At 49.0% G+C, this 70,012-nt stretch overlaps 3 protein-coding genes across 6 annotated transcripts in view; 1 reads left to right on the top strand and 2 right to left on the bottom strand.

The window, feature by feature from the left end:
* The first annotated feature begins 13,020 nt into the window (after positions 1-13,020).
* Positions 13,021-48,341, top strand: Acan (aggrecan). Of its 2 annotated transcripts, XM_076848807.2 has the most exons (19): positions 13,021-13,090; positions 15,286-15,669; positions 16,694-16,868; positions 18,139-18,266; positions 19,862-20,155; positions 21,673-22,077; positions 23,054-23,228; positions 23,901-24,028; positions 25,364-25,657; positions 27,939-28,154; positions 30,401-30,831; positions 30,886-31,117; positions 31,178-34,021; positions 42,324-42,437; positions 45,352-45,510; positions 46,014-46,096; positions 46,709-46,853; positions 47,639-47,821; positions 48,265-48,341. In XM_076848807.2, the coding sequence occupies exons 1-19, from the start codon at positions 13,021-13,023 to the stop codon at positions 48,339-48,341; spliced, it is 6,537 nt and encodes a 2,178-aa protein (XP_076704922.2). The 2 variants fall into 2 exon arrangements, with proteins under 2 accessions (XP_076704922.2, XP_076704923.2); XM_076848808.2 differs by lacking the exon at positions 42,324-42,437.
* A 4,327-nt stretch (positions 48,342-52,668) lies between these two features.
* On the bottom strand, positions 52,669-66,483 carry Hapln3 (hyaluronan and proteoglycan link protein 3). Of its 2 annotated transcripts, none has more exons than XM_076848806.2 (5): positions 66,262-66,483; positions 59,079-59,264; positions 57,562-57,930; positions 54,010-54,312; positions 52,669-53,347 (listed from the first exon to the last, which is right to left on the bottom strand). In XM_076848806.2, exons 2-5 carry the CDS (start codon positions 59,233-59,235, stop codon positions 53,061-53,063), a joined length of 1,116 nt encoding a protein of 371 aa, XP_076704921.1. In that variant the 5' UTR covers positions 59,236-59,264; positions 66,262-66,483; the 3' UTR covers positions 52,669-53,060. The 2 variants fall into 2 exon arrangements, with proteins under 2 accessions (XP_076704921.1, XP_076965153.1); XM_077109038.1 differs by lacking the exon at positions 66,262-66,483 and adding an exon at positions 60,336-60,636.
* Positions 66,484-69,510: 3,027 nt separating this feature from the next.
* The window catches only part of Mfge8 (milk fat globule EGF and factor V/VIII domain containing), a 14,230-nt gene continuing 13,728 nt past the window's right edge, over positions 69,511-70,012 (bottom strand). The window contains exon 8 of one of the 2 annotated variants that reach the window (XM_076848804.2): positions 69,511-70,012. This exon is cut by the window's right edge and continues 245 nt beyond it. The gene's annotated coding sequence lies outside the window, so the exon portion shown is untranslated. The other variant, XM_076848803.2, reaches the window with a different exon arrangement.

Below are 70,012 nucleotides of genomic sequence, written 5' to 3'. Positions count from 1 at the left end.
AAAGATTGAGGTTTGATTCCAAATAACCCATCCCTTCATGGAATCTTAGGACTAATCAAGAACCTGAGCATCTGTCCCCAAAGTTAAGGAGTCGGGATAATTGCCCCCTCTTTTCTTTCTGCTGATACCCAGACACCTGGCCTCTGCTTTCCCCAGGAGTTCAGTTATAGCCCACACACCTATGGCCATTTCTTGCAAGGTGGTATTACCACCAGGACCCTCCATTTCCAAAATCCTTCGTGAAAAAATAAATTTTTTTGTACTGAGAATTGAACCCAGAGGCATTTCATTACTAAGCCACATCTCAGCCCTTTTTATTTTTAATACAAGGACTCACTAAGTTGCTCAGGGCCTCGCTAAGTTCCTGAGGCTGGCTTTGAACTTGCCATCCTTCTACCTCAGCCTCCCAACTGCTGGGATTACAGGCATGCATCATTAAGCCCAGCTAGAAGATCTTTCTTTCTTTCTTTCTTTCTTTCTTTCTTTCTTTCTTTCTCTCTCTCTTTCTTTCTTTCTTTCTTTCTTTCTTTCTTTTTTTAACTTTTTTATAGTTGTAGATGGACAGAATGCCTTTATTTTATTTGTATATTTTTATGTGGTGCTAAGGATGGAACCCAGTGCCTCACACATGCTAGGCAAGTGCTCTACCACTGAGTTACAGCCCCAGCCCCACAAAGATCAGTTTTTAAACGTGGGCTCAATTCCCTGTCAGGAAGGCCACCAAGGAGTCACACTGGGTCTCCTAGCCCATCCCCAAGCTCCTACAGGAGGGACCTCCCTGTCCCGCCAGGTTGGCAGTCAGTGCAGCATAGAGGGAGCTCAGCTCTTGGCCCATGATCCCTGACCCAGGAAAGGTGCCTGTGCCCAGTGGAAAGTTTGGACTGAGAGATACTCTTTTCCAAAGACCTAGGTCTAATATTTACACAAAGTCTGAAATTTATGCAGAGCAAAACTTCCAAGCTCCCTGGGCTGGAGCTTTAGCTGAGCACAGGAAAAGGCAGGTCCTGACTATGAGGGTGTTTTCCACAGAGAAGACACAGCAGAGATGAATGTCCCTGGGTGAGGGACAAAAGAGCCATTAATCATGGCACACTTCTCCATTTGAAACTGGAATTCCTGGGAATTTGCAACTCAGAGTGAGGAGGGTGGGAAGAATGGGGAAAGCAGGAGAGGACTGAGCATGGATATTCCCAGGGGCCACAGGTATGCCTCAGTCTATCCCTGGCAGCCCCACCCAGAGTTAGCCTCCCTCCTGGGGCTTCAGATGCTCTCCAGGACTGAGAGGGTAGACTGACTGAGGTAGGTAGGTAGATACACAATTCTTTGAGATCAGGTGACACTGGACTGTTGTGATCAATCTTAAGCTTACCACTCCTCCCGTTCCCAAACTGATCTAGAAGAGCCATCCACTCATTCACTCAACAAATACTCATTGAGTACCTACTATGTGCCAAGCACTGTTCTAGGCACTGGGAATATGTCAGTGAGCAAAACAGACAAAAGTCCCCCCCACCTTGTGGAACATGTTTTCTACACAGAAACAAACAAAAGGCAAACAGGCAGGAAAGGACAGTCATTTCAAATAATAGTAATGCCATAAATGAGCTGTAAGAGTACGTGATGTAGGCCAGGTGCGTAATGCATGCCTGTAATCCAAGCCACTCAGGAAGCTGAGGCAGGAGGATGGCAAATTCAAGGCCAGTCTGGGCAACTTAGCAAGACCCTGTCTCAAAATAAAAATAATAATAATAATAATAATAATAATAATAATAATAATAATAATAAAAAGGGCTGGCGATGGAGCTCTGTGGTGAAGCACCTCTGGGTTTAATCCCCAGAACCTCTCCCACCCCCCAAAAGTGTGCATGACAGGAGGGAAAGATGTGGGAGATGAAAGGAGGCAGCAGGGTGGTCAGGGAACTCTGAACTGAGGCTGGGATGATGAGAAGTGCCCAGCGAGGGGTTGATGGGAAAGTGTGCCCTGGGAAGAAGGAAGAGAAGGTACTAAAGGACTTGTTCAAGGCACAGCTAGGATGTGTCTGGAGTTAGGATATGAGGAGTGGAGTATGATGTGTGGTCCAGGCCGGGGGTTGGAAGGGGGCATCAGGTGGGCTGTGGGAAGGAGCCAGATTCCAAGAACACCTGCCCTCTTTCAGGAAGTTCCGGGCCAAGCTTCCCATGCTCCTGCCACCCTTCTGACCTGGCTCACTCAAGATCCTTTCTCCCAACCCCACCTGCCATCCACCCAACAGGATCAGACTACCCAGGGCCATAGGGACCCCCTTGAATGATTTGGAGGGAACAAGAAGAAGCTCAGGACAAGCTGCCATGGGGAGTCATCAGTTCCTGCTGCTCATCCTATTTGGAAATTAGCAATTTCCAGAGTCTTCACCCATGGATGTTATGGCCAGAGAAGACAAGAAATTTTCCCAGGGTCACCCAAATAGCAAGTTTTGAATTCAGGTTGTGTTCTTAAGGTACCCACCTTCTACCACACTATGTTGTCTCCTAGGGAATTTGATAAAGAGGCCATTTCAGAAAATCCTGGGTTCAAATTAGACTCCAGAGAGAAGATGAATAACAGTATATACCTCTTATCACAACAGATCCAAGTCAAAGAGATATTACCAGCAGGGACATTATGGCCATGGGGTGAGCAGCATTGAAACAGAGAGACTAAAAGAGGGAGAAATAGACATCATCTTCTAAAATATTTCCTGTTACACATCTGGAACCAGGGTCTGCTCCTTCCTGTTCCCCCCCCCCATAGTATCCACCACACACCTCCACCTACAAGACCACATAGACCTTTAGCAAACCAAGCCCAGCTCTGGTTTTGTTGGTGGACACACATCCTCCTGGCCCCTGGCCAGGACAGTGAGGTTGGCCACGGGCTGGCGCTGGCTGGAACAGCTCCTGGGGCAGATTTCTGGAAGCTGAAGTTCAGAAGTGGCTTTGTTCCCTTGGCTCCCTTCTCCTGCCTTCTGTGATCAACAGCTCAGGAGTGGCAGGAGCTGCCCAAGGCCAGTGCTCTTACATGACAGGGTGGGACACTAGGAAGAGCCAGAAGCCCCTAGAAGAGTTCTGCTGACTCTTCTGGGGAGCTGGTAACAGAAGTCCAGATGCTCCCGAGCACATCATGTTCGTACCTTGGCAGGTACCACTGAGACCTGGACCATTTTGCCAGGAGTGTCTTCATTAAACCCACCCTGACGCTCCCTGGGAGGACATTAGCAAGGCCTGTCTGCAGCCCTGCCAGGCAGCAGTAGGTCTGTGGAGTGGCCTCCTTTTGCAGAGATCTTGAGCAACTTGCCAGATGGATGCTGGGGAGAGCTCCAGTGGACCTCTGGGGGAGCAGGGAAAACCAAGACTCTGAGTCTGGCAGGGACCCTCCCTGGTGACAGAAGTTCCAAGAGAAAGTGAGGATTCCAGACTGGGAGCCACCTCCCCAGAAGGAGCCCTGCACTCAGCAGCAGCAAGATGCCCGCAACTCTGCCGAGATTACAGGCAGACTTGGAACAAGTATTGATTTTCTCTCTCCTGTAAACTAGTTAGGGATATATTTACCCCTAAATCCCTCCAAATCTGAAATATGAACACCCCCATCTCCTCCTTCATTGAAATGTTTGTTGACTAAATAGTGGAATAAATGAGTAAAACTAATGAGCGTAGAGGGACTGGAAATGTTGAGGGAAACCATGGAATTTGTAATCATGAGTTCCGGACTCCAGATGAAACTCAGTCACTTACTATTTGTGTGACTCTGAGCAAATTACTTAACCCTCTGAGCAGCTGTCTTATTGTCTATAAAGAGAGAAGAGCAATACCTATTTTTGCAAGCTTGTTTTCAGGATGAGAAAACAAGCTCAGAACCCAGTTCCTGACACAAAAGGTCCTCCATAAAGGTGATCCGTAAGATTGTTCATGAGCCACTATTGAAGCTGATTTGGGCTAAAGGTAGAGAGGGGACAACTGTCCTCAGTAACCACAGAGAAGCTCTGGGACAAACCTGTGTCACTGGACATGGTGGTGACAGCATTAGGCTCTTACATTATAGTCCACAATTTTACTGTATTATTTTTTTTAAATCAAGCCAAAGTAGTAGTATCATTTTTGAGGGTTCACAAAAATACAAAGCATGCAGAGGGACAGAGTATTGGGATATGACCAGTATATTCTCCATTTATTCAGATCCAATACTTTGCCATTTAAATTTTTTTTTAATTTTCTGAATGATAAATATTGCTAAATTAATTTGTAGATGGTTTATATTTTATTACTTATTGTAATAAATATTGTTTTATTTATTGTTTTCTATTATGTTTTCTATGTGGCTACCTAGGATGGAGAGGAACATTAATATTTGTGAGATGATTAATTCTGCAATTTTATTTGACTCCACATCCTATACCCAGCCTTGGGGGTGGATGCAAGAAGTGTTCCTAGGCCGGCCAAGTTGGAGAGGCATCCTCATTGTTTGATATCATTGGTTAAATGACCAATCATTTAATTCAACCATTTAAGTTAAAGAGAGGCACAAACTGTATTTGGGTGTGTCTTCTTAGCAAGTTAGTCCACATTGTCTGAGTGCCTACTATGTGCAGAGGCTCTGGGCTCCATGCCCACAGTAGGTGACCTGTATTCTACTAGATTAAGCACAGTGATGGGTGTACATGATGCAGGTGTTTTCTCCTTAATGAGGAAGGAGCAAGTGGAAAAGATCAGGGGGAAAAGACAGCATTTCCTGAAGGCCGTAGAGCATCTCTCAGTTAATCCTGTGCTATGCGATCGATCCTGTCTTATCAGCACTTTAGAGGTAAGGAAATTAAGCCTCTTGGAGGTTAAATAATTGGGCCAAGGTTACAGCTCGCATGTATGTATCAAAGCTGTGATTGAACAAGACCTGTCTGATTGCAAAACCAGTCTCTTTCCACCACACAGCCCTGTCCCCAGCATGGCTGTCCCCACTCGCCCACTCTCCCCCTCCCCCGAGAATGTTAGCCTTATAGTTTCAGAAACCATGAGCTAGGATGTGTTTGTTAGTAAATTGGTTCTAATAGCAAGAAATGACAGAAGGCATGGCAGAAAGGTGATATTTCAGGTCATCTCAGACAGAGCCCAGGAGACAGCATTTGTGCTGAGTCTCAAAGAAGGGTCAGATTAGGTCAGGTGTGGCGCTATGGAAAGCATGTTCTGGAAGTAACGAAGTGTACAAGCAAAGGGGCCAGGGAGCCGGGAGGAGCACAGGCTTTGAATGGGGCATGGCTGGAGGTGAGACCAACTCCACATTAGCCAAGGGCCAGCAGCCAGTTGAAAGTATGGCCTGCATATAGGCCAGCCCAGCCTTGTGTCACCCTTACATGTCTTATTTCCTTTTCTCCCAGCTCCACCACCTGAGCCTCGCCCCTCCCAGCAGGGTCTCCCCACACCCCTTAGATTCAGACATGACCCTATGGCTTCCTCTCTGTACCCTTTGCCCCCAGCATATGGAGGGGACAGGGTCATCTTTTCAAGTTGGTATAGCCCTGGCTGTTGGAGTAGAACAAGCAAAAATGAGACAGCCCCTAGCCACAAAGGAAGTTGTGAGGAATGAGACAAGACTCATCCTGTCCCCTGATGTCAAAAAGGTCAAATTTGCCAGGCACTATGGCACATGCCTATAATCCCAGTGGCTGGGGAGGCTGAGACAGGAGGATTGCAAGTTCAAAGCCAACCTCAGCAAAAAGCAAGGCACTAAGCAACTCAGTGAGACCCTGTCTCTAAATAAAATACAAAATAGGGCTGGGGATGTGGCTCAGTGGTCAAGTGTCCCTGAGTTCAATCCCCGGTACCAACAACAAAAACAAAAAAAAGTCAAATTCTCACCACCTCTACTACGCAGAGCTGGCATTGAGAATCTTAGAGAACTCTAGGACCAATTCTCCCAACCCTCCCCCATTTCCAAGATGGAAAATATGAGGCTTAGGGTCATATAGCCAGTTTAATCAGGGTCAAGGTTAGGACTCAGGGCCCACTCACTCATGCAGGTGTGCTATCCCTGGGTGCAGATTTGCCTTCATCCCCAAGTCTATAAGCAGCTCCCAGGGAAACATTCCTCCCCTCACATTGGGCCCCTCTGCCTTAGTACAGAGCTTTCTGGGACCAATCCTAGGCAAAACTGTCGACTGGAAAGGTTTATCTGTAACATCCCCCACACCACTGTCAATGACGTTTTCAGAAAACCTACTTAATTACCTAGAAAGCAGGGAAATATTTGTGAAATTTGATTTAAGATGGCTCAGTGACGAACATTAGAAATAAGGAAATTACGATATGGACAAAAAGGGAGAAAGAGACAGAAACAGAGGGAAGGAAGAAGAGAGAGAGTGAGAAAGTAGGGAGAAGAAAAAGAGGAACTATAAAGAGTATCAGCATCCACAAAAAGTACCTTCATGATTCTCCTGGATGTGAAGCTTGCATGATGCTTCCAATTTGCAGATGAGTTCCAAAGTGAGTTAGGACAGAACCAGAAGCAGCTTTTTCATACCCCCTTTCTTTGCTAATCACTGTGTCATTTAAAATGCATAAAATGAGCAACTGCAATTGAGACCACTCTAGCCAGCTCTGCCTTGGTGGGGGGTCCCTGTCCTTTCTGGGTACTGCATTTGAAACCTCAATCTCAAGAGAAAACTTCAATCTCAACATGTCACCATTTGTATGCACATGTGTCAGGGTGGGTCTTGTCCATAAGTGAGTGACAAAACAAAGGTTGTTGGGAGATTCACTTGCAAATAAGTAATGAGGTGGAGGCTGGTGCCTGGCTGGGCAGGGGAAGGGGTGGGTGGGACTTTGGTCCTCGGTCCTTTCAGTTCTCTCCTGCAGGACTTAATTCAGGGACACAGATCCATTCCATCACTAGCAAATCTTACTGATCTACTAAAGTCCACTGTCCACTAGCTTAGCCAACAAGGAGGTGTCACGTACCATTTTGTTGTTCCTGGCACTTACTGAACTTAACATATAGAGTTTTGTTTTGTTTTAATTTAATCCTGTCTTTCACCCTCAAGGGGGACCTAATCTACGTGGTGAGGCAAAACTGGCACATAAAAAACAAAATGAGAACATCAAAGTCTAAAGGAAGTAGACCTGGGAGACAGAACCCAGGGCCAGAGCCCAATCCAGGAGGGTCCCATGGAAGAGAATGGTACCTCCAGAGGGTATACATGCAACCTCCCCCCGCCCCGCCGTCCAGAAATGCTTACCAAGTCCGCACTAAGGTAGCAGGCTCAGGATGGGCACATGACATGGAAACAAATGGCCAGCTCTACCTTAGGGCTGGCAAACTATCCTTGGTTTCAGAGGCCCCAGGGACCCATGCAGGGCCATGCTATCAGTGAAGCAAGAAGCTTCAATAGGTTGAAAAAGAGAAGTACCCTTTACCCTTCCCCAGCCTTTTTCTATATTTACTGTGAGTTACTTTCAGTAGGATGGTGGCAAACCCACTCTCAAAAAGGAAAAGAAAAGAAGAAAAACCAGTTCTGACCCCATTTTAGTGTTTGCTGATTACCATGGTGTAAATGCTCCCACCATGACCAATTCCAAGTGACTGGGAGAACCTGTGCTGAATGTGGAGTTGGAAAGAGGTGCTTCAGGTTGGCCCTGGTCAGCTGATGCAAGTTGGCTGTAGCACAGCACAGGTTCTCCCAGGAACCCTGGGAAGGGAAGACCCTGAATTTTTCTCCTCTGTGCTACACATAGATCATGACCTTCCCCAAATCACATGCCTGGTTTGGGGAATCAATACAGCCATGCACATGACAAGCAAGCAGTGTCTCCCTAGCCGAGATTTACTGAGTACAAAGTAGGAGTCTACCTCACACACAACACATAGGTACTCAACATAAGAGTTCCACCTCTCCCCACCCAAGGCACAAGGCTAAAGGAGATGATGTCTCTAAGTTGCCTGAACCCCCACTTGTTTACGCATTAGTTCAGCAGGTATTTCCTGTTTGCCTTTCTTTGCCATACTGGGTGCAAAGGAGGCCCAGGGGAAAAAGATAAACACAGTCACTATCTTCTGGAACTAGCTGGAAATTATGAGGAACAGGTCCCTAGAACTGGGGTCTGGTTCTGGCTCTACCTCCAACCTAATATGTGTCTTTAAGCAAAGCATAGTGACCTCCATGGGCCCTAGTTTCCATCAGTAAAATGAAAGAATTAGAGCTGGTGTTCACTAAGGTGTAACGCATCTATGACTTTCTGTGGCTCCAAGGAGGAAAGAAAGATCTGGAAGCCACAGAAGGAAGGGCTGGTTGGACACACCAGGAATGTCTCCATGGGAGAACAGCAGGTAGAAGTGCAGATTGGAACCCTGGAGATCTGTCATGAGTCTGTGAAAGAGAAGGGGATGTGTTTTGTGTGGCCTCTGATGGTGGAACCCACAGGCAGAAGTTATAATGGGGGTGAGCCACTTCCACCCTATCTTGGAAGATCCGGAGCAGAATTAGAGCTGCCCAGTGACTAAATGGGCCACCTTGTGAAGGAAAGAGCACCTGCCAATCAGAAAGAGGCTGAAGACCACCTGCCCAGGCCACCTGGGCAGGATTCCCAGAGGGGAAATTGTGATTGTAAAGCCCTATAATCATACATTCTGAAGGAACCAAAAAAAAACCATTGGGTCCGCTGTGTTCTGTGGAAAAGGCAAATAGGAGGCCAAATATGACGTTACAAAGAACAAATAGCCCAGTAAATGCCTAAGGAAAAAGACCAGAAGAAAAACTATGAAAATACCAGCAAGGATTGGATTAGGATGAAGGATTATAGCTATTCTTTTTTTGTGTGTGTGCCTTCCCCCGTTTTCCAAATGTTTGGGAAGATGGTGATGTTGTTTTTGAAACTAAAGCAATTTTATTCTTCATGGAAAGTTATCTGGTCCAACCTCATCCCGGGACAGGAAACCTCTCTACAACCGCTAAGCGCTCTTCCAATCCCCAGGCTCTGAGAGGCTCAGTTAGGCCCGACAGAGCAGGAGACGGGAGGAGAGCAACGACGTAGAGGTGCCTGCTGAGTGCCAGGCCCTATGTGGGAACAGCACCAAAGGCACCGTGGCTGTCCTGAACCGAAAAATAGAATGGCACATTGTCTCAGTGCATCTGTGAAACAGGCAGGGGGCAGATCCTGTGTCGTTCAGCAATAGGTGAGTGGCCTGCCAGGCCTGAGAGGCAGGACAGAGGGTCTCCACTGTACACGTTGCTGGAAGAGGTATTCGAGGTGAGCCGATGAACTGCCTGTGCCGTCCTATAATCTGATGGAGGGCTGGGTTTCCCTGTCTCCAACTATGGTACACACACACACACACACACACACACACGCACACACACAGCCTCAGCTCAGGTGAAAAGCGCGAGCAAGCTTGCTCCCCTGCTAAGCCTCCTAGTAATTCTCCCTGAGGAAGACAGCTCCTTCATGATCAGCCAGGCAGACACACAGCATCCACTCCTTGCACCCTGTGCTCCCCCTTATTCTCTATCTTAGCCCCTCCTTTTTTTCCTCCTCCAGGGGCCACCTAACCCCCTCACCACCTACAGCCCCTCACCACCTACAGCCCTGAACACCTAGAGCCTTAATACCTACACCCCTCATATCTAACACCTGTACCCCTCACCATATACAACCCCTCATCACCAACAGCCCCTCACTAGTTGTAGCCCCTCACCACTGCCTTCCTTTGCTTCCCATGGAGAAAGGCCTCCCTGGCCGCAGTGCTTGCGCTGGCAAAGTCAGTCTCCTCACATAAAAGACTCAGTGAGTCCCGGAGACACTTGGAACCCAGACAGAATGGAATTTCTCCCTATTTTCTTTACAGCTGAGAAAACACAAACACAAGAGCATATTTATTACGATATTTCTATCCCAAAGTTTGTCTACAAAAAAAAAAAAAAAAGAAGTAAAATTAGTTTCTCTTGCCCACTCCACCATTCCCCCCCATCCCTCCCTCCACTCCCCTTTCATTCCTTCCCATTTCCTGGTCTAGGCCAGGGAGCCAAACAGAGCAGACCCAAGCCCCACAGAGAACTACTGCATCCCCAGACAATGTCCGGCTTGTTCAGAGGGCGAGGGAAGAAACACAACTCCGAAAACATACACAGAACTTCCCAGTGAGCTGTGTTCTGAGGAAAGAACAGGCGGGCCTGTGTCTGAACGCAAATCCCTGAGGCTCTGAGAAGTGGGGAGCCCAGAGTCTAGACCCCCTCCCCAGCCTGGAGAGGACACCTTGCTCTCTGACCCTCCTCAGCCCTCCAAACAACCGTTTCCTAGTGAAGGCTGGTCACACCAGGCTTGAAGAGAGCCCCATAACCCAGCAGCCCCTTCAGGGCCAGGCCTGGAGCCCCAGAGATGGTTTTTAAAGGCAACATCTAAGTAGAAAAATCCTTAAGAAGAAACAAGGGGCTACTTCTCAGAGTTTAGGAATTTTCCAGACTTCCTGTGGCATGAGGGCCATATGCCTCACATGTGCATCTCTATGCCCCCAGCAGCACCTACACAGAGAGCTCTCATTTCTCAGGAGACCAGCATATGTAGCATGAGTGGAAGACAAATGGTAGAAGGATGTCACACACCAAGAAGGCAGGAAAGGGTCACCCAGAGTCCTGGGTCCTCAAGGTCCCTCCTGCAGGTGTCCCTAGGCAGGACAACTGCCACCCCCCAGTGCCCCACAGGATGCTGCCCTCATCTCCAAATCCATCTTGCCCCAGCCTGTGGGGACCGAACCAAGAGCGACATCTACTGGGCCAACAAAGCCAAGGTTGGGCACACCTCAGCTTAGCATGGCTCTCTGCCTCTGTAAACTCCCTTCTTTACCTGAGTTGCAAGTACCCCACCCACTCCAAGGTTTCCTTTCCCTATGGTGCAAGTGCTCTTAAAAGAAAATGCTCATGGCCAGGAGCAGAAGTCAGGGTAGGTGCCAGCACCAGTCCATCCAACAGGACAACCTGGTGACCATCCTCAGGCACAGGTCATAGAGGAAAGGTCACAGGTGTGCATAGTGATTCCCATGTGCAGCCACTTTGAGTGACTCTGCCCTGGCTAGTGGCTTGTAAATTTAGTTGGGTCTTTTTGGGATCTACCTGTGCTGGTAGACTAGAATCCCAGTCCCAATTGTGCAGGGGATGCTCTTGACATGACAGCTGTCACTGATCTGTGTACATGTCATGTCAGTTGTCCAGCACATGACAACGAGGAAGGCTTGTCTTTCTAATTCACATGAAGTTGTGTTTGGGCCAGCAGGAGGGCTTCAGGAATCCTAGATTCCCATTTCTTTCCTAAATTATGAATCTGTTCTTCCCACAGCCCACTCAAAATCTCTCTTGCCCTGATATGAACCAGCCAAGTCTTGCCTGAAACCTTGGAGCACAGTCTATTCTAAAACATGTAGGATGCCTGGATTTTTGTTGTTTTGTACTGGGGAGTTGAACTCAGGGGTACTATACCACAGAGCCACATTCCCAGTTCTTTTTATTTTTCGAGACAGGGTCTTATTAAGTTGCTGAGACTGGCCTTGAACTTGCAATCCTCTTGCCTCAGCCCCCCAAATTGCTGGGATTACAGGAACACACCACCACACGTGGATGGATCCCTGGATTTGAAGTTGGTGGCAGGCTCCTTTTCTATTAGGGACATTAGGTGACTTGTTACTTCTCTGGGCCTAGGGGATTGCATTAGAGTTCTCCAGAGAAATAAATGAGAGTGGAAGAGGGAGAGGTGTCTCTTAACAAGAACTCTCTTGTTGGGTGATTTTGTCATTGTGCAAACATCATACAGTGAACTTACACAAACCCACATGGTCAATACTCCACTTGGCCTCTTGATGCAATGAAGGGACACAGTGAAAACCGGATGTATGAGGCTGTGCTGATGTACCACAGCATATTGTTTTGCAGTAAACATATTTTCATATGTAGAAGTACATGCTAAAATAAAATACAATTGAAAGTATTACCCAGGAAATAAAAACCAGTAATAGTCATTTATTAGCTTTTTTAAGTATTATCTATCATGCATACTTTTATACAACTGGCAGCATGATAGATTTGTTGACACTAGCATCGTCACCAACAGGTGAGTGACATGCTGTGCTATGACTTTTCACTGGCTACAATGTCATTAGGCACTATGAATTTTTCATCTCCATTGTAATTTTATGGGACCATCATTGTATATATGGTTCATCACTAACTGAAATGTTATTATATGGCAGAGGATTCTTTGTGTATGTGTGGAGAAAGAAAGAGAGAGAGAGAGAGAGAGGAGATTGATTGATTGATTGATGAATTATTAGGAACTAGCTGCATGATTATGGAGGCTGGCAGGCCCCAAGATCTTCAGGGACTTGGTAAGGTGGAAAAAGGAGAGCCAATAGGGTATTTTACGTTTGAAAACCTTTTGGCTTCTGGAAAGAGCCAATGTTTCAGTTTAAGTCTCTAGGGAAGGAAAAAAAAAAAACAGTGTCTAAGCTCACAGGTCACAGGAAAGAAGAATTCCCCCTTATTCAGAAGAGGGTCAGTCTTCCGGCTGTATTCAAGCCTTCACTGATTGGGTGAGGCCCATCCCTCTGGGGAAGGCTATTACTTTACTCATTTTATAGATTAAAATGCTCATCTCACCCAGAAACACCCTCACAGACCAGCCATATCCTGAACAATGTTTGGCAAAATGCCCAGGCACCCTGTGACCCTGTCAAGTTGATGCATAACATTAACCACCAAAGGAATTCACTGGAATGAGTCTTTGCTGACTAGAACATGGGAGGTTAGCCTTGTCAGTCCAATGCCTCTAACTAAACAGAAATCTGTAAAGGTTTTATGAAGAAAAGGTTCTTGCAGAAGGCCTCACACACCACCTCTAGCCTCCTTGCCTGACTGTGATTTCAGATCCTGAGATGTGAGGTTTAGCACCTTGCGTGGTAGATCACGTGACTCTCCTCCACCTCATATGCATTAACTGTCCAATTAATGCCTCTGCCTGCCCTCTTCCAGGTGAACTATGACCACTTTTCTCTTGATTTTTGTGACTCTGAGAGTCATCACTGCAGCCGTCTCAGAAGAGATTTCAGGTGAGGACATTCCCACACTTGTCTCATTTCCTCAGTAGGTGCTGAGTTCTGAGTTCTGAGTACTGGTTACTGAACATGGTGCTGCTAGTCCCAGGGACACAATTCCCCCTTTCCTGGCCTTTTCCTGGTCCTTCCCTTCCCTACCTACACAGTCTAATCCCAGCAGGAGAGCACTCCTGTGTGTGTGTACAGACAACCAGGAGCTTCTCTCAGATCACCCAGCTCCTGGCTGCCTTCTAGCAAGGACAGCAGCTGGGGAGAGCTCCCAGCAGGGCCTCTTTGCCAGCATCCTTCTCTCGGAATCTCACCTAGAACTACACACTGAACTTGGGGCAAGAGAAAGGGAGAGCTGCCAGGGGAGGAGCCTCGGGAGCTCTGAAAGGGAGGAAATGCTGGAGAAGCAGAGAGGAGTCCCCAGGGAATGGGAAAGGTCTTTGCCTTTCTCGTCAAAGCCCCCCAGCTCGACCTCAGGGGGTGCAACAGGTGCTTGAGAATCTTTCTGATAATCCAGGTCTTTCACCAAGTGAACAAAACAACCTCACTAACCCTGGAATGAGCTTGACCCCAAAGTAGAATGACTCTTCCTTAGACCCAGATAAGAGGCCCTGCCCTGGACCACACACTGTAGAGCCCTCTTCTTGAGGAAGGTGGGTGTGTAGAGCCAGTGAGAGTCACCAGACTCTGGAGAGAAAGGATGCTCACAACTCTCTGCCCAAGAGGCACAAGCCACTCCCAGGGCCCGTATGTGTGCATCCTCCTTTGGGGAGACACAACCTGAGCACGGGCACCCCCTGGACCCAAAGGCAGAGTCAAGCAGTGGCTGTTTGCTTGGGGTGTTGACAGATAAACTCAGCCTGTGCATGAGATCCCCCACAGTGCAGAGTCCATGGGCCAAATAAAAGGGTACCCAGCTCCTCTTCCATCATCCAGCCACTACATCCAACGCAGAACTCTTAAGGAATTTGAATCTGGAACCTTAGGTCATTTTGAAAGTTACCATGGTCAAATAGGAAGACACAACGTATTTTATTTAGTAGTCTATTAGTCTGCATATGGAGACATATGGCATATGAGCCTCCATTTTTACTGTTGCTTTGGGACCCACAAATACCTAGCTCCTGGCCACCACCTGGGGTTGGTATGTCCACACTGGCTAAGTGACCCACTAGCATTGGTTGAGAACTGTAACAACTGTGGAGCTGGACTCTGCAGTGGCCTTCAGCTGTCCCCTGAGGACCACCACTGTGGAACCAAGATGGTGCCAGAGCCAGACGTTAAGATGGAGGTGTTTGTGGAAGGGGCTGGTGGTGACTGTGCAGACTTCAAAAAGCCGGAGCCAGACTCCAAACATTCCTGGCTCCCCTGTTCTTGCCCTGCTATGTATCTACCACCCACAAATATCTGAAACATTTTTATTTTAACCTGTAGGCTCTACTGAAAGGGCTCCATAAATTTAGGACTCACCATGAAAAGTGTTATTTTTTGAAAAGCTATGTCTCTCCCATTCCTGACCAGATCTTTTCCTTCGAGCAGGATTTGGTAAACACACTGTAACTTTCCTATCAATAATCTCCCTGATTTTTGTGGAGTCTAGTTCTATCCCATCCCCAAACCCTCCATCTGACTCTTTGCATACTAAATTGTCTGATCTCTTATGCTTCTTCACTCAGCCCGACACCTAAAGAGCAGAAGCAATTTGTTCCCCTTTGAGGTCAAGTAGAGTCCAAAGTGGACCTCCCAAAGTGGGACATAGCATTGAAGTTTTGCATCTTAGCTATAAAAGCTCTGTAGAATTCTTTTACACCCCATAATAACTTTTTATACAGCAATACAAATTTTTCCAAAATCTTTGAGTCAAACAGTCACTCCAAGAATATGGGTTCTGTTTTATCCTGTGGTTGGGTGACCCAGGAGTACCTCAGCTTGAGAAATAAGGAGGTGATTTCTGGCTGTGCCATGTCCCTGCTGTCCTCTGGAATCCTTTTCTGGCTCTACAGATTTTGTCCTGAGGTGCAGAAACCAGGGGTCTTGAGAAACATTGCTCTAGAAAGGGTATTGCAAAGCTTTCTGGGAGTTTCCATATGACAGGTCATCCCATCATAGACCCAAACACACTGACTGAATTGTGGTCTCAGAAGAGTGCGTTTCCAGAAGGTAACAGGTCTGTCTTCTATCTCCCTGCCTCTCCCACACAGAGCATGACAACTCCCTGAGTGTGAGCATCCCCCAACCGTCCCCAGTGAGGGTCCTCCTGGGGACCTCCCTCACCATCCCCTGCTATTTCATTGACCCCATGCATCCTGTGACCACCGCCCCCTCCACTGCCCCCCTCGCTCCGAGAATCAAGTGGAGCCGTGTTTCCAAGGAGAGGGAGGTGGTACTGCTGGTGGCCACCGAAGGGCACGTGCGGGTCAACAGTGCCTATCAAGACAAGATCTCGCTGCCCAATTACCCGGCCATCCCCAGCGACGCCACCTTGGAGATCCAGAACCTGCGCTCCAATGACTCTGGGATCTATCGTTGCGAGGTGATGCACGGCATCGAGGACAGCGAGGCTACCCTGGAGGTTGTGGTGAAAGGTGAGGACCCTCACGGGGATGTCACTTCACCTGCAGAAAGGACCACAGTGGTGACCTCACCAGTGTGGAATCAGGCAGGCTGCTTTCAAATCCAGCTCCTCCACACACCTGCTTGCCGTAGACAGGTCACAAAAACACCTCAGGTTCTTCCTCTATAACATGGATCTAGTGAAACCATTCTCTGTGGACTTTGGGGCAGGGTGGATTAAGTACTTCCTGGCCATAGTCACAGGTAAATGACCCTTGTGCTTCATAGCATCCTATGATTCAGTAAGCCTTGTTGACTGCCCTTTTTGCAGGTAAGCAAACTGAGGCTAAATGACTTGCCTTAATTACCCTGGAAATGAGTCAGAGCAGTCTCCTGACACTTCACCCAAGTATCTTTTCCCTTCTCCTCCTCCCACTCCCCCATTCTCGGTTCCAGAAGCAAAAAAAAGGACTGAAGAGTCTTGGCCCCCTTTCTCTCACAGGGCTCCCACTAGGATACCTCCTAGGGTGAAGGTGCAGGGGCCCTGAGTATCTCTTTCCCCAAAATAATATAGGATCCTGGGGTGACAAGAAAAAAATTATATGGAGGTAGGTTTTAGTTTAGTTCAAAGAACATTCTGATTATCAGAATCATCATAAGTATTCAAAAGGGAATGTCAGGCACAGTGGCACAAGCCTGTAACCCCAGCCACTCCAGAGGATCCCAAGTTCAAGGCCATCCTTACCAACTTAGATCCTGTCTCAATTTTTTTTAAAAAAAAAAGGGGGGGTGTGGGGCTGGGGATGAAGGTCAGTGGCAAAGTAGGTTCACTCCTCCATGCAAAAAAAAAAAAGTGGGGTTCTTTATGAGGTAGTGATTCTCTGTTACTGTGAGTGTTCCAGCAAGATCAGGACCACACAAAATTGTGGAGAGGGGAGCCGTGCCTCTACCTGGACCGGATAGTTCCTAAGGTCCCTTTGATTGTTTCCATAATCCTGGGAGGGCCTCAGTGATCAGAGGCTGCTCCTGACAGCTCTCCCGCCACGTCTGTGGCAGGCATCGTGTTCCACTACAGAGCCATCTCCACGCGCTACACCCTGGACTTTGACAGGGCGCAGCGGGCCTGCCTGCAGAACAGCGCCATCATTGCCACACCTGAGCAGCTGCAGGCTGCCTATGAGGACGGCTTCCACCAGTGTGATGCCGGCTGGTTGGCTGACCAGACTGTGAGGTGAGCTCACAGCCCCCAACAGAGCCGGTGTCTGGGCTGGGGGCCAGGGGTCAGAGGACATAGCACAGAGGGGCAGGTGCCTGGTGGACACTGAGCTCATGCCAATGTGACACTGTAGCCAGCCTTGGTTAGGGGCCACAGTCCCATCTTGGCTGACACGAGCACCCAATATCCTCTCCCAAATCCTTGCCATCCTATCACAGTGGAGTGGTGGCTAGCTGGCTTGCCCTGGGTTGTCATTATCCCTGCCTGGTTTCCCTTTAACCAAGGTTTCTGCACGTTTTTTTTTTTTTTTTTTATTTTAACTTTGGTGTTTTATATATTTTTATAAGCCACCTTATATCCTTTTTGTTTTTAATAAGGCTAGACATGCATAAATGAGGCTTCTTTACATCTTTGGAATGCAGCCTGGGGCAGTGGATGGCAGTGCATGCAGATAGCTCCCTGCCCTCGGGGGATTTCAGTGCAGCCAGAGGCCTGTGGAGACAAGAAGTTCTATTCCACTCCAGGTGGATCATAGCTTCAGTTCCTAAAGCCAGAAACACGAAGCATCAGGAAGGAAGCCATGGGAAGCAGTTTTGCAATCTTGGGTGGGCAAAGAGACCTTGGAATACAAAAACTACTAAAAATCAAAATAAATAAACATACAGAGACTACAGTCTAGCATAGAGAAAAGCCCATACCTTGCTACACTCAAATTCAAAACTAGACTCAAATTCTAGCACTGGCACCTGAGATCAATGTGACCTTGAACAAATTGTTTAAGATGTCTAGGTCTCAGTGTCTCTGGGTCTCTGTATACCACCTACCTCATTAGGTTAATGTGAGACTCAAATGATATAGAGCAGGAACCAACTATGGCCCACCAGCCAAATCTAACTCACCCCTTTCTTCTATAAATAAAGTTTTTATTGGGGCCCAGCCACGCTCATTGGGTTCCTTATTGATTACGTCTGTTTGTGCTACTATGGTAGTTAAGTAAGCATCACAGAGACCCTAAGGCCTGCAAAACCTAAGATATTTACTCTCTGACCTTTTACAGAAAGTTTGTGGGCACCAAAGAGTGTATGTTTGCATCAATAAATATTCAATAAAGGGGACTGCGCGTAATGACTAATAACAGTAAAAAACAGTTCACATATTCAGAGTAGACACAGTCAAATGTAATATTACGTTGCTGTTTAATCCTATAAGGAAAGAAGCTACAAGAGCCCAGGCCTTGGGCTTCCTACTGTCCCAAATGACACTCCTCACTTTGGGTTCCTGGCAGGTACCCCATTCATACCCCCCGGGAAGGCTGCTATGGAGACAAGGATGAGTTTCCAGGTGTAAGAACCTATGGCATCCGAGACACCAATGAGACCTACGATGTGTACTGTTTCGCCGAGGAGATGGAGGGTGAGTGTATCCCCCCACCAAGAGGAAGCTCGCCATCCCTGTCACCAAACTGACCAACACTCGCTCCCCGCCCCCCAAGGGCCACACAGACCTGCTATGGGCCAGGGCACTAGCTCAGGGCCTGACTCAATCCTTCTCTGCCATGAAGGAAGAGTAGGAGGGGCCTACTGGTCTGGACCCCTCCATGTCCACTTTAGAGAATGTCTCAGTAGCCCTAAGCTTCTATAAACTGTCCAGAATCACCACTGGGCACCAAAACCCTTGCTACAGGAATACTCACCTGGGACTCCCCCTCCTAGCCAGGACCCAGTTGCTCTGGTCAGCCCATCCCCATCCTAAGGACTGCTGTATCTTCAAAGCCCAACCCAGGGCTGGGATATAACTCAGTAGTACATTGCCTAATTAGCATGTGGCCCTGATTCAGTTGCCAAGAAGAAGGAGGTGGTACTGCTGGTGGTTATAAAAGAAAAAAAAAATAGCTCAGCTTTATCACCCTCATAAGAGAGCCTCCTGGCCAATCCAGGGTAAGCCCAATGGACACCTAGTTTTCAGGAGAGCTGGTCCCTCAGCCACCTTCTTTCTGCTTCCCTATTGCCAGTCTCTGACCCTATTCCAAACTTTCCTGTTGGATTAATTGTGGGGAGGAACTTGGATTCTTTGTTTTGTAAAGGGCATTAATTTTGGTCACAAGGGTCCCACCAGCATGTGGATGACACTCCTTCCCCCATCTGCACCCATTTACCCTCTGGACATTCCAGACTCTGTCACCTCTGCACAGGCACTTACATACATACCACAGCCTCAAGCTTGCCGCTCCTTCAGGCTGGAGAGAAGAGCAGACATGGCCCCTTCCTCCATCCCACCCCAATAGTCAAACCCATCTATTAGGTAATGAGTACTTGTACTCTCACCTTTGTCTAACCAAAGACAAATAGAACTGCCAGTCAGAACTGTCACTGTGAAAAAGCACTCAGAATGGTCCTGGTGAGTGGGTGTCCACAGCCCTACCCTAAATCTCCAATATACCCTTGATAAGTTTGGGTAAATATTTTTTAAGCTTGCAGGCCCCAAATTGTGCCATGCTGGCCTCTTCACAACCTAGAGACCCCAGTTTGGGAAGCACTATTCTAAGAAGTCAAAGTCTGGTGCCTGTTTTTCCCATCAGAATTAGATTTTTTTTTTTTTTTTAAGGATTTTTGAGTGGGTTATCCCTGAGCTCATAGGACAGCTCCCCTAGTGTGTAAAGTTGTACAGCAAATGGTGGGGCAAAGATGCTTCTGACCAGGAAAGATTTTTCTCCTGGATTTCCCGTTACTCCACCCTTGGATCCACCCCTTGTGTTTTGGTGGACTTCTTTCTACAGCTCCTTGTTTTGGAAATTGACATCATCCTGCCCAAAAGCCCAGAAAAATATGGGAAATGAAGGGCAAAATCTAAGATACGGACGTGTGGGTGTGGATCCAGGATTTGGGGAAGTTAGAGACCAAACTGAGTCAGAGGACTAATCTCCAGGAAAGACCCGAATCTCTCTCAGAAGACATGGGACAGGGGAGGCAGGAGGAAGATCTTTACTCACCTTGCTGTGTCCTTCACAGGCGAGGTCTTTTATGCAACCGCTCCAGAGAAGTTCACCTTCCAGGAGGCAGCCAACGAGTGCAAGAGGCTGGGCGCCCGGCTAGCCACCACCGGCCAGCTTTACCTGGCCTGGCAGGGTGGCATGGACATGTGCAGCGCCGGATGGCTGGCCGACCGCAGCGTGCGCTACCCCATCTCCAAGGCCCGGCCCAACTGCGGGGGCAACCTCCTGGGCGTGAGGACCGTCTACCTACACGCCAATCAGACGGGCTACCCCGACCCCTCATCCCGCTACGACGCCATCTGCTATACAGGTGGGGCTGGGACTGGGAGCGGGAAGGGGACTTGCGCCACCAAAGAAAAGATCTTGGAAAGTGAGGGCTGGGTTTTACCCCTTGGAAAGGCCCCTGGGTACTTAACTCCAAGCTTTTGCCACCCTTATGCCCCTTTTCATTGGTTTTGAAGGTGGAGACACTGGAGGCTGCAGTGTCTCCAGTCCTTTCTCATCAGATCTTCACGGAACAGGGGTAAAAACATGTGCGATTGACTGTGAGTTTTCTCGGGTTTGAATCACAGCTCTATCAACTACTGCTGCACAACTCTGGGAGAGACAAGGCCCTGACCCTCCCTCTGAGCCTCAATCTCATCTATCTAATGGGGAGATGGTGGTACCGCGTCAAAGATGATGGGGGCCTGTTATGAGGCCATGATCCCACATGAGGGCGCTGTTATCTGCCCTTTTAAATTGCACTTAAAAGGAAAACCAAGTGTTACTGAAAGAGTAGGAAAACTTTGAAGAAGGGGACGTCATTTTAAAAAAATAGATTAAAATAAGTTTTTATTTTATTGAACACACTTTAGGTTGTAATTACAATTAATTGCTAATTCTTGGAGAAAAGAAATGAATAATATGGATGAGGAGCTGCATCAATTTTACAACAGAATTAAATGACAACTCAGTTCATATTTCACTTTCATAGCCTGATTTAACACAAAGAGGGTAGTTTTGCAAAAATAATTCATATTCCCCCCCAAAGCTTTTCTTATCTTTTTGATAATCTATCCACTCTCTGGAAGTATTGTGAATTTTCTCTTTATTAACCAACTGGCTTCTTTCTGAAAACCCCTTATTTGTCTGTGCCAAGGCAGGCAGTTACCTGGCACCACCTTCATCAATTTCCTGATCTCACCTTCTGCAATATTTTTACATTTTTCCTTCACAACTGACATAAAATGTCCCAGTGGACACTCAGTGGGTTGTCACAGATGGGCAAAATGGCAACTGCTGATGAATAGGAAGGGATGTCCTGGTGGGAGCTGATTTTATGAAAAGTAAGCTGGCAGGTCATTATCCTGCAAGTATCCATGGATATCCGCACATTGAAAAAAACCTCAGATTGAAAAAAAATGGGACAGGTATATTGCATCTGTTCTGAACATGTGCTGACATTTTTCTTGTCTTTATTCCCTAAATAATACAGTATAACCATCATTTACATAGCATTTACACTGTATTAAGGATTATAAATAAGCTAGATTTAAAGTGTACAGAGGATGTGTATAGGTTATATACAAACAGTATGCATTTTATATAAAGGACTTGAGCATCTGCAGGTTTCGGTACATATGGGAAGTTCTGAAAGAAATTCCCATGGATACCAAGGGATGACTGTAGTCAGAGCTGAGGATGCCCCTGCCATGTGCTGCACAAGGTGCCTGGCACCCTGCGGGTACTCTCCTTCCCAGGAGGGAAGGAGGCAGAGCGAAGCTCATCTTTCATCCCTCTCAAGCCAGGCTGAGCAGTTAAAGCTCATCTTTGCCCCCACCCCAGGTGAAGACTTTGTGGACATCCCAGAAAATTTCTTCGGGGTAGGTGGTGAGGAAGACATCACCGTCCGGACGGTGACCTGGCCCGATGTGGAGCTGCCCCTGCCCCAAAACATCACGGAGGGGGAAGCCCGAGGCAACGTGATCCTCACTGTAAAGCCCATCCTGGACGTATCCCCCACTGTCCTGGAGCCCGAGGAGCCCTTCACATTTGTCCCTGATGTGGGAGCCACCGCCTTCCCAGAGACTGAGAATGGGACTGGAGAGGCCACCAGGCCCTGGGGCTTTCCTGAGGAGTCCACATCTGGGCTGGGCTCTGTCACGGCCTTCACCAGCGAGGACTTGGTGGTGCAGGTGACTGTTGCCCCTGGTGAAGCCGAGGTCCCTGGGCAGCCCCGTTTGCCAGGGGGTAAGTACCCACCTGTTCCGGGGGAGGCTCAAGGGCAAGCAGAAGGAACTTGGCCTGGGGACCCACCTCAATACCCTTTCAACTTAACCTGGGACCTGGGACAGCCTCTCTCCTCTCAAGCTTTTCTCTCCTGGTCTCAAACAAAGAGGTTAGAGCAGACCAGTCATGTCCACTCTTTGCCACAAATCACTTGCTTCAAAGGAAGTCATATGTGTAAAACAGGGTTATATATCAAACAGATAAAAGTGCCACATGGCCCTAAGGAAAGTGGAGTGGAGCACTGGGGCCCCTGCCCATCAGGTACCTCCGCAGCAGAGGCCCCCTTAGAAATTCTGCACTGGGTGACCCTGAGGCCCCTCCTGGTCTTGTCCTCCCTGCCATGACAATGATCCGCAAACTGGTCAATGGGCCAAATCCTGCTGCTCTTATAAGCCCCACGAACTAAGAAGAACTTTTACTCCCTAAATAGTTGAGGTGGAGGAAGTCAAAAGAAGAAGAATATTTTGTGATGATTGAAAATTATATCAAATTCAAATTTCAACATTCACAAGTGAAGTTTGATAGGAACTAAGCCATAGCCATTTGTCAATGTGCTGTTGATGGCTAACTAGGACAATCATAGCTGAACTGAGTAACAGAAACCATATGGCCCACAATGCCTGAAATATTGACTACCTGGCCCTTTCCAGAACATGCTTCCAGTCCTGTGCCAGACTGATGGTTCTCCACGTGCTTAGTGAATGTTTGAAGAATTGGGATGTCACAAAGCAGAGAGCCCAGCTGCTCCCCAAACTCTAGTCCCTAAAGGAAGGCCCTTCTGGTGGTGTCCCTACCCAGGGGACTGGCAAATTGATCCTGCCATCCGCCATCATACCCACAGTGCCAATCCAACATATCAGAATGGAGGAGCTGGGCTTGGAATGGGCCTAGGGCATCTGACTCTGACTGCTCTCTCCTCTCCTTCTTCACTACCCAGGGGTCGTGTTCCACTACCGCCCAGGATCCACCCGATACTCGCTGACCTTTGAGGAGGCGCAGCAGGCCTGCCTGCGCACCGGGGCCGTCATGGCTTCGCCCGAGCAGCTCCAGGCCGCCTATGAGGCGGGCTATGAGCAATGTGACGCTGGCTGGCTGCAGGACCAGACCGTCAGGTGCAGGGCGAGGCTGGGCGGGGCGAGGCGAGGCGGGGCGGGGCCAACAGGGACGGGACCACCCCTCTCCCAGCCTAACAGCCTTAAGAAGTCTGGCCTAAGGAGCCACATCCTGCAGGACATGCAGCATAGTGGGCACCCTCCAGAACCTTCAATGCTAATTACTTAGTGACTCCAAAGCCACTCCCTAGGCATATTTTCTCCCCTAGGCATATTCTGGAAGGATGATGATAAGTTCCTGTTCATGGAATCAGGTCCATGAACAGAAAGGACACTCTGGTGGTGCCCACACCTGTGGGAGAGGCAGAAAGACACTGCAGCCACCACCAGATCCACAATCCCATCAAGTGGGATTTCAGCCTGAATTGCCAGGCAGGGGACATTCACCCCAAGAGACAGAGAGAGCCCCTGTTCTTGAGGACCCCCTTCTCAAGCACCCCCCCCAGCTCCCTCCAGTTTGATCCAGTTCTTTCCATGAAGCAGCTTCTCTTCTGAAGTCAGAGATCCCCCAGAGTTTCCCATACTCTTCCCCCAGCTGCTCAGCAAACTTGCTACATGAGAGGTGGCTCCTGGTTTCAGCCCATGAGACACCCCAAGACACGTCTTGCCTACATCAGAGTGGCCCTGAACCCCAGCTCCCAAAACAGGCTCTCATCCTCCCCTCATTTGCAGATACCCCATTGTGAGCCCACGGACCCCATGTGTGGGCGACAAGGACAGCAGCCCTGGGGTCAGGAGCTACGGTGTACGCCCATCATCAGAAACCTATGATGTCTACTGCTACGTGGACAAGCTCGAGGGTACAGGCTACATTCTCACATTTCGGGCCCTAGATGGGCAGGGGACTGAGAGACAGACACAAAGAGGAGGGGGAATTGCCACCCACTCACCCCATTCCCACTCAGCCTTCCAGGTGGAAAGGATCCTGTTCAAGATGGCACAGCCCTCTCAGTGCAAATCCCTCTTTCCTTCTTCGATGGTGCATGTGGTTTCCCCAGCACTGCAGGAGAGCACTCACCCCTTTAAAACACAATGAGTTCTATGAATACATAAATTAACTTGTTACAAATAAATGCCAAGAAGGTCATAGTATCCCCTGCCTATAATCCCAGCCACTTGGGAAGCTAAAGAAGAAGGATTGCAAATTTGAGGCCAGCCTGGGGAACTTAGCCAGACCCTGTCTCAAGATAAAACAAAAGGGTCTGGGGATGTAGCTCAGAGGTAGAGCACTGCTGGGTGCTCACAGATAATAATATTAGATAAATAAGTGTTATATATTTATATTAGACAAATAGATTTATATTATATATATATATATATTATATATATTGGATTATATATTTATAATAGATAAATAAGTGTTAAATATATTAGATAAGTATTATATTGGCCTCTTATAGAGTCCCAATGCCCATGAATGAAACAAAGGCTCTGAGAAGTCCCACAGTGGAAAACCTCCTTAACCCTGTCTAATTCAGCATTGCCAAGCTTACTCAACCACAGACCTTTATTTTGCTTTATTTCATTTTATTTATCTCAATGAACATCACCAAATTACTATTCCACTGGAACCAATTGTAGAAATGCTGATGTTCTGGAAATTTTCAGCATTAGTACTCACTTGATCCAGGACCCTGGGCACTGCTTGTTTATAATGAGGTTGGTTTTTTACCCACACAAGAGGCTTTTTTGAGTATTGAATAAACATATATGAAAAGTTGATTGCCCAGGTAGGTGCTGGGTAAATCCTCCTGAACTATATAGGCAGCTAGGTGCGGCTGGGATGGCCAGGTCCACCGGAATCAGTATCCAGCAAGCCACTCCCCTTAGCTAGGACAGGGGGTGTGCCTGGAGAAGCCAGAAAGGAGGGATGGAGTAGAAGCCACTTCCCTGTGGAGTGACCTGCTCCACCCAGCTCTGCTGTGACATTGCCTTCCCATAGAAATCTCATGGAGTCCCAGGAAATCCCAGTCCCTTCAGTCACAAACCAGAGCAGTTGGTCACTCTAGTTCCCGGTGTCCTATGAGATCTAAGGGGTGTGATCCATGGCGGGTGTCCATCCTCACAAGCAGGATTGGGATGGCAGGGAGCGGCGGTGGGCCTGGAGGGTCACACTCCACCTGCTTCCCCTGCAGGGGAGGTATTCTTCGCGACGCGCCTGGAGCAGTTCACCTTCCAGGAGGCCCTGGAGTTCTGCCAGTCACAAAACGCCACACTGGCCTCCACCGGCCAGCTCTATGCCGCCTGGAGCCGAGGCCTGGACAAGTGCTATGCCGGCTGGCTGGCTGACGGCAGCCTCCGCTACCCCATCGTGACCCCTCGGCCAGCCTGCGGAGGGGACAAGCCAGGAGTGAGAACCGTCTACCTCTATCCCAACCAGACGGGCCTTCCAGACCCGCTGTCCCGGCACCACGCGTTCTGCTTCCAAGGTATGAGCCCTTACCTCTCGTCCAACGTCCCATTCTGCCTCCTGGTGACTTCCTGTGGCTGGCTCTCCTGACCCCTCTCCATCAATCTTCCATCAGAGCAAGGAGGAAAACATCCTGTTGGGACAGGGACAACTCTAAAGTTAGCTGACTTTAGGCTTTGACCCCAAGACAAGGCCGTTCTTCTAAATTTTCCCAGAGGCAAAGCAAAGTAGATAAGGAACTTTGACTCTAAAATAAGGCAAACCTGAATTTCAATTATGGCTCTGCTATTTAATAGTTGTATGATCGTGGATAAGTGACTTAACCTCTCCTTTTCTCTGCTTCACCTATAAATGGTGATAAAATAGTTTCTGCTTCAAAGAGCATTACATATGAATACAAATAGTTGGGATAGTGCATGCAATGCATTTAAAAATATACATAAATATTTTTAATTTGTAACTCTTGTCAAATCTCTCCTTCTTGTAAATATTTTTGTGATGAGGTTAATCAAATAATTATATTATTCTTTATTAAGTACCAGTAATTCACATTTTTAATTAACCCATGCTGTGGACACACTGCCATATCCATCATTAGCAATTAGATTTCTAAAATGGATATCAAGGAACAGTTGATGGCCAGGGTGTGGCCAAGCACACTGCTGGACTCTGATCAGATGAGCTCTCACAATGTTAATGTAGGGTCTAGGTGCACTGACCAGATGTAGGTTATAGAAGAGCTTGGGTCATATTTTCCATATTATGCAAATTGAGGGTCTCTGCAACTTTCTGTGGCTGTATAATTATTTCCAAATAAAATTAAGAGGGAAAAAAAGAGAGACCCCAAGTTTTTAAATCCTATTCAAATTTCAGCCTCTTTTGTAGTTTGGATGTCTCCCAAAGAACCATGTGTTGAAGGCTTAGTCTCCAGGTGGTGGTCCTATTGAGAGGTAGTGGAAATTTTAGAAAGTGGGGCCCAGTTGGAGGAAGTCAATCACTGGAGATGTTACTTTGAAGAGTATATTGGGAATCCAGGCCCTTCCCCACTGCCCACTTCCCGACTGCTGTGAGGTAAGCAGCTTTGCTCCGCCACACCCTCCCTGCCATGTCATATCCACCTCACCACAAGCCACAGCAGTGGGGCCAAGCAACGGAGGCCTAAAAACCACTGGAATTTTCTGTGTTAGTCAGCTTTCCTTTGCTGTGACAAAGTATCTGAGAAAACCAACTTGAAGGAGGAAAGATTTATTTTGGCTCATAGTTTCAGACCCTGGTCAGCTGGCTCCATTGTTCTGGGCCTGTGGTGAGGCAGAACATCTTGGCAGAAGGGCTCACCTCATGGAAACCGATAAACCGAAAGCAGGAAAGGGACAACAATGCCTTTCCAAGGCGTGCCCCCCAGTGGCCTCCGTCCTCCAACCAGACCCCACCTCCTACAGTTTCCACACTTCCCAATAGTCCAGGGTTGAACTGATCAGTGGGGTGATCCATTGATGAGGTCAGAGCCCTTGTGATCCAATCTCTTGGACCTGAATGTTGCTGCAGTGGGAACCATGCCTTCAACACATGAGCTTGAGGGGGACATTTCATACCCAAATGTCAGGTTCAAGAACACCAGTCCCCTCCCAGAGGAGCTCATGAGGCTCTTGGCCCAGGACCTGTCTCTACTCTGGGTAACAGAAGCCAAGCCAGTTGATTTTCCAGTAAATTCCCAGCCATAAACCCTTCTCCCCTGACCCCTGACCCTCAGTGGACTTGGCCTTTTATATTCTCCTGCAGAGAAGTTGAGTTTCTTTCCTACACCTCCCCAATCTGCTGGTTTTCCCCAAACCATTAGAATTTCCCTCACAGTTGATGAATATTTCCTTCCCTCCTCCAAATACCAGGATGGCTGCATGAAATTTAAACGTCTCCTTCCTGTTCTTGGTCCTGACACACTTGGGACATAATGTCTCTCCCCAGTAGAAGCAGCATGGTCTGATACCAGATGCTTGGATTCTATCTGCCACTTCTAAGTCACTGACCCTGGGCAAGGAATATAACTCTGAGCTTCATTTGTAAAAAGGGGAGTAGAATCTATTCCACTCTGATCTAGACCACCGATGGGTGTGTGCGATTATAAATGGTACACCTGGCTCTTATTAGCTGAGACGGCAGGAGCCATCTTGCAGAACTGAAGGCTGGGTGGCCAGTAAGGCTCTCATGCCAGCTGATCCACCTCAATTTCCCCTAACTCCTCTCAAGGGTTTGGGATGGGTCACTGGTCAGCAGGGGACCCTCATCACCCACGTTCTTTTCAGGTGCATCAATGGTGACCTCTCCAGGAGAAGAGGAGGTCAGAACTCCCACAGCACCCACTGACGTGGAGGACTGGATCATTACCCAAGTGGGACCTGGTGTGGCTGCTGTTCCCATAGGAGAGGAGACAACTTCAGTTCCAGACTTCACCACTGAGCCAGAAAATCAGACAGAATGGGAACCGGCCTATACCCCAGTGGGCACATCCCCACTGCCAGGTCCGTGTGGGTGGGCTCAGGGCACATCCTGTAGTTGCACATCCCTATCTGCCTGGGTTCCTAGGACATGCCCCGGAGTGACAACAAGGCCTTGTGTATAAAACACCCCACACACATGTCCACTGTAGTCTTTCCTTTATTTCTCCTGCAGACATCCCCAATGCCCAGCACTGGGCCCATCAGAAGACTCTCAGTCATTCTGTCCTCTTGCATGGACACTCCTACCCTAACCTTTTCCATCTTTAGATCCTTTAGAAGGATTTCCAATAGGGGAGAAAGAACAAAGGAGAGGGTAACTACTGCAGGTCTGACTGTGACCTCTCTACTCGACTTTCTCCTCCTTCCATGTCCCTCCTCTGGATCAGGCCTCCCCAGCCAAGACTTCCTAAACTCTGAAATCAGATGGGACTTAGTAGGATGAAAGTATCAGTCCCAAAACCTTGTCAGAAGTATTTTATGGTCACCAAGGTTTGGGAAGTCCTGACTTACTGAAAGGCTAACAGCTTTCCTCGCTGCCAACCCTCTCAAGTCTTTGATAAGCTAAGGTGCACTGCCATTCTCAGAGAAGAGGTGATGTATGCAGGGTGTCACAAGTAAACCTGATCACAGAGACTTTATTTATTTTCATAGAAGCTTGTTAACATCTAGTGGCTCACAGCACTGGAACACGAATTGAAGTGGTCTACTGGTGTGTGCCTAGTGCAGTCGGCTCCACAGGGACTGGTGCATCTGAAGAAAAGACCTTCAGAGCTTCCCAATAGTTCATTCAGCCACTCATTCTCCTCGTGGATCCTCAGCAATTTGGCAGAGCTGGGCACTTCTCTGGAGACTGAAAATGCAAAGTTCGTTCCCTCCATGCCAAAAGCCACACCCAACAGCCATACCTGCCTATGGCCCTTTCCTTGCCCCTCACCAGGAAAAGAATAGCTGGGTCCTCTTGGGCAGGAGGGTGTGGCTTGGCCCAGGACTCTGGCCACTATTCATGGGAAGTTATCCATGGGAAAGTGCTCCAGCAGTCTTGTAGATAAGTTTAACTTCAGTTCCTGACCACCTTGCTGATTTCAGCCATATCTGGGACTGTCTGTACTATTGTTCATGCCACGACTTTTTCAATTGACTTGCTTTTTAAAACGACACCTAAATGTATTTAAAAGAGAAATATTATGACTGCAAATGGTCATGCCAGTGGTTTCTGATATATATATATATATATATATATATATAGTGTGTGTGTGTGTGTGTGTGTGTGTAAATCAAAATAGAACTTTTTCTGGGTCCTACCTGTAATCATCCAGTATGCTATTGTACTTCACTACCCACGCCCTCCAAAGTTCTCTTCTGAGAAAGAGGGGACTGTGAGCCCACCCAGAGGACCAGATGCATCTTTCCCCAGAAGCATGTGTAAGGTTCAAACCTAGCTATGTTGTTTTTATTTTTATTTTTTTAGTTGTTGATAGACCTTTTTTTAAAAAAAATTTATATGTGGTGCTGAGAATTGAACCCAGTGCCTTATACGTGCTAGGCAAGTGCACTACCGCTGAGCCCCAGCCCCAGCCCCGCTATTTTGTTTTTAAATGGCAAAGAATATAAGACTGAAAGGAAAGAATGTAACCATGATTATTTAGAATGGTGAGGGTTTTTTCTTTTCTGTTTTTCAAATCCTCTGTAATGGGGACCTCAGAATTGAAAAGGGAATGTGTGTTTACAAATAGCACTACACCGGCTCTGCAGCTTCAGAGGGAAGCACTGAGATCAGGGGTCCTCCTTCTGTAGTCCTCATGTCCCGGCTTGTGGACATGATGAGCTGGGCCCACCCCAGAGCCTCTGTCAGCCAGGCTGGGCTAGGGTCTGGGAATTTGCTTCTCTATCAGGTCCCCAGAGGATGCTGGTGCTGCTGGTCCAGGGATCAAAATTACATGAGATGATAAAGTGGAAGTACTTGAAGGGTGACCTTGGTCGTCTTCAGTGATGGCCCACACATCCAATGGTTTGTGTGGATGGCAGCCTCTACAGTCTCACAAAACACAGGCTGTGAAGGCCTGCGTCCCTGAGGGTAGTGTGGGAGCTTCCTTGTGCCCCTGCTTCTCCCTGCTTCCTTCCCTCTCTTGTCCTCCCTTCCTACTCCCCTTTCCAAGACACTTGAGGATTTCTGAATTCTGGGGAGGAAGGTTTTACTGTGGAAGGACTAGAGTTCAGTTTCAGAGTTACTAAGCCCACACCTCACCTTGTTTCCTCCTCTCCTCCAGGAATCCCTCCCACATGGCCTCCCACTAGTGCAGCAACAGAGGAAAGCACAGAAGGCCCTTCTGCAACTGCAGTGCCCTCTGCCCCGGAAGAGCCTTTCACCTCGGAGGAGACCTACACACCTGCCCATGTCATGCCAAGTGGGATGGAACTGCCAGGCTCTGGGGAAGTATCTGGAGCCTCTGACATCAGCGGTGACTTCACAGGCAGTGGAGAAGCTTCAGGACGCCTTGACTCCAGTGGGCAGCCCTCAGGGGTCAGTGCAAGTGGACTACCCTCTGGAGACCTTGATTCCAGTGGTATCACCTCCACAGTGGGCTCAGGCCTGCCTGTGGAAAGTGGACTGTCCTCAGGAGATGAAGATAAAATTGAGTGGCCTACCACTCCTAAGGTTGGTGGGCTACCCTCTGGAGGTGAGGGCTTAGAGGGCTCTGCCTCTGGAATAGGGGACCTCAGCAGGCTTCCTTCTGGAGAGGAAGTTCTAGAGACTTCTGCCTCTGGAGTAGGGGATCTCAGTGGACTTCCTTCAGGAAGAGAAGGTCTAGAGACTTCTGCCTCTGGAGTCGAGGAGGTCAGTGGGCTTCCTACTGAAAGCGAAGGCCTAGAGACTTCTACCTCCAGAGTAGAGGACCTCAGTGGGCTTCCTACTGAAAAAGAAAGTCTAGAGACTTCTGCCTCAGGAGTAGAAGATCTCAGTGGGCTTCCTTCAGGAGGAGAAGGTCTAGAGACTTCTGCCTCTGGAGTAGAGGAGGGCAGTGGGCTTCCTACTGAAAGTGAAGGCCTAGAGACTTCTACATCTGGAGTAGAGGACCTCAGTGGGCTTCATACTGGAAGTGAAGGTCTAGAGACTTCTGCCTCTGGAGTAGAGGACCTCAGTGGGCTTCCTTCTGGAGGAGAAGTTCTAGAGACTTCTGCCTCTGGAGTAGAGGAGGGCAGTGGGCTTCCTACTGAAAGAGAAGGTCTGGAGACTTCTGCCTCTGGAGTCGAGGAGGTCAGTGGGCTTCCTACTGAAAGTGAAGGCCTAGAGACTTCTACCTCTGGAGTAGAGGATGTCAGTGGGATTCCTACAGAAAAAGAAGGTCTAGAGACCTCTGCCTCTGGAGTGGAGGACATCAGTGGGCTTCCTTCTGGAATAGGAGGTCTAGAGACTTCTACCTCTGGAGTGGAGGACATCAGTGGGCTTCCTTCTGGAATAGGAGGTCTAGAGACTTCTACCTCTGGAGTAGAGGACATCAGTGGGCTTTCTTCTGGAGGAGAAGTTCTAGAGACTTCTGCCTCTGGAGTAGGGGATGTCAGCAGCCTTCCTACTGGAAGAGAAGGTCTAGACATTTCTGCCTCTGGCGTAGATGATGAACTTAGTGGTGGACTTCCTTCTGGAAGAGAAGGTATAGAGATTTCTGCTTCTGGAGTAGGAGAAGATATCAGTGGACTTCCTTCTGGAAGGGAAGGTCTAGAGACCTCAACTTCTGGTACTGAAGAAACCTCAGAAGGATTACCTTCTGGAACAGAAGATTTGGTGGGGTCTGCTTCTGGAACCTTGGTCTTTGAAAAGCTGCCTTCTGGAACTGTAGGAAGTGGACAAGCTCCAGAAGAAAGTGGCCTTCCCTCTGGATTTAGTGGTGAGTATTCTGGAGTGGACCTTGGAAGTGGCCCATCCTCTGGCCTGCCTGACTTTAGTGGACTTCCATCTGGATTTCCAACTGTTTCTCTAGTGGATACTACATTGGTAGAAGTGGTCACAGCCTCCACTGCAAGTGAACTGGAAGGGAGGGGAACCATTGGCATCAGTGGTGCAGGAGAAATATCTGGGCTGCCCTTCAGTGAACTGGACATTAGCGGGGGAGAAAGTGGACTCCCTTCAGGAATTGAACTCAGTGGTCAAACATCTGGGTCTCCTGACATCAGTGGAGAAACATCTGGATTCTTTGGTGTTAGTGGACAGCCATCAGGGTTTCCTGACATCAGTGGGGGAACATCTGGCATTTCTGAGGTCAGTGGGCAGCCATCAGGGTTTCCTTACACCAGTGGGGAAACATCTGGAGTGACTGAGCTTAGTGGACTATCTTCTGGACAACCAGATGTCAGTGGAGAAGCATCTGGGGTTCTTTTTGGCAGCATCCCACCATTTGGTATAACTGACCAGAGTGGAGAAACATCCGGGGTTCCTGATCTCAGTGGGCAGCCATCAGGGATAACACCCAGAATCCCGGACCTGGTTTCTGGCACCATGAGTGGCAGTGGGGAATCTTCTGGAATTACATTTGTGGACACCAGTTTGGTTGAAGTGACCCCTACTACATTTAAAGAAGAAGAAGGCTTAGGGTCAGTGGAACTCAGTGGTCTCCCTTCGGGGGAGACAGATCTGTCAGGCACATCTGGGGTAGTGGATGTCAGTGGACAATCTTCTGGAATAATCGATTCCAGTGGGTTTACATCCCAGGTTCCAGAATTCAGTGGCCTACCAAGTGGAGTAACTGAGGTCAGTGGAGAAACTTCTGGAGCTGAGATTGGTAGCAACCTGTCTTCAGGAGGATATGATGGCAGTGGACTTCCATCAGGTTTCCCAACTGTCTCTCTCATAGACAGAACTTTGGTGGAATCCGTAACCCAGGCTCCAACATCCCAAGAAGCTGGAGAAGGACCTTCAGGCATTTTGGAACTCAGTGGCGCCCATTCTGGAGCACCAGACATGTCTGGAGACCATTCTGGATCTTCGGACCTAAGTGGACTGCAATCTGGGATGGTGGAACCCAGCGGAGAGCCATCAAGCACTCCATATTTCAGTGGGGACTTTTCAAGCACCGCTGAAATAAGCGGAGAATCCTCTGTAGCCACAAGCACTAGTGGAGAGGCCTCGGGTCTTCCAGAAGTTACTTTAATCACGTCAGAGTTCGTGGAGGGCGTAACTGAACCAACTGTTGTTTCCCAGGAACTCGGCCAAAGATCCCCTGTGACATACACACCCCAGCTTTTTGAGGCCAGTGGGGAAGCCTCTGCCTCTGGGGACATTAGTGGGGCTACACCAACGTTCCCCAGTTCTGGAATAGAAGCATCATCAGTCCCAGAAGCCAGCAGCGAATTGTCTGCCTATCCTGAGGCTGAAGTGGGAACATCTGCTGCCCCAGAGGCCAGCGGAGAGGCCAGCGGAGAGGTGTCCGGGGCCTCTACTCTGCAGGAAACCACCTCTGCCTGGCACGAAGCTGACCCCGAGAAAGCCTCGGGCCTGGGGGTGAGCAGCAGCCCTTGGGCTTTTCAGGAAGGCTCCATGGAGGCGTCCGCTGCTCCTGAAGTGACCAGAGAGTCAACCATCACCTATGATGTGGGCACAGAGGCACCCGGCATGCCTTCAGCCACTCCTGTGACTTCTGGGGACAGGACTGAAATCAGTGGAGACCTGTCTGGTCAGACCTCAGGGATGGATATTGTCATCAGCACCAGCATCCCAGAATCTGAATGGAACCAGCAGACCCAGCGCCCTGCAGAGGCACATCTAGAAATCGAGTCCTCAAGTCCCTTGTTCTCAAGAGAAGAGACCCAAACAGCTGGAACAGCCACCTCCCCAACAGATGCTTCCATCCCAGCTTCCCCAGAGGGATCGGGTGAACCAGAGTCCACCATTTCAGGTATTGTTGTTTTTCATCCTTTAAATGTGTCTGGACAGCTGTACTGTAGAAAGACACTGTGGAGCTTTAAGTTTCCAAGCACAGTTCTACCACAGATTAGCTGTGCAGCCTCAGGCAAGAGTTTTAACTTCTCTGAGCTTTCCTTCTATAAAATGAGAATAGTACCAAGAAAACTAAACAGAATATAAATATAATAAAGCAAGCATTATATTTTGCACACAATACACCCTCACAAAGATTAGTGACTCTTACCCCAACAGTGGAGTTACATCACATGAGCATTTATGTGTGAATTCAGCTGTGTGTACTTGGCACAGGGAAAAAAAGGGCGATTTAGAAAGTCCTGGAAATTCTGTTCATGCATCATGCCCCAGGGTGAGTGTGAGAGAAGAGAGTGAATCTGCTGATGACATTTTTATGTCTGATTATGTGTTTTGTGTAAGACTAAAACCTGAATAATTTAGGGAACTATGAAGTGCTATTTTGGCCATGTCCCAACTTTAGACTCTGAGTCCTCACCCACCCTAGGAAGGGACTCCCTAGATGACTGTGATTGCCTCACCTCCACACAGTCCTAGGAACTGGGCACCTGGCAAGTAGCTGCTCTCCCTTTGCTTTTTGTTTGGGGATTCCTTGCCCCTCCCATGGGACTAAGAGAGCGTTCACAGTCAGCAAAAGAGTCCTCACCCCCAGACACTGGGGGCCAAGTGCCCAGAAACAAGCTGACCCAAAGCCACCCTCCTGGAGTTCAGGGATCTCAAGACCCAACTGCACAGTCTTGGAGACTGCATTGGCCCCAGGTGGCTGGGCTCTTGATACTCAGCCTCTTCCCTGGGGTTGAAGCCCCTGCCAGGTCCTGTGCAGAGGAGCCCTGTGGCGCTGGAACCTGCCAGGAGACAGAGGGACGTGTCATATGTTTTTGCCCCCCTGGCCACACTGGCGAGCACTGTGACATAGGTAAGAACCTTGTGGGGTATGGGAGTGTGGGTAGGGACACTGGATAGACTGACTCCTTCGCCCCAGAAGGGGCCACAGGCAAGAGGAGATGACCAAGGTCAACTGTGGCTCGGGCTTTGCAGACTAGGAAGGAGAGGTCTGCAGCAGCAGAGGTCAGGGGTCACAGCCTCACAAACACAGCTTCCCAGAGCATCTAGTGGACAAGACGGTTTAGGAGAAAAAAAGTTAAGTTAAATAATTAGGCAAGCAAGTAGTTTGTTTTCTATCAGGCCAAAGGCTACCCTATGAGTGCTTGAATTTTGAAGATAAAAAAAGAGCCCTCCAAGAAATGTTGAACTTGGGGTGAGTATTGGTACCCCCGGACACATCCCTCTATCTCTCAAGGGGGCTGTTTTGTATCATGCAGGGTGAGCTCCACCGAGAAAGCCTCTGTGGCTCCCTCGTGTTTGGGTCTGGATGGCATCTGGGTCCCCTTCCTGTCCTGAAGGAAATAATACAGTGCTTGTCACCCCCAGCAGTGTGTTTCCCACGGGCACCCACTGCCCTGGAAGCTCTGTTGGTTCGATGCCATGGTCAAGCAGCCTGTGGGACGGGTAAGGAACCTGGGGCTCCTCTGATTGGAGGTGGTTAAAATCCACCTGTCATTCTGTGGACACATCCAAGGCCTGAGGCCACGATGACATCTTATCTCTTCAACATTAAAGAGGTACCCAGTTACCGCCAAGCTCCTGGGCTTGGGTTAGCTCTTTCCATGGCCCAGTGCCCTTGTTCCCAGCTTCTCTCCCAAGTCAGGGTGTTTCACAAAAGGGCTTTATTCCTAGGACATGCCCAAAATTGGAGAATGGAATCCCAGGGGTAAAAAACAACCACTTCCAGGTTTGTCAGGCAAATCCTGCCAGGCACCTAGCACCAAACAGCCTATACATCATGCCCAAAGGCTCTGAGTCTGGATATGTGACTATATGTGAAAATTAACATATCACTGTATATTAGATACTCATATGTACTGTGTGGCTGGCACTTCTACAGTAAATATGTACAAGCATTAGGGCAGATAACATCTGTTCTTTCCCCCTCTGGAGTCAGTCTCTGCCCACAAGTCAGGGCTGGAAACTAAGGACACTCTGGGCCTCCAAGACCAGAGCGGGTGAGCTCTCCTTACTGCCCAAGGGATAAATTTTTCATGGCCTATAGTGACCCCAGGAACTGTAGCCAAATGTCTCAAACCGGGGATGACTCTCTTCTTGTGGTCAGGGGGCAGTTCCTGGGGACTGAACCCAGCTACTTTCCACCATTGAGCTACATCCCCAACCCTTTTTTTTTTTTCAGGGAGGGAAACTCTTAATTTTTTACTTTGAGACAAGAGCTTGCTAAGTTGCTGAGGATGGCTGTCCTTAAACTTACAATCCTCCTGTCTCAGCATCCTGAATAGCTAGGATTACAGGCATGCACCAAGGTGCCTAGCCATTCCTTCCCAAACCTGATACTTGAGGCAAAAATGTGACACTAGTATCAGAAGTCAAGAAAGGCTCATGTCCTCAGCAGCCCTGAAGTTAGTAAAATCAGATGACAGTAGAACTTAACTACTCTATTGTAAGGGCAGCCTTTCTCTGATCTTGAATATTTCCTCAGGGCTCTCCCAAGATTTCTTCCCCAACAGCTCTATGAGCAGGTTGGTAATTATTCCTATTTGAAAATGGAAAGAAGAGAGGTTAATTCATTTGCCTGAATCCACTATATGAGTTGAATCAAGGATCAAGGTCTGAGTTCACGTTTTTAGCACACTGGGCTAAATTAGAAACCGCCTCTTAAACATAATAACAAGTTGCTGGGCGTAATGGCACATGCTTGTAATCCCAGAACTTGGGAAGCTGAGGTAGGAGAATCTCAAGTTCAAGGCCAGCCTCAGCAATTTAGCAAGGTCCCAAGCAACTTAGGGAGATTCTGTCTTAAAACAAAATTTTTTTAAAGTGGAGCTGGGGATGTAGCTCAGTGGTAAAGTACCCAGGGTTCAATCCCCACTACCAAATAAATAAATAAATAAATAAATAAATAACAACAAGTTGCTGGTCACAAAAATCTGAAGGCAGATATCTGGGGAGCCAGAATGAAAAAGGGCTGTGGAATCAGAGTCAGTCTGATCGACACACACAGCCAAGCCCCTGCTTTCCTCATTTGACAACAGGGATCAATGATAGTGGTTCTCAGACCAGACCCATGGATTCTGATTGAAATGGTCCTGTGGCCTTTGGCATTGGGGCTTTTAAATTCCCAGGTAACTTCAATGTGCAGCCAGGGCTGAGAACACTGCAGTACGGGTCACCTGAGTATAACATCAGCCAAGAGGCATTCAATAAAAATCAGTTCCCCTTCACTATCTCTCATGCCACTAGTTAGGGAAACCTTAGCATCCCTACAGAGCAGGTGATGAGGATCAGTGCAGCACAAGCCTGGGCTTTCACTCCCCAGGCCTGTGCCCTGGGGTCCCCAGTCACTCCTGTTCAATGTAGCTCAAGGTTCAAGTGCTTCCAGGACTGTAGATGATGTCTGGTCTCCATGGATGTACCACCTACCATCTTGCTCTAGAATTGGGAGCCAAAGGTTGTTAAAGAAACCATGATTTCTAACAGGAACCAAATACAGTGTTTTGTGGAATGTATGGTGATAGTTAATATTCAGGGGAGATGTTTGCCTAGCAATGGAATTAGAGGCTGTATTTTGTCCTAAAAGAAACATTTGAACCAGGTATTGTGGCACATGCCTGTAATCCCAGCAACTCAGGAGGCTGAGGCAAGAGGATCACAAGTTCCAGGCTAGATTCAACAACTTAACAAGACTGTCTCAAAATAAAAAGGACTGGGGATGTAACTCAGTGGTTAAGTGCTCCTGGCTTCAATCCCCAATATAAAAAAGAAAAAGAAAAGAAACGTTTGGAAATCACTGTCATCTTATTTAGTCAGTATTCCATAAACAAATTCTTGATAAATTATTAATTAGTACTTTCTACTTAAAAATAAATATCTGATTAATGAATGCTCAGATTCTTTAGCAATCAAAAGTAGGACTATTCTATTTTTACCCACTTAAAAATCATCATCTTCCTCACCTGCATTACTGATAGCATCTATGGGAAGTGACTTAGGTTTCCCAGCTGCTGTTTAAAATCAAGGGAATGCTTTTAAAAAGCATCATACTTGGGCTCCTCCTTAAGATATTCTGATTCAGTTGGTCTGGAGAGGACCTCCTGCACTAGCATTTAAAAAAATTAAAAATTTAAATTAAAAAAAATTGTTTTAACTATCCCATTAATTTATAGTGTGCAACAAACGTTGAAAAAGCACTGTTCTAATCAGATCTCACATCTGACTTTCAGTCATTGCTGAACTTCTCCTGACTTCTAGCTTAGAAAGATACAAAATTAAAGTTTAATCAGTCTTTTTTCTATTTTACTGAAATTGTTCACTTTTTTGGTTGGGAATTCTAATTTATGATCAGACACTGTCTCTTCTTCTAGGGACATTTAACTTTCAGTGAAACCTTTATGTCTGGGAAAGAAGTATTTTCACTGAAACTGAAAAATATAGGGCTATAAAATCTAAAAATTCAAAGTAGACCTTCTTGACTTGACTCAACCAAAAAGTCCATGGGCAGGTCTTAACAGGCAACTTAATTGATTTAAGCAGGATACTAAAATTGTACTCAAAATCAACCTTTAGAATATAGAAGACTTTAAATAGTATAATAGTAGTATACTTTTTAATTTAATGATTTTTATTTTAAAAGCAAATTAGGACTGACAAAAATACCCTCATAATTCCTCCCTCAGTAGTATAAAGACCCAACAAGAAAGTCAGTATCTATACTCAAGTCTGCCCATCCTTATTGGTCTTAGGTTTTTGCATGGTGCCCAGCAGCTACTGAGTTAAGCAATTTTCTCTATGCTTCTTGAGGGGATCCCCACCCCCAGTCGTCCTTATCCTGGAAAATTATGTCCTGGAAAAAAAAAAAAAAAAGTTCACTCTTGTCTTAGAAAGATAAGCATCCAGCTGCACAGATTGTATACCAAATAAAGAGTACCATTCATATTGTAGTCTTTATGAGTGGCAAACCATTTAGTCAAGTATCACTTGGGTAAAATCACTTGTCACTCTTTGTTCAGAATCTTCATGTGTCAAATAAACTCCAGCTCACCTGGAGGTCCTGGGCTCTGATCCAGGTGGACAAGACCTACTCAAGGTGGAGGCCTGATATCTCCAATTCAGACACCAAGTATTATTTCCAAGTGTCTCCATTACTTTGGCCTTCACAAGGGGGCTCCCAATTCTTTCCTCTCCTAAGTTAGAGGTAACACTGGAAGGCCCTGCTGAGGTATGAACCATCCCTTTTAGTTTTAGTAGTGGTAACAGAAGCTTGAGAGTCCTGACAGTACCCAGACTCCCTGCTCCGTGATGATGAGTGAACATTGGGTGGCTGTAGAGGAAATGGTAACAAGGTCCCAAGATTCCAGGACCCCAGTGTCTCTCTCCCTCCATCATCCAGTCTCATTTTCTTACTCTCTCCCCCATCTCTTCTCATCTGTCACCCCTATTTCCCATCATAAGCAAGTCCCTTCACTTGTTTCCCTATCTATAAATGGCATCATGTCTATACCCACTGGGCATTTGGAGAATAACATGTGTGTGTCAGAGAATCTGGCTCAGAGAAGGTTGTTAGCAGATCTTGGTCCTCTCCTCCTTTCCTCTCTTCCTTTAAGATGTCTCCCACTGCCCAAAGCTCTTTCCTCCCTCTACCCCCCTATCACATTGTCTGGGACACCCCCAATCTGGGCTCACAACCGGACCCAGCCCTACTCCTCTCTTGGTTCTAGAAGCTGAGAGATGCTTTACTGCCCCTCACAGAAAGAGGTGACCAGTCAGGTCCAGAGTGGCTCTTGCAGACAGATAAAGAGGAGATGAGGTGCACACAGGACTGAGGGATTAATAAGAAAGCTACACACAGGATATCAGCCCTCTCCCTGCAGCTGAAGATGCAGACTCAGCCTCTCTAAACTGCCCCAGTGGGACCCACAGGCTCTTTGCTCTTCGGAATTGTGGCCTTTCTGTCCCTCCTACAAAAAAAATAATAATAATAAGCTTCTGATTCCAGAAATTGGTTCCATCTATCCTTGCAACCTTCTCAGATTTGGTGCCCTGGCCAAACACAGGGAAAACAACACTGCCCTGCAGTTCACACAGCCTGGGGACGGGCAGTACAAGGTACAATCTCCAAGCCTCTGGGCAGCTGGAAGCTGTCTGGCCTGACCTGCTTCTGGGCCTCCCATCTTTGCCACCCTTCATGATTTGACCAGGAGCCCCAGGGTTGATGTCTGGCTTTTCTCCCAAGAAGCCACCCCTGTCCCCTGCTCTGTACAACTGCTTTAGCGCCTACATTTGCTTCATTCCCCTTGCCCAGTGCTGCCCACTTCCCATAATGATGCTAATGGACAAAAGAGAACACAGCTTTCCTGAAGCAGGAGAGCTGCCCCAGCTTCACCCTGCTGACTGACCTGACCTATTGCTGCTACTGCTGCTGCTGGGAATCCTGGTGCATGCTGGGAATCCAAGTGCATGCTGGGATTTCAATCAGTTCCTCCATGCATTTTGAGTTTGCTCAGAACAGTTCCAAACTTGGAACTGTTGGTTTCTAATCTATGGTGTGCACTCCTTGAAATGAAGTTAAGGACTCTGTGGAACAAGAGAGATGCTCGAGAAACAGAGATTAGGAGCTTCACGGGATGAGCAAGACACCTGGGAACCAGAGATTTTCAGGCCACCCATTGCGCAAACCCAACTTTGGCCAAGAAGATGCCTATTATGCACAAACTTGAAGATCCAGAGGAAGATACTTTTGCTCTCATGTCAGAGGATTGACTTTAATATCTGGTTTGCTCTTAATGGAGGCAAGAACTAAGTCCTGGAACATATTGAGGATTCAGAGGTCCTATTCCCAGCCCAGGGCTTAGCTACTCACATGGATACCACACATAAACATGCCATTGGATCCTGGAGGTTGCATGAACCCAGCTGCACATACCAAGGCTTAGCATCTCCCAACTCCATATCATGGTGCCCCATGAGCCACTGGAGACCACTTGTTGCAGAATTTTACTGATGTGTTGGCAAGAGGATTTGCATAATACCTTCATCTTGTCCCCGGTCAGGGAAACCTAGAGAGAAAAACAAAAAATAGCAGGAGCTTTGGACTGCAAAGGCAGCAGAAGGATTCCTTCATGTCTTCTGGTTTCTCAGAAAGGTTCAGAAAGACCATATTAAGAGATTCAATTCTCATCATGGCTAACTGAGGAAAGGTTGAGGCAAAGGCCAATGACTTACCAGCGCAAGTTCTATAAAGAAGTTTGACCAGAAAAAATCTTCAGACAAAAACAGAAAGAAAAAGAGCTGACCTGAAAAGAAGAGGCTGATGGGCACCTGCTTGTATTTCAGAATTGATTGGCTGGTAGGCAGCTACTCACTGAGCACCTGGTCAGCTTCAAAATGCTTGCCTCCCACTCACAGGATGGAGCCTTTCCAGACCATACCAAAACCATTTGCCACAGGAGAGAAGAGTCTGGAAGAGTCTTTACTCACTGGAGATATTCACCTTCTGTGGCCTTAAACTGGAAGATTATTCCCTATCCCAAGAAAAAGATACTAGCTTCATTTTTACAAGATATTTTTAAATTTTTTTTTTTTTTTTTTTTTTTTTTTTTTTTTAGTGAAAGCAAAGAAGGTGTCTGCAACGCAAGAAGTCTAGTGAGTTTCATGTGGATATCCCAAGTGGCCATTTTCTCATGGATCTCTACTCCGCAGACTCCATTTCTAGTTTGTTCATTCTGGTACTGCATCACCTTGTCCTTTTTCCCGAGCTCAGAGCTACAGAGGAAAACAGGGAAAGAAAGAGTCCTAAACAAGCTTCAAGAACCCGACTTCCAGTGTCCTTGCTCACCACTGTGTTCATAGTTCAGACTCCATGGCTTCCTGAAACATTCACAAAAGAAGGCATCTTGGAGGAACTTTTGGCTTCAAAAGTACCATATCTCTTCAACCCATTGGGAAACCTGGCTTCAGGGCTCCAAGTTTGTCAATCAAGAATCACACACATCCAAGAAAAACCCTGTCAGAATCTTTGGTTCAGCATTCCAAGATGGCAGCAGCAGCAGCAGCAGCAACAGTTCTCAGGAAAACCAGCCATTCCCCTCCCCAGGCTCTGGACAGCAGCAGGGCTGGCTACCCATAAGGAGGCCACAGTGCTTGTGAAGCTGGAATTGCGGGCAGGAGTCCTAATGGTGGCCCTTGATTTCTTGCAGACATTGATGAGTGCCTCTCAAGCCCTTGTCTGAATGGAGCCACCTGCGTGGATGCCATCGACTCTTTCACATGCTTATGCCTTCCCAGCTACGGAGGGGACCTGTGTGAGATCGGTACGGCCGTCTCTGCTTCAGCTAATGTTACTAACAGTTGCACCTCCTCTTTCCTCACCCTTCCCTTCTAATCCCAGACTCTAGGCCCTGACCAGGGCCCCATATCCATCTGGACAACCACCAAGAAGTCTGCTTTTCCCACTGATTCTCATTCTTTTTCTTGCTCTTCCCCCTGAAAACCCTCTTCTGGAGCACTGCCTGATCTGACCACAGGAGAGACTGCAGGCTAGGCAGCCTGCACTTTGGAAGGTGGGGCCCTAGAAAACTTTATACCACTAACTTTCTCCAGGACTCACAGACTTGCTGATGCCACCACTGAGCTTGGTGCATGCATCAGAGTAAGAGGATAGAGCCGATTCTGTGCACTTGTCTTGAAGGAAGCTGTGGGTGGGAACAATTGTCTCACTCCAGTGACAGCCTCAGATCTTCCCAGTATGGTCATGGGCAGCATCTGTCTGCTTTATCACCTGTGGGCCTTTTGTGGCTCTTCCATGGTCGAAGGAGCCAAGCTAGCTTGCTCTTCCCCTGGGTGAAAGCTGTGGTTGGTCTGCCTGAGAGCTCCTGTGTCACCAGCATGCTCAAGTCATGCATGAACAGGGACTGCTGCATGTCACCTTCTCTCCTTCACATCATGACAACTGCTACATTGGTCATGCTTTCCTTCTTCCTTCCTTGTTCAAGACCAAGGACTGGCCAGAAAGAACAGTCTCACTACAAGGGGCAGGGGTTGAGTTGTCTCTCTTGGGTCTTGCCAACCCCTCTATTTCTCACCTGTATTCCAGGAACCCTCCCAGGCCAGGCTGAGCCCCAGCTCTCTCCCTATGGACCTTCCTACTCTCCCCCCAGCCCCCCTGGATTACATGGGCTTTCTGACTCAGCGGGGAGATGAGGCTTCAGGTGTTGGTAGCAATGATGCACACCTGGAAGTGTGCAAGATCTCAAAGCTTTTTCAAAGAACTCTCAAGGTGGATACCCAGAAACTTCCAGAAAGCAGGTCATAAGCAGTTTGGGTGGTAGTCGAGATTTGAATGTCCCTTGAAGACAATGACAATGTTATAGGTTAGTGGAGGAATTTAAGGCTTCTAGAAGAAAAGACCTGCATACCCCTCCTCTCCTGCAACCTCAGCTGGGTTTTGGAGGGCTACAGGATTTTCTCCCCAGGATACCAAAACCATTTGCCGCAGGAGAGAAGAGTCTGGAACATCCACACAGACAACAGCTCTGGGTTCCAGCATGGAAAGGGGAGGTTCTACAGGAATGGAGGCAGGGCTTTCATGGGGCTCTGAACTCTGATGGAACAGAGTTTTGTTTCAGAGCCTCTCAGAGAGGCCCTGGGCCTGGGTACCCAGTGAAGCCAGGCTGCATCTCTTCTCCCACTCCAGCCCTCTGCCCTCACCACCCCAGAGTGCCTCATTCTTCATTTCTGGCCTCACAGCCTTTCCCAGTCTCCCTGGAATTATGTCTGTGTTCCCCAAAGCCTCCATCATGCATGGCCCCACATCAGCACCCCCCAACTGCTTCAACCTCCAGCTTTGCCTGTCCAGGTCAGCCCACAGGCACTGAGATGACCCAAGAACTGACCCCACAAGTCAGCACTGGGGTGGAATCTCTGTCTTCCTCGTGGTGCTGAGCTACCTCCGAGACCTCCCCAGTGCTTTCCAGATCTTTGCTTCATCCCCTGGGAGAGCATTGGTAGCAGGGGACAAGGCTTCCCCTCAGTTCCTCCTGATACTCCACCTCTTTCTTCTCAGACTATTGGCCTCCACTCTACTAGTGGTTTTCACTCTTCCCAAGCCATGTCTTCCTCCCTTGGCAAGCATCCACCATGCATGCTAAGAGGCCTTCCCCAGCCTGCCAGTCCTTCCTTCCTGGCATGGCCAGATTGGTGGCATCCAGTGGGAGGCTGCCTACATCCTGAAGCGTTCATGGCCCCAGGGCCCTCCACCTGGGTGGGCAGTCCTCCACCTAGGAGGACCCCTCCACATGGGAGGCCCCAGGGGATGAAGGGCGAGAAGGACTTGAATTCCCTCTGTCCAGTGCTGCGCTGGCAGACATTTGACGACTGGATCTCACAGAGGAAAGAGGAGCCCTGATGGTGGCATCTGTCAGCTCCTGAGGGGCAAATACTCTCACCAAGGCCAATTTAAAATTGCCAGTACCATGTCATGCAGGCGGAGTTAGGAAGTGACGCTTACACTGATCCTGAGTGACAGGCTCCTGCATATCCCTCCAGAACAGCCCCTTCTCCAGAGCAGAGAGCTCATTACAAATTTAGAAGTACTCCCCTCTTCCCATCTGCCACCAAAATATAAACAAAAATGAAAGCCAGGGCCCCTGGATCAGGGGTGGACCTCTGGCTGGCTGTGTCGCTCTCTAAGACAGCGCTCAGCCAGAGGCCTCTCTGATAAATGGCCTAAGCGCTGTCAGTCTTTGCACCCAAAGCAGACTGATTTCTGCTCCTGTCCTCACTCATATTTCTGTGGGAAGGAGGCTGCCAGCCCCTTTTTCTGCCCAGGCCTGCCCCTCCTAAATCCTCCAACCGCTTCCCACAAAGCCTCTTGGAACCATGTTTTGCCTTAAATCTCAAAACCTGCCACCTTTTTGACTTTTGGTCCACTAAGCTCTGTTGGCCCTCCAGGGCAGGCACCTGCAAGTGGAAAGTTGGGGCAGGGAGTGGCACTGCATCAGGGAAAAAAAAGGTCCCTGGCACTAACATTTCCCAGAGATGAGACATAGAGGCCACTAGAGGAGCCAGGGCTTACTGGCTTCCCACAGGAGCATGTCCCGAGCTGGGCCTGTTCCTTCCCTTGAAAGCACAGGAAAGGGCGAATCTAAACCCATGTCATAAGACTGGCAGCAACCACATCCCCAGCTGGCCTGGAACTCCACTTCAAGCCCCTGACCTGTATTACAGACCAGGAGGTATGCGAGGAGGGCTGGACCAAGTTCCAGGGACACTGTTACCGCCACTTCCCTGACCGTGAGACCTGGGTGGATGCTGAGAGACGGTGTCGAGAGCATCAAGCACACCTGAGCAGCATCGTCACCCCTGAGGAGCAGGAGTTTGTCAACAGTGAGTGTGGTGGGGGCTGAGGAAAATGTTCATGTAGGCAAAGGGTCTCACTTGTCAGAACTAGCAGAGTGGGGGCTGGGGCGTGGCTTAGTGGTACAGCACTTGCCCAGCATGCACTAGGCCCTGGGTTCTATCCCAACACCACAAACAAAAGAAAGAAAGAAAAAAAGAAATTAGCAGTTTGGACCCAGTGAGGCTGTTAGGGTCAGGGAGCTAGGAGGGAGGGAAGGCGTTATTGTAGCTTTAGTTCCCCGAAAGTGCACAGAGGACCCAGGACAGCACTTCACCAGGACCAGATTCAGACTCACCCTGTGGCTGCCATCTATCCATGCTAGCTTGGGAAGGTAGTCCAAAGTGCACCCCAGACATTCATGTGCTGAGAAGCGGGTGGCACACTCCCAAGAAGCCCACTGGCCTCCTTGCACACTGCATCCCCTGAGCTCCAATTTTCAGACATCCCCAGGGTGTCCAATTCCAGGTCCAAACACAATTTCCCCCTCCAGAAAATGCTCAAGACTACCAGTGGGTCGGCCTGAATGACAGGACCATCGAAGGGGACTTCCGCTGGTCAGATGGACACCCCTTGGTGAGTTCTTCTGGGTGCACCAGCCATAGCTCATGGCTTGGAGGGGAGGGATAGGATAAAGACCCCCAGAGATGCATTCAAATCAGGTACAAACACTCACTGAGCAGCTGCAGGAGCCTTGGAGGACAGGGATTGTGCCTCATTTGCTCTGCATTGGGGGACCAACCCAGAGATGATGAACAGATTGAGTGAAAAAAGGCACAAAGCCAGGGAGGGAGCCAGAGAGAAGGGAATGAATGTCAGCAAACCACCATGAGAGGCCATGCAAACACTTCAGAGAGGTTCCTGGTCCATAGAGATGGGAAGCCAGAAGATACCAAGTGAACACTATGGCAGAGGCAGGGGTCAGTGCTGCAGGTGTGACAGGCTGAATCCTCTCAGGGCTCCATTCGTGGGAGTTCTGGAACTCCTAAGAAGCTTCCCAACTGTGTGCCCAGTTCCCCAGAGGACCCATGGGTTCCATGGCACCTCCAACAACCCTGACCAGACTCCCAGCAGCCTTCCCCAATGCCAGACAAGCCAGAAGTTGGGCTGAAAGAAAGGAAAGTCGGGGACAGGTCAAGCCATGAGGCTCCAGCCTTCTCCTCACCCCTTCCCCACCTCTGCCCGCAGCAATTTGAGAAATGGCGTCCCAACCAGCCTGACAACTTCTTTGCCACTGGAGAGGACTGCGTGGTGATGATTTGGCATGAGAAGGGCGAGTGGAATGATGTTCCCTGCAATTACCACCTGCCCTTCACGTGTAAAAAGGGCACAGGTGAGCAGGGCCTGGGAGGGGATCCAGAGCAGAGAGAATCAGGACTTTCTGCACTAAGGGAGGCTCTTGCTGTGTGACCTGGGGGGGCATCCCCTATCTTCCAGCTGCTGGTGTCTTGTGGGGACATTCTCTAAAAGCGGATGGAACCTGACTTGGGGGCTCCTTTTCAGCACCAGCATTCAGAGCCAATGGCAAAGGCAAGCTGGCTCCTAGGGACCAACCACAGGGACCGGAGAGTATGAAGGTTGCAGGCTAGAGGACAGGACTCTCCTTTAGATATCAGCGGCAGAAAGTCACCCGTGATGGCACCTGGATTGGGAATCTCCCTCTCTTTGGGGTTCCCAAGTCTATCAGTCACAGAATCAGAGTTGTCAGGCCCTAATCCCTCAGCTTTAGGTCCTTCTTGTGGCCTTGTGTCCACAGCTATCCTTGGGGTCCCTCTTTCCCTGGCATTGGATGTTTTCATAAAGAAGCCACAAGTGTCTGCCTGGCTCTTCCCTTCTTTCCCGTCTTTCTCCCTCTCTTCCTTTTTCATGGCCTTACAGTCCCCTTTGTACTCTCCTCCTGTCACTGTACCACCAAAGAACCCAGGTGTTAGAACCAGAGGTCTCCCAATTCTTGACACTGGATAAAAATGCCCCTTTGCCAGCAGCCAGGGCTCTCTGCCAGGTGGTGGAGCTCAACGTCCTTCCCACAGAGCCTTGGGCTCTGAGCTTGTCACAGACCACAGGGTCATCACAGAAGACCCCACAAGACTCCTTTCTAAAGGGTGCTTGCCCCCTCAGTGGCCTGCGGAGACCCCCCTGTGGTGGAACATGCCAGGACCTTTGGTCAGAAGAAGGACCGATATGAAATCAATTCCCTGGTTCGGTACCAGTGCACTGAGGGCTTTGTCCAGCGCCATGTGCCCACCATCCGGTGCCAACCCAGCGGGCACTGGGAGGAGCCTCGGATCACCTGCACAGACCGTGAGCATCACCCTCTGAGCACTAACAGGGGTTGGGGCTGGATTTGGCCAGCACTGCCTTCTCCCTATCCCTGGGAGGGGACAGCTGGGATTCACTGTCTCCTGGGGATGCTGCACCATCCTTCAGACTAAGCCAGGATGGCAAAGTTAGTGAACTGTGACTATGATCTGTGATCTGTGACTTAGGGAAGGCCAGATGCCTGCCCCAGGAGAGAGCTCATATTCAGAGAGGGGAGGTGGCAGAAAACTGGTGGCCTGCTTTCCTTTTCAACGGCAGCCTGCATGCCCGTAGCCCAAGGAGGCTCTGTACAGCTGAAGGCTGACTTCCTGAGCCTCCGTTTTGCAGTGAGGGATGCCAGCGGAGAGGGGAAGAGTGGGGAACACCTCAGCTCGGCCCCACTTCTTCCTGGCTCACCGATATTTCCCATCTTCCTTTCATCCCAGCCACCACCTACAAGCGCAGACTACAGAAACGGAGCTCACGGCCCCTGAGGAAGAGCCACCCCAGCACGGCCCACTGAGAAGAGTTTCCAGGACGCGCCCAGGATGCTGAGCCCAGGAGCCTGGCAGGCAGACAGTGCATCCCATCCAGTTGGTGTCCTCTTGTCACTTTTTGTCATATAAGGAATCCCATTAAAGGAAAAAAAAAATGAATCCCACATTGTGTATGCACCCACCCCCACCCCATCCCCAAGTCACCAAAACCTAATCTAATTTGTCCCCAAAATGCCAAAGCAAAGCAAACTTACTGTAACCCATGGACTGAGTTTAGAGACATTTCTTCAATCTCCCGTTGTGCCTTTCCAGGGACCAGAGCAGGGACAGGTGGCGAGGGAAAGGGTTAAGTTAAATAAAGAAGATTATTTTTTGTTTCCTGACTTTATCCAAGAGCAGTAGAGTCGTTGGTTATTTCACCTCCAGGGAGAGCTAGGGAGGAGGGAGGAGGGGTCGGAAAGAGGTGGAAGGGGCAGAGGCCTGAAGGACTCAGGCCGGACCGCAGCTGAATGTATTGGACAAAAGGAGCCAGGAGGGCTGCACCATCTGCGTGGGGTAGAAGCCTGGGGGTGAGGGTCCAGCTGACCTGGGGTCAGCGGGCAGGAGAGAGCCAGCAGAGGGATCTTCACAGCGTGGGGGTCGCCCTCCCTCCAGGGGTCCCTCTCCCAGTGTCCTCTCACCTGGGTCTGCCACCCTAGCAGGTGTCAATCTCTCGGCAGGGCTGGGTGGGGGCACTTCCTTCCAGAGGGAGTGCCACCCACCCCCTCACCCCACCCCACCCCCGGGACCGTGCAGGCACCAGGGTTCCGTGCACCTATTTATATTTTTGAAAACTAAAGATTATGATAATTATAATAATAAAGACATTGGAAGAGATCTATTTCTTTTCTTTTCCCTTTTTTCAATTTAAGGAGAAGGCAACCGCAATCTAAGGCCTGTTGAAGGCTCTCAGGAATGGTGACAATGGGGACATGTTTTGATCAAGTGACCCCACATTGTGTGACTCCTGTCTGTTCAGAGCCTGGGACAGTCATGTCTGGTGTGCTTTATTTTTACTAGAGTAAAGCTGTGTTGGATGGATTCTGCACATGTGTGGATAGGAATGTGGAGTGTGTGCCTGGGGGTGCCTGTCACATGCATGATGTGTCAGTAGGTGGCACTGTGGGTGGACGAGCAAGTGGGCACTGTAAAAGAACAAGAGAAACATCTGGTCATCTTGCATAATTTGGTTCTTTGCTATCACACTGTGTTGGTAAACTAAATCTAAAAACAGGGAAACTCGGGATTTAACAAGAGGGAAGGAAAAAAACAAATGGCAGACAGTCTAGGAACAATAAATCTTGCTTATACATTTTTGGGGCAAATGGGTCAGCTGACTGCTAGCAAAAAGATCTGGACATTGTGCATTTAAGTAAGATAACAATGAAACCTCGGGAGTTATGGTGTACATCTGTAATCCCAGCCACACAAGGGGCTGAAGCAGGAGGATCACAAGTTCGAGGCCAGCAACTTTGTAAGACTGTCTCGAAATACAATTAAAAGGGGCTTGGGATAGAGCTTAATGGTAGAGCACATGCCTAGCATGCATAAGACCCTGGATTCCACCCCCAGCACCACAAAAAAAAAAAAAAATCAAATTAAAAGGGCTGGGATATAGCTTGGTGGTAGAGCACCTTTGGGTTCAATTCCCAGAACTGGGTAAAAAAAAAGACACCAACAAGAGCATTTTTACTGTTTATTGTACCCCAAGAGTTGAGCTGGAATGTGCAGGCCAAACACTGAGTGACCTTCCAGTGCCCCCTCGGGACCTCTCCCTCATCAACATGCCTTCGAGGCTTTGTCTCAAACGTGTTTGTGTTGAAAGTGAATGTCAGTGTGAGTTTGTGTGCCATATATTTTCAGGTGTAGGTATGGGCATGGTTGAGCCTTTGCAGGTGATATATACATGTGTCCAGGTTACTTATAGCTCTGGAAAGAATGAGTGAGCAAAGAAGCGCATAGACCCTAGTCAAATAGTAGGGACTCAATAATTATGTAACTGATGGATAAATTAACTGACTATGGATGCTTCTTATGAAGTTATATCCCCATAAACCCCATCATAAATTGAAAATATCCTAAATCGAAAATATATTTAGAGTCAGGAGCACACCTGTGATCCCAGTGGCTCAGAGGCTGAGGCAGGAGGATAGCAAGTTCAAAACCAGCCTCAGCAAAAGCAAGGCACTAAGCAACTCAGTGAGACCCTGTCTCTAAATAAAATACAAAGTAGGGCTAGGGATGTGACTCAGTGGTTGAGTGCCTCTGAGTTCAATACCTGGTACCAAAAATATAATATATATTTATTTTCTAGATTTTTATGTTATATATATATATATATATATATATATATATATATATATAGAGAGAGAGAGAGAGAGAGAGAGAGAGAGAGAGAGAGAGAGAGAGAGAGGGGCTGGAGGTATAGCTCTTACTTAGCTTGCACGAGGCCCTGTGTTTGATCCCTAGCCCAATTTAAAAAAAGACAAATGAAATGCATTTTAATATATATATTCTACCAAACATCAGAGCTTAGCAACATAGTACACAGTAGTGTATCTATTGTGTCTCTTTATGATTGAGTGAGTGACTGGGAGCCCTGACTGTTGCCACTGTCCAGCATTGTGAGAGAGAATTGCACCACATTTTGCTAGCCCAGGGAAAGATCAAAGTTAAAAATTCAAAGTAGCAGCCAGGTACAGTAGTGGACACCTGTAATCCCAGTGACTTGGGAAGCTGAAGCAGGATGATCACAAGTTCAAGGTGTGACTCAGAAACTTTGCAAGACCCTCAGAAATTTTGTGAGACTCTGTCTCAAAATAAAAAATAAAAAAGGGCTGGGGATGTAGCTCAGTGATATAAAGCACCCCTGGGTTCAATTCCCAATACCATACACACACACACACAGTTTCTGCTGAACATTTATTGCTTTCATGCCATCTACTACAGTTTGGATATTGAACATTCTCCAAAGGGCCATGTGTTGAGAAATTGGTCCCCAGGGTGGTGTTATTGAGAGGTGCTGGTAGACCTTTAGGAGGTGAGCCTTTCTGGGAGGTCCGTCAGTCCCTGGGAACAGGTCCCTGAGTGGGTATTTTGGGACACTACCCTCTTGGTCTTTTATCTTTGCTTCCTTGCTGATAAGGTGAGCCTATTTCTCTGCCATCCACACCTATCCTGATATAAAGTCCAGAACAACAAGAGCCACTCAATCTTGGGCTGGAACTTCCAAAACTATGAGCCAAAATAGACCTTTTCTCTTCACAAGTTACTTATGACTGATATTTTATTATAGGAAAGTGACATTGACTAATACAACGTTGTAAGGTCAAAAGATCATAAATCAGCCGGACGCAGTGACACATGCCTAAAATCCCAGCAACTTGGGAGGCTGAGACAGAAGGACAAGTCCAAGGCCATCCTGGGCAACTTAGAGAGACCTTGTCTCAAAATAAAAAATTAGAAGGGTTGGGGATGTAGCTCAGATTTAAAGCACCCTTGGGTTCAATGCCAAGTGCAAAAAAAAAAAAAAAACCATAAGTCAAATTATCATACATCAGAGACTATCTGTAATTGGTAAAACAACCATCTATGCTAGTGGCTTTCAGAATCCCCTGGAGGATTTGTGATAACAAGGGGCCTAATCTCACCCCCAGAGTTTCTAACTCTGTAGGTATGGGGTAAGGCCTAGGAATTTGCATTGCTAATGCATTCTAAGTGCTGCTGCTGCTGCTGCTGCTGCTGCTGCTGCCGCTGCTACTGGCCAGACTTTGAGTAGCACTGGGCTGGTGAAAAACTGATTGCATTACTGAGAGGTAAGTGGCAGGGCATGCCTGTGAGAAGCAACCAGAGTGCCTTCCTTCAGGGTGAGGCCCGGAGGATCAGGCCTGGCTTCTGAGGCCCTCTAGAGGGGATGCAAGCCAGGGAGCCAGCTGCTGGACCAGCACCAGAGGCAGGGCACAGCCTGGGGCAGCACACGGAGTTCTCCGCCCACCCCAGGTGCGCTGACCCCGCCACCTGTGAAGCATGGCACAGAACCGAACCTACCACATCCACCAGGCTGGGAGCTGAGCCCTGAGACTGGACGAGACAGAGAGCCAGGCACAGAAGCAGGTTGGGGACAAAGGAAGAGGTCATAGCACCATTTATCGTTCAAAGAAGGTGCACACACCTGAAGGCAGCTCTCCACACAGGGAAAATGAGAAGGAAACAGAGTGGAGATGAGAAAGGGAGAGGACTTCTCTCCCTCCCCTCAGATCTCAAGGAGAAGCCTAGGAAGCCACTCCAGAAATAAAAAGGACCCCCCCCCCCACCTCACCAACTCCTCTTCCTTCCCAGACTGAGACAGAGGGAGAGCAGCAGCCACCATGCCTTGACCCCTTGTGGCCAGGTCACTGCCCACTCGGGTATCAGCCTCCTCTGAGGAAGGACACAGACTGGACTCAGGGATAGCAGAGAACCCTCTAAAAGGCTCACAAACCTCAAATGTTTGTGACAGGGAGCGCCTCAGGGTGTCCAGGGGAGCTGGTACTTGGATGCTGCTGGATTTACAAAAAATAATGATACTTTTAAAAAATGTTTAAGTTGAGAAGTATAAAAACAATACTAAAATTGCCCCGACCCATTAGGAGAATCGAACCACTCAATAAATACACAGCCCCTGGGGGAAGGAGGCAGGGCTGGGTGCAAAGCTGGCCGCCCAGATCCTAGCGGGGGCGGTAGCAGTAGACGCCATCCAGGCGGCTCTGAGGGTCTGGGAAGCCAAAGCTCCGGACTCCAGGCTCTGGGGGCCCGCAGTTGGGACGGGGTTGAGCCACAGGGTAGCGGGCGCTGCCATCTGCAAGCCAGCCGGCGTCACAGCGGTCCAGGCCACGGAACTTCCAGGCAGCAAAGAGCTGGCCCACCTTGGCAATCTGGGCACCATCTTCCTGGCAGGCCTCCCGAGCCTCCTTCAGCGTCAGCTTCTCGGGGTACTCCAGGTAGTACACCCGCCCTGGGGGAAGGTGGGGCATTAGTGCTGGGCAGCTGAGACAGTGGCCCCAGCAGAGCCCGTCCCAAGAACCTGACAACTGTCCAAGCCCAGGGGACCACGATGCTGTGGACATGTGCAGTGGACATTTTTGGAAGTGTAACTTCCCACAGCTCGGCACCTGAGAGTCCCCCTCTACTTGCCGTAGGGCTGGGTCCCTCTGGTTATGTCTGTACTCCCCTGCCACTCTCCCCTGATTGTACCTCCAAGTGGGTACCCCACCTGGGCTGGACCAGAGACTCTCACCCAGTCATTTACTGAGCACCTGCTATGTGCAAGACACTTCTCTAAGTGCCTAGGATATAGCACTGAACCAATTCCTGTTTTCACTTATCTTCTGATGAAACAGGCCATTTTACGAGAACAGAGGTGTTTCCTTTGTCTATGATGCCCCTGAGCTTTATCTAGGCCCCAGCACTAGAAAATGCTCGATGAGAATAAGCCAATGTTTGCACGAAGCAAAAGCAGCAAAACACTCAAAATCCCACCAGTATTGCTTCCAGATCTGCTGAGGCTCTAGACCTCTAGGTGGAAGTGTTAGCAGGATGGGCAGAAGGGTCCAGAAGCTCCCCGCACATCCCAGGTGCCCATCAACCCACAGGCCTGTGCTCGGCCACTCCACTCACCCTTGAGGGCAGCAGCAAAGCAGAAAACATCATAGCGATGCAGGCGGTGGTGGCGTGGGCCATAGCTGCGCACACCAGGTGCCAGGCCGAGGCCACCACAGGGCTCTCGGGGCAGCGTGATGGGGTACTGCACCGTGGCGTCCTGCAGCCAGCCTGCGTTGCACCAGTCCAGGCCTTCCTCCCAGGCCCGGAAGAGCTGCTCAAAGGAGGCCACTGCTGCATCCTGCTCCTCACAGGCCTGCTGGGCCTCATGGAAGTTGAGCTGGTAGCGCCCCTGAGGGGGCTGGTAGGGAAAGACCACGCCTGGAGAGGGAGGAAAGCAGGGGTGGGCTGCACGCTCAGCTCTTCCTCCTCCACTGGGACACACGACCCACATACACACACCCACATGGTCACTCAGAAAGCTCAGCAAACCTCCATCTCCTACCCACTGCCCACATCCAGGCAGAGCCTATGAGCTTTACCTCCTGGAGCTGAGCAGGCAACAGCGGCATTCAGGAAACATGCCTTGGCTTGTGAAGGTGATTAACCAGCCCAATGTCTCCAAATTTAAAATGGAAATACTGCCTTACTTATGGGGCTATTGAGAGAACCTCAGTGAGGAGATGCTATCATGTACAAGATGGGCACTGGCTTTGGACTCCAGAAGCTGGATTTGGCTCCCAACATCCCTCCCAATAGCTAAGACCTAATCACACAGGCTTTCCTCAGTGTCCAAAGGGATCGGTTCCAGGGACCCCCCTCAAATACCCAAATCCAAGGATGTTCAAATCCCCTATATAAAATTATATAGTATTGCCAGGCATGATGGTGCATGCCTATAATCCAGACACTCCAGAGGCTGAGGCAGGAGGATCACAAGTTCAAGGCCAGGCTGGGCAATTTAGCAAGACCCTGGCTCAAAAATAAAAATAATTAAAAGGGCAGGGGCTGGGACTCAGTAGTAGAGTGCCCCTGGGTTCAACCCCCAGCACTGAAAAAGGAAAAAAAAAAAAAAAAAAAAAAAGCATAGTATTTGCATAGAACCTACATATATCTTCCTGTATACTTTAAATCATCTCTAGATTATTTATGATGCCTTAATACAAAGCCTACACAGCACTTCATTCTTATGGGTTTAGCATAGTACTTGGCATGCAGCAAACTTTAGTTTTGCTTTTTTTGGAACTTCCTGGAATTCTTTCTTCCAAATAATTTTTGAGCTGTGAGTTGGTTGAATTTGCAGATGAAGGGCCCACAGTTACAGAGGACTGACTGTATATGTCATTATGAATATGGAAGTTTCTTAGGAAAATATAAGAAATTTTCCACATATGACAGATGGTTTTTAGGGGAAGGAGAGGCCCTAGAAGCTATGGGAAGAGGGTAGTGAAGGGCCCTTAAATAAAGGAGGCTTGAAGTCAGGAAAGGCTTGGGGCATGGGCCCTCTCTCTTGGTAGTCAGGGTACAATGGGGGCCACAAAGTCCCCTCAAAATTTGTCATGCATGTTTGAAATTTTACTATAATAAGTTTTTTAAGCATTGGAAATTCAGTTCCTAGCAAGTTGGATAAAATCTTAAGAAGTAGGAGTGACTCTAAGGGTTCAGAAGGGGACCCTGCTGGGCTTACATTGTTTATGAGCAGGGCCCGGAATAGGAACTCCTCCCTGAAGCCAAGGATATGGAATATGCCAAGCACCAAACCCAGTCTTGCTGGAGCACTGGTACCTGGGCAAAGCCAGTCTAAGAGGACACAGAAGCCCAAGGGAGCTGGTCGTGGTGGTACACACCTGTAATTCCAGCAAATCGGGAGGCTGAAGCAGGAGGATGGCAAGTTTGAGGCCAGTCTTGACAATTTAGTAAAACCCTGTCTTGATAAAATTTTTTAAAAGGGAAATTGATGGAAGAAATTGGGGGAGGGTTGTAGCTCAGTGACAGAGTACCCGTGGATACAATTCCTAGTACCTCCCCCAAAAAAAGAGAGAGAGAGAAAGAGAAGACCATGGGCCCAACAATCACATCCTCAATCTTCCTGTATGCTCACAGGGAGATTATTGTGCACCTGGTATCATCTCAAATTCCTAGCCCTTGGTGAGGGTTCCCTGCCTCTGTAGGCTGCTTCTGCCAACCCAGACAAATGAATCCTACAGGCTCTGTCCCTTCCCTCCACCATATCCAAATCCAAAATGAGCAATGTGGCCTCTCTCAGGCACCATCTAAGCCACAGGGACTTCAGAGTTGGAGTGCTGCAAAGACAAAGCCAAGTTTCCAGGATGTGCATTTATTCTCCTGGCCTCTGAGGCAGGTAATGGAGGAACTACTGTTGTCCCCCTTCACACCTCTCAGAACAGCCCAGAGCTCTGAGAGGCTGAGGCATTCCCAGGGGTCACAGCAGAGATGGGCCAGATGGAGTCCAAGAATCTTCCTCCCTCCCAGCTGCCTCCCTAACAGGGCAGACAGATATCAGAACTCCCAGCCTTATCCCAGAGACAGAGGAGGTGAAAGGAACTTAGATCTTAAACTGGAGCCCACAAACAAAATCTGGCTTGCAGGGTCTTGACTAGTTTTGACAGCCCTGGGTCTTTTCCAGAAAATAGGAGACTTTTGTGGGGCATGGTGGCACACACCTATAATCCTGGTGACTTGGGAGTCTAAGACAGGAGGATCACAAATTCAAGGCCAACCTGGGCAATTTAGCAAGAATCTGTCTCAAAATAAAAAACAAAAAGGGCTGGGAATGTGGTTCAGTGGTCGAGCAACCTTGGGTTCAATCTGTAGTTCTACAAAAAATTAAAAAGATTAATTAATTAAAATTAAAATAGGAGCCGAGTGCAATGGCATACACCTGTAATCCCAGCTGCTCAGGAGACTGAGGCAGGAGGCTTGAAAGTTCAAAGGCAGCCTCAGCCATTTAGCAAGGCCATAAGCAACTTAGTGAGTCCTTGTCTCAGAATAAAAAATATAAAAAGGGCTGGAGATGTGGCTCAGTGTTTAAGTGTTCCTAGGTTCAAACCCCATATATATTTTTTAATATAGGAGATTGTTACATAAAAAGACAGCCCTTTCACATAAAAAGATAAGCTCTCATCAAATTAAGAAACCTGATTGCACCGGGCCTGCATTCTGCCATGGCATCATTGGCTGGGCCTGAGCAGAGTGGCCCCTCTGGATGGGACAGGGCTCAGCCCCTGCCACTCCCTCTCATTGCATGCTGGGCCTGCTACATTCTTTCATTGCCTGCTAACCCTGCTCAAATCTCAGCCCTGGCTCTAATGAGCTATAATACTGGCTCCCACTGTCCTCTCTCTGAACAGGACATGAGTGAGAGAGAACAGAAGGCTAGAGGCTGCTGCCAGGGTTCAAATGCCAGCTTTGCCATTTATGAGCTGGGTAACCTCAGGTTAGTTACTTGGCCTCTTTGGGTTTCCTCATCTGTAAAATGAGGGTGGTAATAATAGTAGCTTCCTTATGAGGACATAATTTTCTACATAAGCACAAACATCCGGATGTTCTCTCAGGGGCCTCTCCCCTCCCTTAGGTCCCAGCATCACCCAGTCCCAGTCAGGGTCTCACCCCGCAGCTCCAGCTCCACCAGGCCACTCTCATCCTCTAGCCCATCAATGACCTCACAGCGGTAGCGCCCATAGTCTTCCAGCCGCAGGTCCCAGAGCTCCAGTGAGACTTCACGCTCCTTGTCCTGCCGCAGGTGCGCGCGACCTTGGTAGTCCCCAAAGGAGCGGTGCCTCTTGCCTATGGCCACCAGCACATCCTGCTCTGGGGCCCCGTTCTCTGACAGCTTCCACCACTTGATGCGCACGGGCCTTGGGGAGGCCAGCGCTGGCTCATAGTGGTAGTGGCAGGGCAGAGTCACAGTAGCCCCCCGGTGGGTGAACAGTGTCTCCTCAGGCGTCTCTACAACCAACTTCACTCCATTGAAAAGACCTATGGGGAGAGGTAGGGGACAGATAGGGACAGCTGCAGCACATCTCCACCTCCCTTCAGGGTCAATTGTTATGAGTGAAAAAATGGCCTCCCTGCTCCAGCCATCTCTATCCACCCGCCTTGCAGTGTGCCTGTGCATCTCCTGCCATCAAGAGGTGATATCTATTCCCCTGTCCCTGGAATGTGTACTGGCCTTGCCACTGGATTTAACCAAATGGACATGGCGGGTATGACTGTCCCATAGTGCCTGCTCTGAGCCTCAGTTCCAGGAGATCTGGCTTCTTCGGGTTTCTCATGGGTCCTCACCAGCCCCCATGAGCATCAAGCCGAGGCTTGCCTACTGAGCATGAAAGACTACCTGGAACAGAAGCAAGCCTCCCCAGCTGGGGCCACCCTAAATCAACCAGCCCCCAGCCTGTCAGCACCCTGCGGGTGCACCTGCAAGTCTCAAGTGCAAGGCCAGAAGAAAGGGAGCCCCCTGTCAAATGCTGACCCACAGGTAGCTGAATAAATGGCTCTTGTCTTAAGCCACTAAGTTTTGGGGTAGTTTGTTACACATCAAAAGTTAACTGATGAGCCAGATGCACACCTGGAATCTCAGTTATTTGGGAGGCTAAGACGGGAAGATCACAAGTTTAAGACCAGCTTGAGCAACTTAGTGACACCCTGTCTCAAAATAAAATAAAAAGGGCTGGGGGCTGGGGATGTAGCTCAGTGGTTAAGCACCCCCAGATTCAATACTCAGTATCAAAAGGAAAAAAAAAAAGAGAGAGAAGAAGTCTTCTGCCCAAGGCCAGCCAGTAAGAAGCAGAATTAAGATTCAAACTCACATCTATATGACCCCAAGCCCTCTTTTTACTGGGGAGCCCAGGAGAGATCTCATTTCAGCCAGATCTTGAAGAACTGGCAGGACTTTGGGGAAAGTGTAAAACAAGCAAAGTGATCATCCCTAAGTGAGAATGGCCTCATGTCCAAGGAGACAGCAAACAGTAACTAAACCATCTCTTCCTCTTGTCTAAGAAGCAAGGCTGGTCCACCCCAAAAGCCAAGATGGGGATGAAACTACTGTGTCATACCCTGTCCCCCATTCCAGCCTGGAACCTACATAGCACAGCAGGAACCAGGATCCGGCCCAGGAGGCCACCCACCTTCGCCATAGCCATTGCCTGGATTCCTGCCATTGGGGCTGTTGGAATAGTAGAAGCCGTTATAGAAGGGCAGTCCAGAAACGCAGGGCAGCAGGAACAGCAAGACCAGGACCCATGGTGCTGCAGCGCAGCACCCACGGCAGCAGCTCCGGTGCATCCTGGGCCAGGCTGGGGCCCTGGGGCAAACTGGGAGGAGGAGGGGGGAGGGAAAGCCAATTAGAGATCCCCACTGCGTGCCCTGGGATCCCTTTGTTTGGCCTGCACTCAATCACCTCTCTATAGTTCATTATGAAGCATCTTCCAGCGCGCCAGACTCGGTGTTCGGAAAAGCTAGAGGAATCTCTGCTCTCCGCAGGCAGGAGGGGCAATAGCAAATAAATAAACCCTCAGAAGGAATTAGTAGGCAACAAAAAGAGCATGGAAAAAATTAAGCCAGATGATATGACATTATCAATACCCTCCCAAAAAAAAATTGCTCTAAAATATCCTGCCTTGATTGCAAAATTTTTGGCAAACACACACACTTCCCTACTTCAAGTTTGCACCAAAGACTAATGCTTCCTCAGCTCACCCTTGCCTTTAATGAGCATTCTCAACAATTAAAAGACTGAAGGAGCTCAGTCCAGGGAGAAAGTAAGCAGTCATGAGCTGACAGTCACGATGCTGTGGGGTGAGGACAAAAATGGGGACATTGAAAGGGAGCATTGAAACGAGATTAAAGACAGGAATTTTCAAGGTGAAAAAAAGACAGACTGATTTTTCTTGCAGGGACACAGCCACTGCAAAGGTGCAGAGGCTAGGGACAACACCTGGGGAATAGGGGTGTGCTAGGGGATTCCATTTGTGTCCCCCCATCCCCACCCCCCATGCACTCCCAGGTCCAGTCTCTGCCCTTCTGTGCCATGCATTGATCCCTGTGGATCATTCCACCGGGGTCCACTGGCCTCTGGCCTCCAGCTGGATTCAGTCAATGAGAAACACAGGAGATGGGTAGAGGGAAGAGAGAGAAGCAGCATTTCTTCCCTGCTCCCTCCCCGCTCCAGTGGCTCCACCATAGTGTCTACTGCTGCTTGTCCTCATTAGATCCCTACCTTCATTAAAGTCTCTTTATCAGTACCATCTGGAACAAATTCCATTTTCTGCCAAGACTCTAACTGGTATAGGGGTTAAGATGCAAGAAGGTCAACAGAGCCTGTGCTTAGATGCCCTAATGTCCTGGGGGGCCAAGATGGCTTTAAGCAACAGGATCAGACTTACATTGTAGAAACATCCACTGGAGGCAAGTCGAAGGTGGACTGTGGGACAGCAAGACCAGTGAGACAGCAGGCATTTGTAAATATAAATATGATTATCCTGTAGCAACACAGAAGAATGCTGAGGGTGTCATTTAAAAGAGAAAAAGCAGAACATACAATTGCCATCTGGCTATGATTGCAAGTGTGTGGTCTTATGAATGCCTGTGCACAGGAACCAGAAGGGGAAGAAACCCTAAAAAGAAAATGAGAGAGAAGGGAGGGAAGGAGGGAGGAAGGGGAGAAGAAAGGAAAGGAAAAACAAAGCAAAGCATTGGTCTATGAAGTTGACCAGACTTGGAGGAAACACTCTTGTTTTCAGAACAGTCAGGAGCACTTGTTAAAGAGGCTAGGACATGGAGGAAGATGAGTGATAGATCATGCCTTCTCTTAAACAGCTTGGCAGAAATGACGCCCATATTTGCCATCTGTGCTGTTCCCTGCAGCAGGAACACTGTCCCCTCTGAAGAGTCAACTCTTGTTCAAGAGGAATTGCCCTAACCAGGTGCAGTGGTGCACGCCTGTGATCCCAGCAGCTCGGGAGGCTGAGGCAGGAGGGTCATGAGCTCAAAGCCAGCCTCAGCAACTTAGCAAAGCCTCAAGTACTCAGGGAGACCCTATCTCTATATAAAATTTTAAAAAGGTGTGGGGATGTGGCTCAGTGGTTAAGTGCCTCTGTATTCAATTCCAATACAGAGAGAGGGAGAGAGAGAGAGAGAGAGAGAGAGAGAGAGAGAGAGAGAGAAAGAGGAATTGCCTGCTGAATTCCAGTAAGTCCCTGCACAGCATAACCACAATCAGGCAACCCGGGATGGAGTTTGTGAACTACAAGATCCAGAGTCAAAACCCACCTCCACTTCAGTAGTCCCTCAGTAATGGTGGGGGATTGGTTCTTGGACCCCTGAAGATCCCAAAAACCACAGAAACTGAAGTCCTTTACTTAATCTGCCACAGTATTTGCATAGAACCTACACACATCCCTGTACTTCAAATTATCTCTAGATAATTTATAATACCTACTACAATGTAAATGCTATGGAAATAGTTGTTTACTGAATAGCAATAAAAAAGTTTGTATTTATTCAATGCAGATAAAAAATTTTCCTAATAATTTCCATTAGTCATTGGTTGAATGTGTACAGAGTTGACTATACTTAGTATTAGCTATGTGGTTCTAAACAGGCTTCCCCAGTTGTAATATGAAGGTTATAAACCTGCCCCCTGGCACATTTCTCATTAGTATGTTCTGGTTTTCTGTTATGGTAATGGAATTCTTGAGAGATGCATGACCACTCAGCTAAAGGCTGTATTTCTGGTCTTACTTGAAGCTAAGAGGGCTGGGTTAATTAGTTTTGCATCACTATGACCAAAATGCCTGACAAGAACAACTTAGAAAAGGGAAAGTTTATTTGGGCTAATGGTTTCAGAGGTTTCGTTCATGGTCCGCTGAGTACGTTGCACCAGCAGCATGCTGAGGCAGAATGTTGTGCAGAAGAGCAAAGAAACATTCCAGGTGGCTAGGAAGCAGAGATAGAGGGAGAGGCAAAGAGGCTGCAGCAAGATGCACTCTCCCAGGGCAGCCCCCAGGAACCCAGCTCCTCCAGCCACACCCCACCTGCCCACAGTTACCACCCAGTCAGCGCATGCAAAGTATGATAGACTGATTAGGTTACATCTCTCAATATCTAATCATTTCACCTCTGAATATTCCTGCACTCACACAGGAGCTTTGGGGGAGACACCTCATATCCAAATCATACCAAAAGCCAGGTAACTCATTTCTGGCCAATGGCAGCCAGCAGAAATAACATGCTCCAGGTCCAGGTCACACAGTTAAGGCTACTGAGGACACCTTTTGCAGGTATTCTTTCCCCTAATCTGCTGGCCACCACAGTAGAAAAATTTAGACTCAGAGATGGGAACCACAGATTGACTGGCAGGGCTGTCATCATCAGCCTAGACCACGTCCACCTCATTGTCCCCTGAGCAAATCCTGTTGTATTAAACCAGCACATTTTGCGGCTACTGGGGAACACAGTTTAGCCTCTCTTGGCCAAACAAATCCACTTCACAGCATTCTTAGCATCAGCATTAAGCATGAATAGCCAGGCTACGAATGCAGCTCTTGCCTAGCATTAGTGAGGCCCTGAGTTTGATCTCCAATACTGCAAAAAAAGAAAAAAAAGTAAAAACAGCCAACTTTAATGAGCATTTAGTATATCACTGGATCCCCATCCCAACCCCTAGAGCTGGGGCCTATTTGTATCCCCACATTGCAGATGGGAAAACCAAGATGTAGAGAAATTAAGTCTGGTGAGTGAGATTAAGCCAAAGGTCAACCATCTAGAAAATGGTAGAGCTAGAATTTTAATCTATACCAGCTCCAAAGTCTACAACCATCAGGCCAAATTCAGGGAGGTAATTGTGTGGAGTACACAGCCCAGGACCTAGCGCAGAGTAGACCCTCCTTAAAGTCAATTTCCTTTCCCTCATTGAGTCTTCACTTGGGGAACTGAGAGGGAAGCAGAGCAATGACTGAGAGGACTGTGGGTGTTGAGCTGGACATCCCAGGGTCCACCCAGTCCCTGGGCACCTAGAGCCTTCCAAACAGAAGGGCTCCCTGCTTCTCCCTGCAACACTTCCAGCCTGTTAGAACAGCTCAGCCAGAACCAATGCTGCCCAGCGAGAAGGGCCTTCCTGAGGATGAACAAGTGAGGTGTTTCTGCCACAGAGTGACATTTGTATACCTGAAAAAAAAAAATTGCATTTTTGCAAAATCATGCCTCAAAAAATGTTAGACAAAAAAACAAAGTCAGTGCAGACTACTCAGAATTCTGTCATCAGAGTATCATAGTGCTAACCAAGACAAGAGCAACCCAGGAAAAAAAAAAAAAAACAGCACCTTCAATTCTCTACTGATATATGCCCACAGGTGCTGCTCTGCCACCCTTGGCAGCCTTCACCCCTGAAGTGAGTGCTGCCTTCTTCAAGATGTAGGTCCTGGAGGCATTTGATTCCAGTGGGAACCAGATTTGCCAGTATTAAAAGTCTGACCCAGGGCTGGGGGCATAGCCCAGTGACAGAGTACTTGCCCAGCATGTGACAGTAGCTGAGCTCCCCTGCTAGACCCCCCAGCACTGCAAAAATATTAAGACAAAGTGTGACCCAGAATGAAATCATCTTCAATCTGTTTTGTCTTTTAACTTAGGGATACATTTAGGCAATTTCTTCATTGGATTTTTAATTTTATTTTTAAAAGAAGAAATATGGTGTTAAGTTCTGTTAAGCAGCTAAACCACAGGTATTCCTTCCTCACCAAATTTATGTCCCCCCACCTCTAATTTTCTGCTGTACTGGAGATCAAACCCAGGACCTCACTCAACTAGATAAGTGCTCTACCGTTGAGTCACACCCCCAGCCCTTATTGCATCCTTGAGTTGGAATGGCAACAGTTTGGGATATTGAGATTTTTGAGAATTCATGTTGGAAGAGATGCCACATCATCCAGATCTATTTGGTTCCTGAATCTTGGAGAGTGATTAGCAAATTTGGATGGCAAGGGAAATCTGTATGTATACTAAAGAAAGGCACTTTCTGGATGGAAGGCAATGTGGCAGCTACGCCTGTCACCCCAGTGATCACCAGGGTTGATTCAATTGATCTGGCTGGCTAGGTGGATGTTCCCTTCCTCCCTCACTATTCCATGTGTGTTCCTCCTGAAGCTTCCAGCTTAGTCAAAGGACAACCTTCCCTGATAAAGAAGAATCATTCTTCAAGTGTACATAAGTAGCTGAGCTCCCCTGCTAGAACCTCCAAACAAAGGCACTTCCTAGCTGGGGACAATGGTGCACACCTGTAATCCCAGCAACTCAGGAGGCTGAGGCAGGAGGATCACAAGTTCAATGCCAGCCTCAGCTACTTAGGGAGACCCTAAGCAACTCAGAGAGACGCTGTCTCAAAATAAAAAGGGATGAGGATGTGGCTCAGTGGTTAAGCACCCCTGGATTCAATCCCTGGTGGGTACAAATAAATAAAGAAAGAAAGGTAGGCACTTTCTGCAGAACTGTGAGCTTTTATTATAAGGAATCCATACATTGAATTGCTCTTTAAAGGTCAGAAATCTCCAAACATTCATGTGTTGGTAAAAGTCACTCCTGAACCAATGCAATTCTATGTTATATGCATATTGTTCCCTCATCATTCTTACAATCAAGGAGGAGGTAAACCACAGTTCAGAAACATGCACTAAGGCAGAACAGACAGAACCCCTGGATTCTCTGCAAGATCTGCCCTCTGGAGCTGCAAAGTGTGAGTCCCCAAGGCACTCTTCCCATCCCCAGAGACCCAAGTACCTGGGATTAAAGGCACACACAGCAATGCCCAACACACATACACACACACAAAAAAAAAAAAATATTTTCTGGTTGGTATTGTCATGACCCCTATTATGCCAATGAAGAAGAGGTACTCTGGAGGCTGAGGCAGAAAGATCTCAAGTTTGAGGCCAACCTCAGCAACTAACAGAGATCTTGTCTCAAATTTTTAAAAAGGGGAAGTGGAATACTGGGGATTTAGTTCAGTAGTGGAGCCCTTGCCTAGCTAGCATGCATGAACTCCCGGGTTCAATCCCCAGTACTGCAAAATAATAATAAAGTTGAAGGAAGACAGTGTCTACAGAGCATAGAATACTACCGGTTTGGGGCAAGCACTCAACAATATTAGCTAGTATTACTGTTGTTATCATAAGTGTACAAAATCAAAACCCGCATTATCTCAGTGAGCTAAAAGAAAAGCCATCACCATTGCCTTCTCTTTTCATCTGGGGAAACTGAAGCCAAGTCCAAGCTTTATTTTTGGCAAATATCTTGGACTTGCTTTTCCCAGGCTCCACTTGCCTAAAGCCCCCACAGGTTAGAGCAATAAACTGAGCCCTGTTGGGGGTAGGGGGCTCACCTCCCCATCAGATTCACACCCTCAGTGGGCCACCCATGAATACAAGTCCCCCAGATACCAGCAGAGGGCAGCATTGTCCCCAGTTCTCCACCAGCCCCACTGCCCGTTAGGAATTTGACTTCGAGGGTCCAGGGAAGACAAGGCTTTACAAGAGCCTTTGAACCCTCAGCCCAGAAAGTGCGAGCCCCGGGTATTTGTACCAGCATTCCTGGCCCTCTCACCAGTTCAGGGATGTGGGAGGAGCTGGGGAGCCTGATGCGGAAAGCAGAGGCACTCCCGAGGGTCGAGGGTCGGCGGGGTCACAGGCTGCCCACGACCACCCAGCGAGCTGGTGGCAGGCAAGGGTCCAAATGTCCCGCACTCCTTCCTTCCCAGTCTAAATTCCTCCCTGAGCGAAGCCATCTCCCACCCAGGGCTCTGCCTCCCACCCTCCCTGCCTCTTCTGGTGCTGCTATCCAGGAACCCACGGATATCCATACCCCCTTCCCCGAGGTGGCCAGACGGGCGGCCGACAGGGAGCGGCTCAAGTCCGCCCGTGCACCTCACAGGTTATCCCAGCCCCTTCCAAGTTCCCGTGGCCCCGCAGCATCCAGCGGATGCCCAAAGCACAGCCTGGCGCGGTGCACTGTGCTGGACGCAGCAGGACCTGGACAGGACAAGACCGGAAGGGACCGGCACCCGGCTGGGGTCTCAGAGGCCACCCAGTTGGCTCCCGCTTTCCTCCTCCTGGTGCGTTCTCGCTGTCCGCACCCCACTTGCGCCCACGGCGTCTCCCGCGGGCGACGGCAATCCAGTTCAGCCCGGGCCCCGAAGTACCCAGCCTCCTTTCCCTGAGCCTCCCTGAGAAGCCTGGGGGTCCGGCAGGAGAGCCAAAGCGGGAGGAGTGGAACCTGCCCGCACTGGACCCCTAGGGACCTAGCAATCTCTGAGCCACGTACCGTCCCCAGCACGCTCTTCCAAGACCCAAGCGCTAAGGCCGCTGGCTGTGTGGGTCCCAAGCAACAGACGGATTTAGGGACCTTCAATGGCCCGAAAGGAAGCCGCAGCCGACAAACCTCCGCGCTCCTGCCGGGCCAGCCCCTTAAAGGAACACACCCTCCTTTCCCTCTAAGGCTGGGCCCCAAGGGAGGAGTTGTTGCAGATGCGGGCAGCCTCCAGACTGCTGGGGGCCACCCCCAAACAGGAGCTGTTGGCTGAGCTGTGGAGTGCAGGCTGTCTCATCTCGGGAAGGAGATGAGAGGGAGATGGAAGAGGAGCTGCGGGAGGCGCAGATCCCATTAGAACACCCTAGTTTACCCAAAAACAGTGGGACCAAGCAGGGAAAGCCCCTCTCTAGCACTCTGCGGGTGGGCTATGGCTTCCTCCCACAGAGGGAGGAAAGAGGGATGAATTACAGTTCTCTATGCCTACTCCCCATAGAAAGCAAGGGATGCTGACATCCTCCTGCCCCTGAGTTTGACCATGGTGGCCAGCCAGGATGTCAAAGTCAGCACAAGGTAGTTGCTGCCCCTAGTAGGTGGGGCTTGAATGAGTGGCCCAGGAAAGCAGGGCTGGAGAGACAGGCTGGGGTGCCAGTAACATGGGCCACCAGGCTTCTGACTGGTCCATAACAGAGGATTCTGGCATCTGTCTGCAAAGCTATCAGGCAGCCCCTCTCAGGATGCTTGTGTTTGGACAGGTTGTTTTCTTTCCTATCCTGTCTAATGGGGGCCCTGGCCTGGCAGGCCTTATTTCCTCAGCACAGAAACCCAGGGAGGTCCTTCAGCTTCAGCTGGGAATATCACAGAGCCCTGACACTCTTCCTAAACACACCTCCAGACAGCCCACGCCTTTGCCACACACAGTCAGGAGCAAATCAGAGCATAAAGAACTGCAATGGGCTAGAGGGTAAACAGTACTGCAAGTGACACCAGGTTTATCAAAGGAGCCCATGAAGGATCCTCTGCAGGGAAGAGAGATGGGTCTGATAACTGTGCAGGATGGACCGGAGGGAAAATAAACAGGACCCAAGTATGAACTAGGAAACTCCCAAAAGCCGCTCTGATAATGGTGGCCAACATTTTCAGTCCTCCAATGGGCCAGACTTGGCACTGGTGCTTCTGAGCATTTGGTCTTTTAGTCCCCACAGGCCATGGAGCTGGTCTTAGTATTTCCATTTTACAGATGAACTGAGATCCAGAGAGGTTGAACACATGATCCAAGGTGACCCAGAGCCAGGGTTTGAGCCCAGGTTGTCTGACTTAAGGCTTTTATCTAAGTTCCACCACCACCACATTTAAACCAGGAACCCTAGACCCTTGGGAGAAACAGGGCAAACAGATCCCAGAACCAACAGCCACAGGTGTAGGGAGAAGTGTGGACAGCAAAATGGTCAGTTTTGTTACACGAAGGTGAGTTTAACATAACAGCTAGGGTTGGGGTGGCCAGCAGGTGAAATGCAGCACTACAGTCAGGAAGAAAACAGTGGGTTCCCTCCCGCCCCAGCCAGGGTCTCATGCACACTAGGCAAGTGCTCTACCACTGAGCTGAAAAAGAAAATTTGTGGAGGCCATGGTAAAAGCCCTAAAAGTGGAGGAAACTGCTCAGAGAAAGGACCCCACATGACGGGACTTCAGTCTAGGGACTTTCAGAAAGTTGCAGCCAACACATCCAAGGCTACAAAGATGAGAAGAAGGAGCTAAGAAGTGGCTTAGGCACCTGTGACCACTGTCCACCAACCACCCATGGAGAATGACCCTCAGAAAATTCTCAATCTGGCTACTGTGGGCCAGTTGACAGATGGAAGTGAAGCTCAGTGTCCCCACTGCAAAGATTCTGGATCTGGCAGGGTTCAAGCTACATTAGTTACTAGCAGGCAGAACCATCCCCAGCAGATGTTATTGGGAAAATGTTTCTCCTACCGTAGGTGGTCCTCAGAGGAGGCCAGAACGGGGGGGGGGGGGGGGGGGGTCAGGAAATGCTCCCAGGAGCACGTCCAGAGGCCAGCGAACCCCAGAAAGACTTGACCCCAAGCCTAATCCACACAGGTACACAGAAAACTGGAAACAGGAGGGAACCAGATACCTCTGGGGTGAGCATCCTGCATCCCCAGCTCCAAGGAGACTGCCACCAGGCCCTTTTACTTAGAAACCCTGGCAATACACAGCTCTCAGAAAGGAGCCACTTCCAGACCAGTGTCCCTGATGCGGCTCTAGCCAAACCCTTTCTTTGGCAGCCACGTGGCCAGCCTGCTGCCAAAGAGGCCCAAAGTTTGGACAGGACAACTCACCTTGGAAACAAGGGTGAGCCTGGTGGGGATGTAGCTCTAACAGAGCTCTTACCCATCATGTGTAAGACTGATTCGATCCCCAGCACCACCACCACCTCCCCAAAAAAGTAGGGGGCTTCACTGACCCCTTCCCCAGCTGCTCAGCCCCACCTCTAGCTGCCATCCCCTTCCCACATCACCAGGGCTCTGGCCTGAACTGCTCCCCCCCAGCCACTTTTTAATGGTCCCTGCATGGAGGAGGGCAGAGAGAGGACCCTTTTCTTCCCAGCCTTAGGGTGCACTTGCCAGTGGCCTCCCAGGAACCAGTGTGCTCTGCCGGGAGGCCCCAAGCCCAGTTGACAGAGCCCAGCCCTCTCCTCCCATTCCACACTGCCCACACCAGAGGCTCCCTACAGCCCGAGAGCGGCCCAGGTTCATGGGTTTCTACAAGTTTCCCCAGCCCAGGGCTCTAATTACAGAAAAGATGAAACTCGCCAAAGGGGGAAATCAGCAGCCGGACCTGGCACATCTTCCTGGGGCAGGAAGGGAACAGAGCGTTCGTGGAGACGCCTCTGGGCCAGGACTGCAGGCCCCTGACCAGGCAGTAGCTGTGGGCCCCATCCTGGGCTGGGGGGGGGCAGTTGGGTGTAGAGGTGGGGAACAGGGAAGAGGCGAGTCAGGCTTCAAGGACTAGAAGCCTGACCTTCCCCCAGAAGCCCTGAGCAGTCTCTCTCCTCCTGCTGTTAAGCTATTTGTAGTCAGACAGGTGACGAAAGAATGCTGGGCAGTGGTGGGAGCCAAGGCCAGTCAAGTTCCATTTCGACAGGACAATGATGAAGCATGGCAAGAATTCCAGTGGAGAATACAAATATATTTTGGAAGCTGCCTGTGTGCTCGCAGGTGAAGAGCCAGCACAGAGGCCCCCACGCCCACCCAGCCGGCCCACCTCCCTGCCCAGCTGGCTTTCCCCATCTGTCCACAGAACGTGCCCCCCCCCAACTTGTGTCTTCCTAGGGCTTCGGGACAAAGGTCCAGAGGGGTCTCCAGGGGGATAAAGGGGAAGTACTGCCAGGTGGGTGCAGCGGCAGACCTGAGGCAGCAGCCTGTTACTTCCAAGCTGTGCCTCACGGCTTCCTCTGGGGACATGGGAGTGTGGTGTGCAGAAAGGTGTTCAAGGTGACCCTGGCAGAGTGGACCCAGAGCCTGGAGTGGGGGACTCTGGAGAGGTGTAGGGAACCCACAGTCCTGAACCCGCCCCTCCCTGTCCATCCCAGACCTACTCAACTCCACAGTGCCTGAGAAAACGAGATGGCAGGAGGGCTGGGCACCAGGGACAGTGGAAGATGGAGGGTGGGGATGAGGACGGGGAGGGAGGGAGGGGACTGCCTGTTGGCATCTCCTCTGAAGCCCCACTGCCCTCCCTGCCCCCAGCCCCACTACAA

The sequence above is a fragment of the Callospermophilus lateralis genome, chromosome 3 (genome assembly GCF_048772815.1).
Source record: "Callospermophilus lateralis isolate mCalLat2 chromosome 3, mCalLat2.hap1, whole genome shotgun sequence".
NCBI lineage: Eukaryota > Metazoa > Chordata > Mammalia > Rodentia > Sciuridae > Callospermophilus > Callospermophilus lateralis.
Note: the sequence above shows the minus strand (reverse complement) of the source record. Positions and strands in the feature narration are given on the sequence as shown.

What these genes read in the sequence shown, in the direction of transcription:
- Hapln3 (XM_077109038.1), bottom strand. Translation starts at nt 60,408, where the DNA reads ATGCCTGCTGTCTCACTGGTCTTGCTGTCCCACAGTCCACCTTCGACT. An exon ending in GGTGGAGCTGGAGCTGCGGG is followed by an intron (nt 54,313 to 57,561) that starts GTGAGACCCTGA and finishes CTCCCTCTCCAG; the next exon opens with GCGTGGTCTTTCCCTACCAG. An exon ending in CTTTGCTGCTGCCCTCAAGG is followed by an intron (nt 53,348 to 54,009) that starts GTGAGTGGAGTG and finishes ACCTTCCCCCAG; the next exon opens with GGCGGGTGTACTACCTGGAG.
- Acan (XM_076848807.2), top strand. Translation starts at nt 13,021, where the DNA reads ATGACCACTTTTCTCTTGATTTTTGTGACTCTGAGAGTCATCACTGCA. An exon ending in CCTGGAGGTTGTGGTGAAAG is followed by an intron (nt 15,670 to 16,693) that starts GTGAGGACCCTC and finishes CGTCTGTGGCAG; the next exon opens with GCATCGTGTTCCACTACAGA. An exon ending in GGGCACATCCCCACTGCCAG is followed by an intron (nt 28,155 to 30,400) that starts GTCCGTGTGGGT and finishes CCTCTCCTCCAG; the next exon opens with GAATCCCTCCCACATGGCCT.